The sequence below is a fragment of the Saccoglossus kowalevskii genome, chromosome 8 (assembly GCF_978046115.1).
Source record: "Saccoglossus kowalevskii chromosome 8, keSacKowa6.1, whole genome shotgun sequence".
In the NCBI taxonomy this organism is placed as follows: Eukaryota; Metazoa; Hemichordata; class Enteropneusta; family Harrimaniidae; genus Saccoglossus; species Saccoglossus kowalevskii.
Genome location: NC_140648.1, coordinates 22,285,374 through 22,350,930, shown reverse-complemented (window position 1 = coordinate 22,350,930; position 65,557 = coordinate 22,285,374). Strand labels below are relative to the sequence as shown.

The following is a 65,557-nucleotide window of genomic DNA, read 5'->3' as shown; positions in this document are numbered from 1 at the left end:
TGTTGTAATGTCTGGATCATGCGCATATATTGGGAGAAATAACATCTGAGCTCATAATATATTCTAGAGTAATGCCATAGACGACTTCTTCAGAACTCGATGATAATCGATCCATATTGCATTTTTTTTACTTTTAGCAGAATAAAGAAAAGATGCATTATTTTATAACAATACATGTAAACGATATGGGGTTGCATTTACATAATCGTGATTGTACAGACGTTTTCCGGATTTCATTGCAATTACTACAATTGACAGGCTACAGGGCATCTCTCAAAAGTATGCATATAATTAACTGAGAATACTAAGAACAAATCATGTGAAACCTCAACCACATCAGTCGTAAGGTTGCGTTTCTACTTTTTCTATCACCCCTCCCATAACTAGCTAAAACATAGAACGTGTAAACAGTTCAAAAAAGATAGATAGACTGATACCAAATCACGCAATGAATCCCTTAGACGAACAAAGTAGACAAAGAACCTACCCTCAAAAACAAACAAACCCTTCTAACCCGACGAGTGCCTCATATTTACAAATTAAATTAAACTGAATTAAAAAAAGTCTACAGTTCATTTTTCATTACCAATCTTAAAATGCTATGGTGTACATATTGGCCATGGGGTGGTACCGTACATATTTGCAAAGTGGGAATGCTAAGTTAATAGTTTTTACTTTAAATCCACACCACTATAAACTGCCAAAACACGCTATTCAGTACTCTAGGCGTATGTCAACATCATTTGTAACAAAGCACTGATATAAGATATACGACATTATTAATGTCAAATTGCTATACTGTAAATATGTGTTTTAAGGTAGAGATGCAGTATATTTGGCTTGCTTTTTAATTGAGTAATTAGACAATGAAGATGGTATTATATATCCAACATGTTATATATTTTCCGAAAGCTTATTATACAAACTTTGTAAAACTTGTCTTTATTTTAAATATCCAGAATGCGTTTTTGATTTTGGGTCAAAAATATGCTTTTTTGGACAAAAGTGGTTTAAAAAAAAATAGCTTAAAAACTTCAAGTCCGTTTGTGGGTAAAATTACATCACTGGATACCTTGGTATACTACTAATTCAAATGCGTCCACACATCTCTCTAACGGCTTTCAAAGTCGCACAGCATGACCTCAAAGTTCACTCTTTTCTATTTATGCATAATTTATATATCCATGTTAATTGCGGACTTGTTATTTTTGTTCCACTCGCCGAAATAAACTGTCCGGACGCATTTTGAAGGGGGAACACCTTGTCAATAATGTGTGAAAATTTCGAGGCAAATGGCCAAAGCGTCTATCAGCTATTTTAATTTAAAACCCAAGAATTCACCAAAAATAGAAGACGAGAAAAAGGCTAATTTGTATATTTGCGCGTTAAACCGGGAATTACGGCTTTGTCATACTTTGTCATACTTTCTAGACTATTGAAATTGAAAGTTAACGTATAGACATAGACATTTTATGTAAAATCGTTGGACCAGAACAACTGCTCTTGAATATATAAATCAGAAATACGTCATGCATACCAGTGTTTTGATGGGGTCGGTAAAAACACGTGGCAATGCCCAGTAAATATGACGTCATCTCATGAATTATTAAACAGGGGGCGGTCTTAGGAAGGTGACCTTTTATCACGATCAAAACATCACGGCTTCTCTTCGATGTATTTTCAATAAAAAATCTACGAGTATTTCAGAGCCTATGGTTTATCGTGAAGAGTACAAAGTGGGATATTAAATTATTTATCCTTGATGATTTTTATGTAGTATTGAGAACCAACTCCAGGAAGCAAACGCACAATAATGAATAATCGCGTAATCCTGGAATCGAAACGCGAGGCACAGAAGTTTTGTTCATCGTTTCCAATCCCATTTTTCCCACTGCAACATATTTGTTAAAAGAAATATTTGAATTCTGTTCGTTTTTTAAGGAGGCATTTTTATATTTTTTTCGATTTTGGCAACGCCTTATTCAGGGATTTTCTAAGACAGTCGCAGACAATCAGCGCACGGATGTACGTACAAAACATACTGTTGTACTACCGGCGACGGTCGCCTGCAAGAAGAGAGCTCCAGCTCCTAACGTAAAAGTTTTAAAATTTCGACCGGTTTTAAATAATTTGTGTTGGAAATCTGACATGTCTTAAGAGTGCAAAATTAAGGTGCATTTTCGAGCGGTCGAATTTTTCTGAATAGAAATCGGCAAATGAAAAAAATAGGAGTGCTAAACAGTGTGCTTCGTTAGTTTAAAAAAGATGGAATGTCCGTCAAATTGACGTAAACTTCCCCATTTTTCACGGAAAAAGCAAAGGTCGTGACCGAGTTGCAGGCTAAAAAACTCAAAAATCAAAACAAAATCATCAATCAGTAAGTATTATGACAAGGAAAACAAAACATCAGACGCGGAGAAGCGGTCAGCGCGTCAAAAGAGTTGTTACCGTAATGTATCAAGTTACCTCTCTCTGTGATTTTTTTTTCATTGAAATTATTTGGTTGTTTTCAAGTAATTTTAGCGTACCTCTGCAATTTATTTTAGCATTGTCAGTTGTTTGCTTCATTGAATTAAACGGAGTTCGTCCGGTTGCAAACAAAGCTGTCTCGCACCACCTAGCAAAACTTGCGAATGATCGAAGTACAGGTACCCATTGGACAAAAGATACACACAAGTTTGTATCTCCCCGACCCAGTGCAATACATCCGGTTAGAATCAAAGCTCACGTGCCCTTTATTTGAGCGACCAGATTCTGCCGTAAATTCTGGATTGGATTTAGAAAAAAAAAAAGGACTTTTAAGGTGTATTTTGGCGTCATTTTCTAAGTTTTACCGTAGTCATTGACGCCTATTCAAGAGTATGATGTTTATTGTGACTGGCGTGAATGGGTAAGCTTCGTTTCGACAATGAGCAGTTATCACTGTAAACAATGTTAAATTATTCTTCACGTGCTCAGTTTATTTTTTGAGAACAATTATTTAAAAATAAAATCTCTCAGTCAATCAGAAACTCGGACTCATGCCTTCAGGGAAAGTCATGTTTGGAAGCTCACATCGATTTTGTTTTTCGTTCGGTGGGCTGATGCCTTCAGTGTAGCTTTTGCCTCTTCCGACATAGAAATCATCTGAATCTTCTTTCTACCACTCTTTCTTTTCACACCACGCATAATGTAAAGATAAAAATTAGGAAAAAACGCTGAGGAAATATAATGTTTGGTTTTCTGAGAACTGACTTGAGAATAATTGCACATGCGCGTAAATTGAATGAACTATGACCCGTACAAACTCGATTTGCATATTGTCAATCAAAGGTCCTGTTATTTGGTTACTCATGCAAATTAGGCAATTGGACATAAACATTGCCACGTGTGAGTGTTTTTTATTTTTAACCAGAAAATAAACAGCAATTTTAACGGTGTTCCAATAAGAATTCATTGGTCAAATTTTCACAGAAAATTCTTTAGATAAAAATCTATATGAAAAACGTAAAAAACTATTTTTGATTGAAATTCACAAATAAACTGCATCTCTTAAACCTTACCTTAAACGGTAAACAACGCCATATTTTTTTAATTGGAGAAGCCTGCCTCATGTAGAAGAATTGGAAACACCTGTTTTAGCTCACTGTTTTGAATGCACCGTTATACACTCAACATTTACGCGTATTTTATTACACATTATTTGTATTTGCGAGCGTGCCCACCGCCTGAACATTGTCCCAGCTCAACACTTTGCAGTTAAAGATAAGGGGAGTTTCTTACTATTAATTGGTAATATAAATATGGAAATTTGGACATTTTCAACAAGTCGTAGACAATGAGTCATCGTAGAGATAGTGTTTCATCCATCAGTTATTAAGTTTATATTTCAGAATCGTGGTTAGTACGTGTATCGTTAATCGCATTGTGAACATACGTGACATATACAACACATGTTAATTATTTGGGATTGAAATATTCCAGATTAAACTTCAATCAACTAAGTCCGTTGCAATGCCCCCTTCGCATGTTTCGTCTTTCAGAATTCAGTCCTGTCGAATACAGGAAATCAAGGCCAGTGAAATAAAATATTTAGTTGCAATGTTCGATCGCATGCGTGCGCATTGTGAGTTGGGGTGTTTTAAATGATCGGGGCGTAACATATTGAATAATTGTAATTCGAAGAATGTTCCAAAATTCATAAATTCTCCAAGGAGCGTGCATAACGTGCACTAATGCACGAAAGTCAAAGCTTATTGAACTTTCAGAACATGCTGATAAACTAAGTTTTCGTCCCTTTGGTGCCTGGCGATTGTGGAATATCGCGTAAGCCCCGTCGTACTTTGCAAAACCGTTATACGTACAGTTGAAATTTACTTTAGGATTTTTTCAGAAAGTACCAGGGATTGAAAAAAAACACACCATCAATAAGAATTATTTGTGCATGCATAAATTTATTTGTTTGTTAAAAACTATATGTACAGACTATATCCTGTAATAAAAACATCCCTGTTATCTTGTGTTATGCAATTTTTGGTTTTTATATATGGGTTTACAGACAAAACAAAGTCAGCTTGGACATTCAGTTGTAAGACATGACAAAATAAACGCTGCCAGAGATATTTTTTCGAGAATAAAGGAACAAAATAAACGCCGGCCACGCGCCGCGGAAGAAAATAGAACGCGTTGTGACACATATGGTGTTTTCACGTGGGGAGAAGGCTAGCCTAAACTAGGTCGGTCAATAATCCTTATCCGTGGTTTAAAACTATGGAGCGTTTACACGTATTGCTGGATTAGTTTAGTTTAGATCGGCATGACGTCATCATTGTTTGCGCCCTCTTCAGTAGAAAAGCGGAGAATACTATCATCGGGGGCGGAGCAACGTCACAAGACGTTCCACGTTGCTAAGACGCGTACCACTGTACCACGTATTTCTATGGGCTCTGCGCGCGCTGCTGGAGGAACGCAGAGCGCCGAGCGAAGAATCAGTGAAAATTCGAGAAAACGGCAAGAACTGAACTTTGAAGTAATTCTGAACAATCAAATTTATATACGTTACACACACAAAGGTAATCTTGTTACACTGTTCAGGGGAGTCTCAAAAACCATCTCAAAGTACCGTTTTCTGAGAGTTTTCGCCTTTGTTTTCACTATAATGGTTGCCATGCGTTGAAAATGCCCGGATGTCCCCCCCCCAGAATAGACAAAATGTGAAAGTTAAGCGTCAGAACGAGGCTGGTCACGTGATGACGCTCTTCAAAGACGGCTTCAAGTGTTTACACGTATTGCAAGGTCTTGTTTTTAGATCGGGGTGCTGGCTCGAAACCACCACCTTTAGTGCGGCTTCAATTAAGATGGCGCGACGCCGTCTTCGTCTGTTTACACGTAATTTTTTATCACCGGCTCCCCCTTGGAGCTGGCTTTTTCCCCACGTGTAAACACCATGAGTCTCATCAACCCTTTCACTCACGCAATATAATTATTCTATTTCCCCACGCACTTATAATTAATACATTAACAAGAAAAAAACACGACAAGAAAATGTAAACCAGGCTTGTAATTACTAGTAACTCGAACGCAACATTGATCACCATAAAATTAAATTCGAACCAGCCATCAAATTCAAAATTCAAACAATTTCGTTAAATGTCAATCAAAAATACATTTCGTTATGAATTATTCTTAATATCAATTTCTAGATTATCTTGTCAAAATTAGTTTTTTCAGGTTTTTTTTTTTCCAATTAAGGAAGAATTTCATAATGTCGAGAACGGGAAATCTTTATCGTAGTGTTCAACATTGTAAAACGTCGACTTCCTGAAAAATGCAAACGGATGACAGGACCAGCGTTAAGAAAATGTAATCTCCACTCAAAGCTATCTTAATAGACTGCAGGGAATTTACCCTTACCGAATCTTATTTATGAATTATTCGGGATTCAGCTACCCAAGTGTTTGTAACAGAGTATATCTAAAGATGCGCGACAAAAACGAACTTTTGCGTGGGACTTTTCATGCAAACTTCGTCAATGGTTCACCGACACAGATTCCTTTTTAACTTTTAATTTTTCCAAGACGCGCGAACTCTGCTCATGACCGGAGGCGTCGTCTTCGTTGATAACTCGCCAATTCACCATAATCGTGGTGGTGAACTATTTAGCTGATTTTTCAAAAGATGGATATTCAATTTATATTCATCCCAACTTATTTGAATATTCTTCCGGAAATTTGAGCCATTGTTAAAAAACTCGTGCACAAAAAAACGTTACAAACATTAGCAGTAATTTCTAGTACTGCCTGAAGAATCACGTATTCTTTGTTCTCATCAGACATATCTCAAATTTCCGAAAGCATGTTCTGCTGCATTAAAGTCGGGCGAATAAATTGGAGTGATTATGAATACTCATATGATATAAAAATAGAACAGTACACTGCCACGATTATGGTGAATTAGCGAGTTATCGACGACGACGACGACGTCTCCGGTCGAGAGAGCTGGCATACCGCCATACATGACATGTGTCATCTGCTTCATTGACAAATTTCAAAAAAGAATCCTTGAATATGTTGGTTTTCTACTTGTTGATCCGATAATCTAATTTGCTTGCAAACTAGTTCGCTAACATTAAACTTGTTATTACTGTGTTTCATTTCATTTATTGGTTTTCTCCTGAATTATGACATTTGATTGATTGTGTGCCATAATATTTTATTTCAAACACTACCAAACGCCGTAGATTATTAGTACAGCTGTATACCACTTGTAATTATTACGAAACGTTAATTAAACCCATCGCTAAAATGTAATTGTTACAGCTTATATTCGTAGTATGTTTCATTTCAGAATTCGTCATTATGAAATTGATTACATTATTATCGCTATTAATGGGCTATTTTGCCGTCGTTAATGCACGTGATTTAAGGGTACGTATAATTATTTAGATATATAACAAATCATACAAAGCAAATTTAAGATCGAATCATTCCACGAGTCTGGTATATTGGAATTTTTAATCACGTGTCCATCTGTACGTCCATGTACTCTTATTAGCACTTTGAGTAATTCTCTGGACATTGTCTGCAAAATGTATAAAATGGCATGCCTAGCAATGATTTAATGGCATTAGACCGTGGGTTTTCTCATTCCATTAAACGTGGCCAATGTTAATTCATGATTTTCATCAAAATTGTGGATGTTGTGTTAAATATTGACTCAATAAAGTACGATTTCAAAATCACTAAATCGTTGGTATGGACATTTTTCTAGGTTGCCAAGAAACAAATTTTATTTGAATTTATTGCGTATTGAGTAAATCTTTGAAAGCGTGTTCGTAAATATGATTTTACACTTAAAGTGTATAATTTTCCCACAAAAAATATTTTAACTAAAATAGTGTAATACTTTTTATATACCTACTTATATATAATTTATACATTCAGCAGCAGATGGTAAATATACCTCCCGATATATCAACAGGTGGGTGTTTATATTTAAATTTCTTGATTTTGTCAATTTCAGGGATCTGAAATATTTCATGCTTAATAATGAATTTAAAACAAAAAAAAACATTATATTGTTATAGTTCTGTGCACAGACACTGGCCACGAAAGCATATTTCCCTCTCTCAACATGATTATAGACACGATTTCGCGGTGTGCAGACTACCGATGATTTATCAATTATTGTTGAACATTGTATTTTGGCACTTATTCCATGGAATTAAATGTCCATTCTTAGTCGCAATCAGACATTGATTCTGTAGAGTGTTTTTCTGTTTGATAGCCCTGTGTATGGTTGCGATATTGGAACCGTGTCCGACGTACAGACATTTTCGTTGATATAAAACTTGGTTTAAATTCCTACCAAACATATGCTCGATTTATTTTCCCTGTACAATTAAATTTGCTGTATTACATTATCACTCAACATTGTACGCCTGGTTCAATGAACAATGGGTAATGAACAATGTGCTGCATTCGAAAAATGTTGTGATCAGTGCTGTATGCTCGCAGAACAAGTGAGCATTATGTATCAATGTCGACTGTACACATATTAATTTAGACAAAATCATATATACCATTCCTTGTGAGAGAATAGTCTACAAAAAATAAATATAGTTGATGTATGCATTTTCCTTTTATATAGAACCATCTGGATGTCTGATGGGAGATAGAACATTCTGGCCATCTGGTTCTTATCGTATAATGGACTGTGTCTTATGGTACGTACAAACATATATAATGCCACACATTATCTGCCATGTGGGTTTAACGTAATATATGTAGTACGTGTTCGATTAAAGTCAAAATTTACAATATTTTTTTTAACTCAGTCTATGCAAAAGCACATTGTTTGTGTGTATTGATAAGATTTGTGGTGAGTTGTTTTAATCATAATATTTTTTTCCAAATCTTGTAAACAGGATAATTCAAAATTCTTAATTTAATCAATTACTAGCATGTTTAAAAAACCTGTTGTATTTCAGAGATTTATTCTCAAATATGTGAAGGCAAAATTACTCAGTAATTTAACTCATGTGAAATAGCAATTCAGCATACTCACATCTATATTCAGCCACGTGTTTGATTGCAAATTTTTACTGTTACATCCAATCAAGGCACTGTATTACCTTTTTTGTAGTTTAAGATAATTATCATCCACCACACATGCTGATATGTAAATATTTTCGTTCTGCATCAATTATTTAATGAAGTTTTATATCTGTTATTCTCCACTCAATGATTGTAGAAGCATTTGCTTTGTTTTTAAATCGATTTAAAGTGTGTGTTGATTGAGTATATACATAACCAAAAAATGTTAAACATTAATTTGTTAACACTTTTTAGTGTACTATATTATCTCAAATTCTCAAAATCGTACTGTCATGTGATGACAAAGTAAAATTGTTGTGTTTCAACAGATGTCCATCCGTGTTTTGGTGGTGCTCATTTGATGTCATATGGTTCGCTAGTGTTCTGTGGTGGCACTCCTCAAATTGAAAATCTTATTATTGAAGAATGTCCATCCGGGTATTCCTGTCTCGCAGACTCTAACTATGAATATTCTCTGTGCTGTCCTGATGGTAAAATAATTTTATAGTATCTTTAATATAATTCAGTTTCCACAATTGTATGAATAGTATGAATTTACCCTTTCAATTATGAATATTATTACGATTTGTTGTACCGACAGATACTATTTCGGGCTGCTTTGTGAATCGTCCATTTATACCTAATGGTGATTACTATATTGACGATAATTGCACAGAATGGTGAGTTAGAGTAGTTAGTTGTGAGAAAGTTATTTGCTTTAATTTGTATATATATATATTCATTGACATGCCTTTTAACATGATTACTTTTTATTAACTTTTATTAACGTTTGTCGATGTGACCCATATGAAATATGAAATCTGGTGAATGTTGAAAATTCCACCCTATTTGTAACATGGCCCATCTTTGATGAAAGGCACAAATAAAGTATTCCGTTGGTCACATGAGACATTTACAGTGTAACAGCTGCAGGCAGTACTCACATCATTTCAATCGGTCGTGTGGCTTATGACTATAATGGATTAACCCAATACAACCAAATTGTGTTATTCAGTGACTACTTGGGGTGTCCTAAACATAATATAAAAAACTCATACACCAATAATTCGATTCACCTGAACTTTAACCATGATTAAATGTTGTTCTTTCATCTGCACATCAAGGTTAATGAAGCTAATGATGAATAGTCACATGGAGTACATACAAACTGAACATTTGAAATTACTCGTACTCAACATTTAGATACATGTTTGTAACATCAAACCCAAGCAATACTCTAAAACTATATTTCATACTGTAATTATCAACTTTCCTTTCGTTTCAGTCACTGTAAAGACGGTCGGATTACATGTCAAGATACACCATTGTGTGGTACGTGTATATTCATTAAACGTTTTGTATAACAAGTAGAAATACACCACGTAGTTTTGAACAACAGGACTCTTATCACATTATGGTGTTCGGTGAAGTATAATATTTGAGCCAGCGATTATGATTTAGATATAAATGTATGTATTCTCGGGCGGAGCTACGTCACGGAGCGTTCTATGTTCCCCGGCAAGGCACCGCTGCACAATGTATTCATATGGGCTCTATATGAGCTGCTGCGGACCGCTGGTCGAAAAGCTGGTGAAAACAGCTTAAGTCGAGAAATTAGCACAAACTTTACTTTGATACAATCCTGAAAAACACACTTTATATATTTTGCACAGGTTAGAATAATCTTTTTATGCTGTTGAAGAGAAACACTGTTATCCCAAGTCGGTGAAAATGCTCTAATGTTTGCTTCTTGTAATTGTACAAGTTACTATTTGATTATCTACGTTTATAAGACAATTATTTGCAGATAAAATGTGTCCCAGCGGTACACCCTACCAAGACGAGTATAACATGAACGTATTGTGCTCTAGTAGTACATTAACTAGGACCTGTCCAAGTTTTTTGTCCTGTTATATGATAACAGATGCGTATGGTGTGTGTTGCCTACAAACATGTAAGTATATGAGCATGTTATTCCCATCTATACCATTACGACATTGTTTATATAAAACTCGAATGCGCTACGCGGCGACTGTATATCTTTAACATCTACACTCTATTCCGTAAAGATACACCGACGTTTGATTCTCAGACGATTGCCAGATTGCCATCAGTGTTTCCAGGTTAGCTTTTGTAGCATTCTTTTTATAAATGAACTAATCATAACTCACAATACAACACACCATGCAACAAATGGTGAACCCCAAAGCAAGTTGTGGATTCTATGCAATATATATTTTAAACAAATATGGACCCGACAAAAGTCAGACACATTAAAGACAAGTATAAAACGTTAGTAAATTGTGCAAACGTACGCGTTTTTAATCCAGAACATACCCAATTTGCGTAACAAACTACAAATATAAAATAAATATACAAAAAGAAGATTCTACAAGAAAACTGTGCAATCATACAAATATACCATACGAATATATGATAAAACTATATTCTACCTCAGTCTCCGGGATGATTTTTTCATGTGAATTAATTCCCTTCTATTTATCAGCTGTTGATGATGCGTGCTATATATTAAAGGCGTTACATATCCTAATGTCGCCATTGTAATATTGGAATGTGCTCTCTGGTAAGTTTCACATATACATCATCGTTACGTAAACGACATGGTTCTCTAGATTGAGCATGCGCCGTTTCATAAACAAGCAGAATTGACAATGGTGATACATTACTGTATTATCTTTTTGATTTTATTCCCAGTCAATGCCTGTATGGTGCGTTTGTACGTCTATATCCTCCTGGTCTTATTTGTGAAGCGTCATATATACACATACTGTTTGATGAATACAATAGACCATTTTTTGATCTTATTTGAAGCCTCATAAGCTAGTGTGCTCTATTGCTTACTACTGTGTTGCCGTTGTCTCTCCTATTAACCACAACACCTTATTTCTTAGATTCATCAGAACCCATCTGCCCCAATGGTGATGATTACTATACAAGTACGGGAACAGAATGTTAATTTCTGTACTCTACCACTGGATGCATCATTTGGTCTTACACAAGGGGATTGCCCGGCTGATTATTTTTGCCATCCTTTAGACCTCGGATACAGTACATGCTGCCCAGCAACTTGTAAGTCTTTCCTTTCAATACAAATCGGCTTCAATGATGTTCGTTAATGCGATCTTTCATCTCAACTCACATTGTTTACGGATACGAGATAATTGATAAGATCAATCAATAGTATGTGTATTTATATTTATATTTATATTTATATCTGTAGCTGGAGATTGCGTTGTTAATGGAGTTCTAATTCCAAATGGCGGAGTAATATTGATGCCAGACTGTGTGTTATGTATGGTGGGTATTACAGATTTCCCTATCATAAGTGTAATGACATTTGCATATTCAATGCCCATTCTGTAGCAAAGACATGTTGTGGCTACTTAGTACAATGCTGGTTAATTGTAATTTTCACACTATAATGTTTTTTGTTGACATTTCCAGTAAATGTGTAAACGGTGGTAAAATGCCTTGAAAATATACCATGCGGTAAGTTATGTTAAATATGTAAGCAGATATTAGAAAAACAGCAACACATATACATTCAGGTTCTCCTAGTGTGACTATGTTTATAATCAATGATAGTATGTATGCATTTATATTATTCAGATGAAATATGTCCGAACGGAGGTGATTCATTTGTAGAAGGCGGTTTCGGAACAGTGTTCTGTAAAGGAGCTCTTCTGACATCAAAATACTACACAACGACAATTAAACATTGTCCAAGAGGGTATGAATGCACTCGAGTGGTCTATCGGTGTGCTGTCATATCAGTGAGTACCATACCGTTTGTCATTTACACTAATAAATAGAGCGAAAATAACCACACTTAATTATTGGCTAGAACACATATGATCAGCAATCTTGCACTATTTTTTCCTGCCACGTAATATTTTTTTAGCGAAAAACAATTTGAAAATTCCAAAACAATTTTGCAACCAAATTCAATAAAAATCAAGCTTTATTTCGAATACAATGAATACATTTAAAGCCATAACTACTCCTCTTAATACAGCATGTCATATCAAATCATTTTGAGATACAATATAACCTGCAGTTGTTAACCATGTAAACCAAATCACCATTTACGTGTGTGTTCAAAAGTAGTAGATGGCGATATAGTGATGTCCTGGCTTTGTGAACAGCATCACAAAGTAAAACCATATTGTAATAGTCAAAGACGTTTGTGATAATGGTAACCCAATACTTTAATATCAATCGACTATGTTCTATTCAATACTATATTTGACGCAATTTTTGAGGTGTAAAAGGGTGTCCCTGTCCCCAAATTCGAAAATATATCTTTACATTATGTCTAATAAACTGTGAAAAATGTATGAACCATCCTCCTCAAGAAATTTGCTGCATTGATGAGAAGATTTGTCCAGGTCACTGTGTTGGATTTGGTAATACTGTAGGTGAGGTATCTTTACGTTAAGTGAAGTAGATAATAACGTGTAACTACAATTACAAGTGTGTAAAATATGGCATTTCGTGTTGTATTCCAATGTTTACCTGAGTATCAACTAAATTGTGTGTTTTTCTCATCGGTTACTGTAAATATGATTGTGAATACTTTAAGCCAGGAGATACTATAAAAGTGCCTCCATGCACAGGATGGTATTTAGTATTTAATTATATTCTGTTTAAATTTGTGTTGTTACAACTCATTTACCTTTACGTGGATGTATGTTGTCATATATACAGTGTTTATCATTTGCAGCCAGTGCACAGATGGCAATTGGAATCCCTGCATAACCGACCCATCTTGCAGTAAGAAACTTACTTTTTATGACTATGATTGTGTAACTAAATTGTTAATTAACATTGTATGCGTGATCTACGGAAGCAGTAACGGCATAATGCCGCTAAAGAAATATGCAGGGAGTATCTTATGAGTGATCCCCAATATTCGACTGGTTTGTTAACCGAGTGTAGTAACTTTGTTTCAAACCTTTTGTGTAGTTTATTGTTTTACTAAACGAGTTAAATACATCTCATATTGTAGAGTCACGATTTTAATATCATGTGTATTCATGTACCCATTTCGCAGCTTCTAAAGGTTAAATACTAACGCAATGTTATTCCGTATTCAAAAAAATGTAGATCGCCCTTGCTCATTTTCATAGTTGATCGCCGTTCATGAACGAACATTACTGTTAGTTTACCTTATTACGATTAGGTAATATAGATATTTTTGAGGCATTACGATATTTAAGTTCAATCTGACCAATCAGATTGCCTTGACTTCTTTTTTTCCGCTGAACTGCCATGATATATGGGATAAATGCCGTTTTTATTTACAGATTGTGTTACCCCACTAACGGATTATGTAGGTAATCTAGTCGAATGTAAGCCAGACCAAAAGTGTCCCGAGAATGGTTTCACTTGTATCAATGAAGTATGCTGAAGCAATGGTATAATATACAATATATTTTTTTATCTGATCGACGCGTATCTCTCGATTTCGCGACCAGTACGTAAAAGTCGAATGTTGAGCATATTTTAGACTTGTGTGCATATAGTAATTTCGTTGTAACAGTGTATTGCACAATCATGTACTAGGTATATCACCTATCTTATTCTTCTCCTATCATGTGCCCATTGTTTAATATTTCGATATCGAAGTTCGGTATATTTATTAGGTTTGATATTGCCTCACATATATACTAAGCATAAACACACGCATCTCATTGTGATCCTTTTTATCAATATAGTGGGTTCCATGTGAGAATCCTTTGCTAAGTTCAAATGGATTCCCGTAGAATTGCGTGTATCAAAGATGTCCAACTGGGTATTCTTGTGTTGCGAATTCCGACAATTATGGTGTATGTTGTCCATGTTTTGTCAAAGAGAAGCTACTTACAATATACGGTCAGAAATAAACAGTTTGTCATCTAGGTTAAATGGTCAACAGCAAAATACGCGCTAGTAATAAAGTGAAGTGACTTCAAAAGACTGGATATTCTTTGCAAAATTCGTATATTGGGCTCCGGTTTTAGTTATAAACTAACGTTCGCTTCACGTTCATGTCCTACCACGGCAACAGCTGAAAACATGTCTGTTTTTTAGGAACGCGGATCGCCAATCAGCCTACCGGCTTGTTCTACTTTCAGTCGTATTATATTAATTAATATTGATTGTTCGGTATCTAATTACACAGACAAATACCCATGATGCCTTGAGCCCGAATCTGGACCGTGTGACGATTATATTCCACGATGGTATCACGACTGTCGAGATGACACGCCCAAAGAATTTATTTATAGTGGGTGCGATGTAAATGATAATAATTTTCTGACTAGAGCAGATTGTGAGAAAGCATGTGGAGGTAAGGAATTATAATTACGTGCATATTTATAAACAAACAATGACACGACTGGGAAATTGACTATTGAGGGGGGGGCATGTTAATATCACGGGGAAAAATCTTCTTCTCTGGGGTTCTCCAACCCGTGTCAAGTGAAATCTCGTCTTTGTCTCTATCTCTCGTCTGCTTGAGGTACGGGATCGGGAACGTCACTTAAACCTGACAGTCAAATAGACACACACAACGAAATACGTTTCAACTCTCGTCTTTAGTCGGTCAGTCGAGTACTCTATAAGACACAGCGCCCTGGGGGAAAAGTCCCCAAGACTATCGCAAGGCTGACCCAAGACAAGCCCAAGACTGCCCCAAGACTGCGTCTCTCCTCGTGTACTCGCCAATACCAACTCAAAACTCTCTTTATTAACTTTCAAAACCTTAACCAATTACAAAGCAGTTAAAAGACTCTAGGGCGTGGCCTTCACACATACAGCCAATCACACTAAGTACTGGACATGTCATATCTTTTGAATAATCGTTCACTATATTACTAACTGCGAATACCAACTTCCAGAAATAGTAGTCCGGATAGCGACGGTTATATCGTAATTAGTTCCAAATCACTGAGTGAGTTCCGTCCACGACTTCGCATGAGCCTAAACAGATATAACACAGGCATTCAATCGCAACCAGCTAAATAAGTCAGTCAACAGATACGCCCAAATAAATTCATGACATTACCACAGTCTGACTCACCACAGAGTATTATTTACATATATATAATTTACATCAATATTTTAGGTGACTGTTGTTTGCCTGTCAACCCTGGTGTACCGTGTGAATTTAAGCTGCTTCCCAGATGGTATTTTGACTGTCAATAGAATGAGTGTATACAGTTTGCATATTCAGGTTGTGGAGGAAACAACAATAATTTTGTAACAGAAGAAGCTTGTAGACGACATTGCGGCGAGAATTTTACACATTTGCAACAGTTAATACATGTAAATATCTGAACACGTGTGTGTGTGTGATTATCCCCGTGATTAATAACATTATGGCATTATATATTTTTATGGCATTATATATTTTTCAAAAAAAAAGTTAGTCCATGTGTGTGTCCCATGTGTGGGCGAGTCTTGCTGGCTTACTTGTGATCTTTGTGATGAACATGCATCCGTGACGCCTGGCTATCTGTGTTGCGTAGACGACGGTTGTGCGGCACCATCGTGTTTAGGAGAAGTATACACACCAGGTAATAAGCTTTAAATTAACGTACTGATCTAACATTTTAAGGAAATATCTGCCTTTTCTGTTTCGTACACAATCCTGTTTCAGTCACAGAGATATCGTTCAGAATAAATGTTTCACACAAAAAACACCTGCTTAGCTCGTTCAGTAGTTTACCTATACAGCTTGTCAATCTGCCTACCGTTGTTTCAAAATGTCCCATTTTTAAATAGAAAACATTTCGTGCTACCGTGAATGAAGACTGTGAAATCTGGTAATGAGTTGTTATTGTATTGTAACAGTAACATAGTTAATACCTCCTGTTTTATTAATTAAAAGATTGAGAGATTGGTAATATTTTTTGTTTTTAATTTCTGATAGCACGTGCAAGGATGGAAAATGGAATTGTATACCAAATCCGGCATGTGGTGAGTACCTATTATTTTGACAAAATCGTTCATATATATATATATGTACCATGCTGATTCATTTATTCACATTTTCGTTCGTTCTTTCATTCATTAATTCATTCACTGGTGTGTATGCTGAAATATATGAAAACGATTTTATTTACAGACGGAGCCTGCCCCTGTCCGCCCGACTTTGTAGGGGATATGTGCGTGGAATCGTGAGACGTTTGTGTTACAAATGACGAAATGAGCAAAAGTCGGCTTTGCTGTACTGATCCTCGTTGTCCACCTCCTGAATGTCTGTCTGGACAATATCTTGAAGGTATTTCATCATTTTTGAATTGTGAAGTTTTATTACACTTGGTGTATTTTTATCTTTATACATTTTGACAAAATGCTACATGAATTCTGTCGTATGGTCCGCCAAAACACTATCACATGAATGCTCAACTTCTTTATTTGTTCTAAGGTTACTGTGAAACGAATTGTACTTTCTACAGACAATTTGATGTTTATAAAGAAAACTGTGAAATATGGTAAGCCTGTGGCAGATTAAATACATCTACATTTAAATTACACCACTCCCATCAATACATTTAGATGCTCAACTCTTTAGGAGCAGTTAGCGGATTTGTCGGTTTTATTTATTTATTTACTCCAAGTTTCAATAAATGATTTCCATGGTCTAAGAATTAAAGCTGAATTGAGGTAATTTAGACATTCCTAAAGGCAACTGAGAATTCTACCAGAACATCATATATATTACTTGTTTGCTTAGATATAAACGAATATGGTAGTGCATATACCGTGCCATGTTTGTTTACGGGATTACCTGACGGTCAATATCGCTAGTGTGCTTTTTTTACTATTCCGACTATTGAAAACACCGTTTTTCATGCGAGTGACATAACATTTGCAGAAGACGTTTGTAACCTTGTAGGCTGAAACATTGCATCTCTGTTTTCTTTTATCTGCCTCTATATTCTAGCTACTACCAAAGTAACTACAAACCTGTTACCAAAAATCCGTTGTCGGTAATATGTGCTGCATATTATATCGTACCCGGCAAAAGAAAGGGAAAAAGGAGATAACCCATTATACCCGCATTCTTGGGTAATATCATTATTTGTGTATGATGGAGATTCAAATGTTCAAATGTTATTGCTCTTCAAACATTCAATATCACTAATATATGTGTTTTTGTGTGTTATTTTTAGCGTGTGTGTAAAAGGTGCTTGGGGCTGCCCACCGGGTCCTGATTTTGGTAGGTCAATTTTTTGAGAGTTTTAAATTGCGCATTAGTAAATGCACATAGATGTTAAAGAAAATTGTAATCAAACTAGTGAAAAGGTGCAAAATTGTTTATCGCTATTGAGACCATTGCTATGTGAATTCGTTATTAGATTCAATTGTGTTGAACAGCGCATCTAGAAACATAAATATTCAATATGTTGAGATACGTGTCATATGAACGATAACACGAAGAAACATGGCATGTTATCTCAACTGTGTGAGATATACGAATTGTGTTTTTGATAACAGGTCTGACACGCCTTAGATAGCGAGAAATTCATATTCCCCATTATTCTGTTTGTTTTACTATGAACATCTGTGTGGTCTGATAAAATTGAATTATTCCAATAATGAACAATTCGTTCATAGTAAAACAAACAGAATAATGGGGAATATGAATTTCTCGCTATCTAAGGCGTGTCAGACCTGTTATCAAAAACACAAATTCGTTCGAGCGTATTTATCCTGGTGACTTGATAATCCAATTTTATCAAATGTTATAATCAAATACTTAACCGCGTTTGAAAATGTATACTTTATATACTCAAAATGTCACTTTTTATTCTTAAATGTTACTAACAATATCATTCTTATATTACTCAGTTTTTAATCCATTCTTTTTTTATTACTTACTCAAACAAAAAAAAAAAAATGTATACTTTATACATACTCTATATTTCAATTACTGTTTTTTAATCTTTTTGATTATTTACTCAAACAAAAAAAAAACAAAATACAAAACCCAAAAAAATGTATATTCCATGTTACTGATCTTTTACTCTTCTTTGTGTAATAAACTCCGTTAATTTTCAAAATGACGTGTATTTATTGGTGTGTGTGAGCGTCCTCTACGATACATTCTGAAAATCTTTCGTGACGTCCACACGCGTCCAATTAAAAATAAAATTCAAAAATCCAAGTAAAACATAATTAAAAAAATAATTCAATAAAAATAATGGTAATTCATGCGAATTATATTCACAATGACCTCGACACGAAATCGTGTTTTATGTATGCAAATGTATTAACAATATTCATTGTGACGTCATTCTCATTCTAATTAACCCCTTTACGGCCATGGACGCTCATTTATGCTAATTTATGCACGAATTCCTATTGTGACGTCATCATTTATGCTAGCATATGCGTTGTGACGTCATCCCACCTCAGATACACTATAGGGACGGCCGTGAGGGCGCTGTTCATCATCGCATCCAACTATGAGCAGCGCCCTCATGGTCATACCTATAGTGTATGCTAAACTACTTATGTACCTTGACGACCGGATATAAACTAATGGAAACCAGCCAGACGAACATAAAATTCGTGACATAAACTTATGTACTGAAATATATTGCTTTAAATACAAATAATGTGTAATAAAAATACGCGTAAATGTGGAGTGTATACCAGTGCATTCAAAACAGTGAACTAAAACAGGTGTTTCCAATTCTTCTGCATGAGGCAGGCTTGTCCAATTAAAAAAATATGGTGTTGTTTACGTTTAAAACACCTATTTACAGTATCGCAATTTGCCATTAATAACGTCGTATATCTTATTTCAGTGCTTTGTTACAAACGATGTTGACATACGCCTACAGTACTGAATAGCATATTTTGGCAGTTTGCATTGGTGTGGATTTAAAGTAGAAACTATTAAGTTAGCATTCCCACTTTGCAAATATGTAACAGAACATTTTAAGATGAGTAATGAAAAATGAAATGCAGACTTTTTTTAATTCAATTTAATTTGTAAATATGAGGCACCCGTCGAGTTAGAAGGATTTGTTTGTTTTTGAGGCATATGAAAATTTGTGCTTACAACTGGTTTTTAATCCGTGTCGAAAACGTGCACAGAATGGTCGTTTTGTGCACGTTTTCGACACGGCTTATCAGTTACCTCAAGTGCCAAATCCATGAAATAAACAACCAATGTCAATAGAGTATCCTAGGTGTTAACAATGGATTAAGTACTGGCAAACCAACTTCTGCATAGGTATGTTTCTAAACGCTTGCTTTTTAGCTGATTTAGTCATCATTTTTGAACTCAGAAGCCCGCAAAACCTAATATTACATGTGAGAACGAAACAAATCCGTCTAGATTTCACGTTTTCCCGTAAAAGGGATGCTGGCTGTTCCCTCTCTGGACTCCCTTCCCGCGTATACTAGTACTGGTACTACCATGGATTAGTACCTTCCATGGTACTACCAACTCTAACCATGTCCCCATTTGGTGACGCATGTCAAGCTATAAATGGGCATTAATACTCATTTCGCCCAATATTTCGCTTTTATAACATTTTATAACATATCACTTAATTTCCGACCGGAAAAACGACCATGTTTTTATCCCTTTTTTCCCACTAGCTTATTAAAAACACTGACCGCTTGTTCAAACACTGAACACTGGCACAGGAGTTGTCGAAATGGTTGTTTTAGTGCTAAAGTTTGAGGATTCAATGAGTATTAACCATTATTTAATTTCGAACGACACTTCCAAACCATCATACTTTGTTTCGTTCGCGAACGTACAGTGGGACTGTGTTCCGTTTGAATCCAGGGCTGCTATATCGTTTCAACAACACGATTATCGAGACAATTACGTGATACAGGCAATGCTAACTCCTTGGGGCAGAAAGCAGAGACACCAGGAACATATTGATGCCACGGCCATGTATTTAAAATGCGAGCGTGCAGACGGGCGATATTTCTGGGTTCTCGCGCTCGAAAAATTAAGCAGAAATTATTCAACATAAGGTTGCAAAAGCGAGTAAAAATAATGATCGAAAAGCAGAAGCGAGCAGGAGGTTGGGTGTAGTGCTGTACATTCAGGTCCTTTGTAAAAATACGATCGGCTAAGATCTATGTCATTCTGTAGCACGCCAGAGACAGACAAAATGCAGTTTTAAATATTGACACCGTTCGTATTTTTTAAATGAGTCAACAAATAAAAAAATTGTATGCTGCTTAAGCGATGATCGATCGAAACACTCGTTTTGCACGTTTTAACGGCTACGTTCTGCTGAAGATATAAGACTTCACTTTCGGAGTTATTACCGTAGATAATGTACGACAGCAAAAAACAACAACATTTGGTTATGTGAAATAGAGTAGCATTCATGTAGGTCCAATCAGTACTGTTGTATCGTCTATATCGTCAACCGAACGTTACTACCCGGACCTACTCGTCGATTATTATTGCAAATGTCATTTCTTTCCAGAATCAATTGGCTATAAGTATATATAGATATATATCTATAAGTATATATATAATATATATATATATATATAGAATGATTTTCATTTGGTTTCACCAAAGACAATTGTCTTTCGTTTCACGTGATAGTTAATCTGATTTATCATATAGCATTACAAACAGGAAGACCTCGGCATGGGTCAGAGTACTAATATACCCCAGACCACTCGTTTTGGTGAATGGTCTGGGTGTGGCTTGTGGGTAAGAATAGAAAATGAATTTCGGTGAGGTTGTGATTATTTGAATTTTTGAGAACGGATTTTTACTATTGAAATGAAATTATCACGTCTAGGGGTGAATTGTTAATAGGTGAAGTGATGTTAAAAACATAAGTAGTTCATCTTCTTGCGTACACCGCAACAACAAAGGTTTATTTTTCAACACAGATCTCCAGTCAAGAGGATGGCGTTTGGACGTAACCCCGGAGTTAAACCATAGACAATATAGTAGGAAAGACAAGCAACTCCAGCGGTTCTATTCTATTTTAACAATGTCTCAAATTTCAGAATAAGTTGGGATGAATAAGAATTGAATATACATCTTTTGAAAAAATCAGCTAAACAGTTTACCACCACGATTGTGTTGAATTGGCGAGTTATCAACGAAGACGACCGGACATCTCCGGTCATGAGCTGGCTTTATCCACTTTTACAGTGATGAATATTGCGTTCGAGTTGAGTTACTAGTAATTACAAGCCTGATTTACATTTTTCTTGTGGTGTTTTTCGTCAATGTATTAAATATAAGTGCGTTGGGAAACATCATAATTATATTGCGTGAGTGAAAGACGCCGGTAAGACTGTGTCACAACGCGTTCTATTTATTTCCAACGCGCGTGGTCGGCGCCTCTGATTGCATTTATTTTGTATTTTTATTTTCGAAATGTATCACTGCCTGCGTTTTTTTTGTGTTATGCTCGCAACTGAACGTCCAAGCTGACCTTGTTTTGGCTGTATGTTTGGAAAGCTTATTGTATGAATTTTTTTAAGTATTTTTTTTTATGGTCACTGTAGTTCGAAATATGCACAAAAATGTGTATTTTTGGTGCAAAGTGATTTAAGAAAAATTAGCTCCTAAACCATGCTTCTGTTTCCTGTCAAAATTGGTTTACGGGTACATCTGTTTACTATGAAGAAAGAGCCGTCTTGAAAACTGTCTGTTTTTAGGCGGCGAGAGTGGTGAACTCTCGCGAATTGCGTAATTTCGTTGATGAGAGTCGCCTACGGTATTCCATGGGTATTCTAAATGGCCGTTACTGACCACGAGTTCCCGTGTGTAGATGATTTGCTCGATGTTTTTTTTTCCGGATTTTGATGGCGGTGGAAATGATAGTGAAGAAGATCCAAACGCAGTAGACACAGCAATTCATGTTAACAACTGTGTGTGTGTGTGATTCAGAGCACGGACATCAACATCGAAAATAGCGAAGATTTGCGTTTTCGTGATCGACACGTAAAAGAAACCCTTTGAAACGCTAGCAAAAAAACGAAAATAGTGAAAATAAAATAATAAAGACAATCGTGCCTCATTTATTCACAAGTATTCGAGTTATTTTGTTGAAATTATTAATAAAAACAGGGTATAACGTAGGTAGACGTGCATTCAGGCTGAAAGACTGGACGTGTAGTCAAGATGGCGACAGACGTGAAAACGGAATGAAAGTCTAATAAAATTATGCGAGACAGACAACAACAAAAAACAAGTGTAGTCAGTGAAAATAACAAAATTTGACGATTCATGCATCATGAAAACAATAATATTCGTGTATTTTGTCGAATACGGGGTACAAACTTAGACATGCATTCCGTTTGAAAGAGTGTGAATAAGTAGTCAAGATGACGACAGACATGAAAACGGACGGATTGAAAGTTAATTTCAAAATAAGTGCAAGACAGAGAACAACAAAAAACGAGCACAGTCGGTGGAAAATAACATAATAAGAAGATTCATGCATCATGAAAACTAAAATATTCGAGTATTTTGTCGAAAACGGGGTACAACCTTAGACATGAATTCCGGTTGAAAGAGTGAGCTATAGTCAAGATGGTGACAGACGAGAGAACATACGGATTCAAAGTCTGTTTGAAAAAAAAATGCGTAGCAGAGAAAAATAAAAAACGAGCAAAGTCGGTAAACAATAACATAATAAGATTCATGCACCATGAAAACAAAAATATTCAAATATTTTGTCGAAAACGGGGTACGGACTGAATATAACATGTACGGAAACATTACTGCCGTCTGAAACTTTTAATTTTATTTAATTAAACAGGAACATATATATTAAAAGTCACATTTTTTTTACTAGTGAACCACGTTCACGAGAACATTTGATAGCTATTGTGCGTTCGGAAGATGCGTATTGCGGAAAGATACTTGTAGTTCGATACGAACGTAGTGACATCGCATCGAAGTAAATATGACGTCATTGTTTACTTGCTCATCATAATATTCCAGCCCAGCTTACGTTGGGCATACGGCGTTTGACATTGGTGTTACTATACTACTATACTGTCTATGGTTAAACATGGCCCAAATTGATAGGGAGTAAAACACGGAAGTGGAAGAGCTGTCCATGCATTGACCAATCACACAAGAGCTCACAAACACCAACGAAATATTTGTTGTTGTACTTAACAAAGGGGTTTGGCACTAAAAACAATGGAACGTTTATAGGCTTAACGTTGGATTTAGATCGTGTTATAATCGAAATCCCCTACTAAGACTTGTAAGCACCAATTTTCATATGGGGTCGGTTACTTTGTCTACTTTGTTCGTCTAAGGGATGCATTGCGTGATTTGGTAAGAGTCTATCTTTTTTGAACTGTTTACACGTTCTATGTTTTAGCTAATTATATGAGGGGCGATAGAAAAATTAGAAACGCAACCTTACGACTGATGTGGTTGGCGTTTCACAGGATTTGTTCTTAGTATTCTTAGTTAATTATACGCATATTTTTTGAGAGATGCCCTGTAGCCGGGTGGGAAACGCGATTTGCTACCGTGCGTGTTCGGTTCGAGTTGTCCGCGCATCTCATGCTTAATTTTATCAATTTGTATTTACGGTGTTGTGTATTCGATATTATTTATGTGAGGCGAAGACTGAGTAACAAATGGTCAGCATATCTGCCCTGCAGTCAGTAAGATCCTAGGTCCATTCCCTGAGTTGTTATTGATCTGAATACAAATTTTTACTAATTGCATTGAAATCCTGAAAAAGTCTGTACAATCACGATTCTGTAAATGCAACCCCATACGTTTACAAGTATTGTTATCAAATAATACATCTTTTCTTTATTCTGCTAAAACTAAAAAAAATCAATATGGATCGATTATCATCGAGTTCTGAAGAAGTCGTCTATGGCATTACCGTAGAATATATTATGAGCTCAGATGTTATTTCTCCCAATATATGCGCATGATCCAGACATTACATCATTTCTTCTCATCACGACTTTCTATAACTTTTACATACATAGATTTGCAGTGCATGGATATTGCATGCGAACCCATTTTTTTTTAAATCGTAATATTTTGCAATTCTCAAATTGTACATTTTCAATCGAAATGGTACCATTTTGCATTCAATCCAATGCAAAACGCAATACAAATTTGAATTTCACTATGTATGTCACATAGCAGTACAGCTTATCCATAAAGCGTGTATATTGTGGCACTACAGCCACTAGGTTTGAAACCCGATGAATTATGCTTTCACTGGTTTGTAACAGCCACATTACTCATATCCAAAACCTAAAGAAACAGGAGACGATGGCGACGAACTTTGTAGTAGTGAGATAAGCGACTGATCATATCGACGACTGAGTTGAAGATGGAACATTAACAAAAATATATATATTTTACGGGATTTTGTTGGCCAGCTGACTATTGCGTCACTGGGTAATTTATCACGGGTAAATATAATGTTTGCAGCAATATAGTTGTCAGGGGTTAAGCTTTAAACGATATTGAGACACATTGTCCTAATTTTATATCCCATATAACATAAATTTAAAGCTTAAATGGTAGGTTTATAAACTAAGCGACCACATGGCAGATAGAGTTAGTACCGAATATTTAAAATTGTATATAGAAAAATGTGCTACCGTTACTTCTAATAAAATGTTGATGAGAAACGAATAAAAGTAAAATGTGTACTTTCAAAGCAGTCTGGTTAAATTTTCGAAATTTGCAATGAATAAAGTCGTGTATTGCTTGTAAACATACGTCTAATATATTGCGTAGTTGCATGTACATTTACCATGTCTTGATAGAAAGTCTTTTAAATTATTGTGAAAACTGGTTTTAATATCATAGAATCACAAGAAATGTCTCGCCACGTGGACCTGAAATACACAGAATTGGTTCATCATGTTTACCTATAGTAAACGTGCAAGACTGTCAAATAACCGGAAGTGTCAAATAGACAGGTAAAGTAAACGTACGCCAAATTAGCGTGTGCAAACCATGGAAATACAGTGACATTTTGAATTAATTTGATTGGGGGTCTAGTTATGCTGGGCCAATATGATGGACATTAGGAATGGAATACAAAACAAATTACTATCAAGGCGATAATGAATAAAATATATATTCATTTTACAGTCAGCTGTTTTGTTGTACATGGATGCGTGTGGCAATTCCTGGCAACTGAAAACGTGTTCTAAGTTTGTATTGTTCAGATGCATGAAGGACGGTGGTTATCGCGCTGCTCATGTGCGACATTTGTGTGGTAAACATGTATTTTCCTACAATCCAATGCGTTCTTCTGATGAAAATCACGAGTACGAGTCTTGACCTGGGTACAATGTGCACTAATTACAGCCGGTGACTCCTTCATGTCTCATTTTGTACTCGTTAGTCGGCGCAACAGGCAGTCTTGGCTAGACAGTGTTCAATTTCGTGACAATTTCGGAGCTTTGTCAATGTTGGAACGTACTAAAATAAACGATTTTAAAATATAGGAAACCGAGGCACGCGTATATGATTACAAGTCCTGAAAGTTTGTTTATGTTGCTTTTGATGTAAGTTATATGCAAGTGAGTTGCTGCAGTCAGTTTGTGACTTCCTGTCCTGGCTCCCCGATTTACCTAAAACGAGATCAACTAGCTTAGCAAACAAAACAAAGCTGACAAGACGTAGGCGCTTCCAGTATGGAAGCGGAATACAAAAACATACAGTTGTAAATGATAAGTAAACTTTTTAACCTTTATCTCGCAACATGTCGACAACTTCTCGGCTGGCAGCTCCCAGTGGTAGACTGTTGAATAGTTTGATTTTTTATTTATTTTTATGTAGGAGGAAGGTCCGGTAGCGCGATTTAATTTTCACGCAAAACAAGGCCACCATTTCTTTTGTTCCCTTAGTGCATTTGGGGCGAAGCTAAAGAAAAGTACATGAAAAGTCAACAGTTGCCTTGTAAATTGATTTATTAAAATATGTATTTTGACCATAGAAACACCTCTGCCACTTACATAAGAGCATATTTATTACCGCTATTTATACAACACTTATACCGAAAATTCAAGAAACGAGAGCCATTTCAGGGGCACGTCCCCATTAGGCAAGTTCTATGTATTGCCCCCCCCCCCCGTCAGCTAGCATGTACCGGTAGTGATGCCACAAAGTACGTTGGATGGCCGCGCTCTGCGACCTCTGGATACAAGTCACACTATGAATGAGGTATGGAGAGTATTATTTTGGAAATAGTGATGACCGCAATTGTCAAAGACTTCGGCAGTGCCGATTACTTAACATTGGCCAGAGCAAGGAGTCGTCTGGCTAGAGTCGGGGGGGGGGGGGTATTTTACCTGTCTCAAGTGAAATACAGAACTATTTTCTTGAAATACCTCACTAGCCGCGATATCCCCCCTCAACAGGTTGTGTCTGCTGTATTCATATATGCATTTTTTATTTAACTAGATTTTGCAGGCATCGTGAACATTCTGTCCGATGCAATAATTTTATTTGAACACGTTCCACCTTTCGCTTCATCGCGGGAACTATTCAACAATCTATTCAACAATGAGTGCTGAGCAACTTGCTACAAATCATACCGCCCTCTGATTGGTTTAAAGCATAGTACTCACCACCGTATTAGCATTAACAGTACAGGCTAAAAATCGTTTATTATTTCGATAGAGGGCGGAGCGGACACCATCAGACTTTGAGTGGAGAAAATATTTGTTTAATTGACAATAACAACAATGTTAAAAAAGAACTAGCTACAGTGTAGCGGGGAAACGTATTGAAGACCACATTTAAAAAAGCAAGATATCAAAATTATCTGCAAATGTTTCCACATTTCACGATGACCTAAAACAAGACACAAGGCAGAAGGTACCATACGAGTTACCTAACATCAAAATATTAAATACAAAATTGAAGGTTCCTTGTACAATAAATGTTATTCTCCCTCCCAACATAGCGGGCGTCGTTCCTAAGGCGATATGTACATATTGCATGAAAGTGAATAATAAACCAGATGTTGTAGTTGGTGTAGTGATGTGATAAAGTCAGGGGGCAGTAGAATGTTCGTAGGATGTAGGCAGAGAATGCATGGATTGATGGGTATGTTGGTTGACAGAGGATTATACTAGTACGATTGCCTTTGAATTGAATGATGGCAATCCAGAATATTTTCACCAAGAGGATCTTGTTAACTATATTGCCTCTCATCAATGCAAATGTGCCTAGCTAAATCATACTGAACCCAGTTGTGGAAAAGAGTATATGCTATATTAACCACATCTCATTCTATTCTGAAAAAAAAAACATGGGAAAGCAATAAATTTGGTATCACACTTACAATGCGAAATGCATTCGTAACACATTTGCTGTTCTTAGACCTGTAGTACATATGCAGATTATTTAAAGGGATATTGTATTTTTTCATCAATTAAACCAAGGGTTTACCAGAAAATGACTAACCTCAACATTGAAAAGTTGTTTTTTGCAGATATAATTAGCGTGTAGTCAAATATGAATCTCAGATAATATCACTTGTCTGATGCAAGTGTCTTCTTAACAAGGCAATTATGACCCAGAATGACACGTGCTCAATGTTTTCGTACCACCTTTTTGTTGTATACAGTAATGTTATTGTACTCGCATACTTGTAATTTACCCTGTTGTGTGTTGAATAGTCTACAATTGGGTATGGTTTAACTTTACTTCAATGGTGGTCATATTGTTGTCGTCCGAAAAGTGAAAAGTGAAAAGTGATAAACATAAGCACACACAAGTGACTACCCAGCGTGATCACAATTACGTCGCAATTAGCATGTATTGTCCATATTATAAATACGTCATCTAATGCATTTTGTTTCCTGTAATACGCGCGTGTGCTGAGATCTGGGATGATATGTCGATAAAGATAGATACTAATAGATAAAGGGAATATAATTTATTGCAGGCGAAGTAGAAATATATACCAATTAAGCTGTCATCGTGTTTAACAAAAGTAAGATGTACAATAGCATCAGTGGCACTGTCAGCAGCAGCAACAACAACAATATTATTTACAGGCCGAGTTTATTTCTATAAATTCGAAGAAACAATTATTGAATATTAATTAGCTGTCGTAACCAGCCATAGTTATTGATGGAATAGTTTATTTGCGAAGAAGGGGTTTGCCGATTAAAGGATGACTTAAATAGATGAATTCAATCAAGTGTTAGCTCAGCCTATTGTCAGTCTTTCAGTGGTAGCCTCGAGCTCGACTGCCTCGATAACTGTAAAGAAAATGAAATAAATTATTTTAATTTTATAATATTTTATGGATGTAATAATCACCTTTATTGTCAATAACATCCATATACACGATATATTTTATGAATAAAACGAGATTTTCAAACTTGTTTCGCATGAATTGTTTTTACAGTAGTTTAACTTAAGGCAATTCAAATTTCCCATCTGCTTTCTGAGATACGTAGTTATATTAAATGTAGAAGATTGTGGCTCGGGCAATTTTGTCGTTTTGCTTTGGTACGAATATCTAGAACTTAACAATGCAAGTTGTTAGATAAAACGTACCTGTATCCCCACACAGAATCTGTGTGCACACCCAGGTTCCAACGCTCGTACAGTAACTGTCAAAGGATATAATAATTGTCATTAAACTGATGTAATTTAAGTGGTTGGCTTGCATGTGTTATTAAGATGGTTCAACTGGCCACTATAGAATCATTATACACACAGACTGTTGACTGCTTGGATTGGCACTTCAGAAACGTTAATTTGACATAAGGTTGAAACGGATCATTAAGCACGAAGCCGAATTTGGTGGATACGTTATGGTAACAAAATAAGAATGACAAGGTAGCATTCATTATTTTGTGTTGACTGCGATTTGACATTATCAATCAAGCTAAGAATGTTATAATTATAGCAATCGCTCTAGAACTTTTTGCAAAATTATTATTTCTTCATTTCTTTTTTTAATTCCCTTGACATTGCATATCAAGAAAAGGGTCCTATTATCATCCAGAATGCATTTCTCATAAGATCATATCGAAACATTGAAATGACCATCTGTCAGCGCCCTCGTGATCAAACCTGAGAAATGTAGCGTTTTAACGTTTATAAGTACTTGGTTGTTAAACGGACTGTAAAACATGTCGAAAAAGCGGCATGCAATTTTAGCAGATTGTGGTAAAATGTTAATTTAGCGAATCTCTCGTCATTGTTGATTTCTTTGTTTGGCGGCCATTTTGAATTTATAATAAAGTCAATTAGCGACATCTTGAATTAGAGAATGAGTTCTCTCGCTAAATTCGCGAAAAAGACATGCTCGCGAAAAAGACATGTTTTACAGTATTTATTAAAAAGCTATATTAGTGATGATGTGAACAATATGACTCAAAACCTGGTTAATAAGAAATCATCCAGTATTGTAGTTGCAAAAAACAATGTCGGCCGGCACAACTGCCACATTACTGTAAATTACTCAATTGTTTGAATTTAACAATATATATGTAATGCAGCTAAGAATAGAAAATTGAGAGACGTGACACCAAATGCTGGATACATATAGCAGCGAGATTAAGTTCCGGTTACGGATTGTGAAACTTATAATACGACCGGTGCCGACAGTCACGGCTATTCAATAGCCCTGAGTACAGTCCAGTAGGTTGGCCTTCTTCCACTGATCATTCGGCCCCCACATTCCTGAGAAGTCGAATAGACTGGGAATTCGACACTATTGTGAAGGAATGTTCGAGCGATTTAAGAGGCATTCAGCTTTCCTGTTAAAAATACGATACGTCCAACTATTCTAAATACCTTAACTGGTAGCAAAATTACATAAGATTCCTACTAGGGTCGATCAAATCGACATTTTCCAACGTCAACCGAAAATACACGCCGCTATCTTGTTCTTGACGTATTTATCAACAAAACGTTGTTTCGTTGCGTAAAACTAGATTTCGTCAATGTTCCAGTACTGTAGGTTCATTTCTCGGCCACAAATGGTATTTGTGATCGCTAGGTTGGACGATAGATGTTTTAGCTGGTTACAATAATGAAAACGGCAGAACGGTTCTCCGCCATATATTTGTAGGCGGGTGTCGAATCCTCGGTCTATGCGACTTCTCAGTAATACTAAACGTATCTAGTTCATCTTTAGTATTACGTAACGAAATGTCGACGACATTCACTAATAACCTACCAGGTATTGCAGTCTTCTTTTCTGCCATCGCCTTCCTGGTAAATAACGCCCTCATGGAAACATGGGAACACAGGATCCATACAAATGGTGCCACATATTCCAGAAGCACAGCATTTTTTCTTCCCCAGGCAGTCGGTATCATCTTGGCATTCATAGTAGCAGTAGCCCTTGGGACGGACAGCGTCGATAGATGGTACCATTGGGCATTGTCCGGGTTTATCAGGTTGTTCTGGAAGGAAGCATTGTGGCGTTCAGAGCTCTCAGGAAATAATTTTACACCTCATAGAAACACTCAGGTGCGAATGCAGCAATCACAACTTTGTCTGTGAAATGACAAGTTCTTACGTAATAGTTAACATATTAATTGTATATAAATACGTACCATCACAACAGTATCGAACTTTGTAATCATGACATTGATCACCAGCTGGCTGATCTTTGTCAAGACAAACAAATCCAGGATCGACATCGTGATGTAGGAATACCTGCCCGGTGCTTGATGAAGGTTGTTCAGTGGCGGCGACAACAACTTGGATGAATAACGGATTTTTACACATTTCATTTGGATATTCATCTTGGATTACGGCGGTGATTTCACGATCTGCATCTAAACCTTCACATGGTTTATCGGTGTTGAACCATTTTGTCCACTTGTCACAATCTGGCTGTTCTGTATAGTGATATTACATAAATAAAAAACATGGTTAATGAGACGAGACAGTTTTTCGCTTATAATAAGTATTCAATTCAAAGTAATACTCAAATTCAAATATTCAACGAAAATAACGTAAAAACATAATATATTATTTGTTGTGAATATTGATTTACCAGGACAACAGAATCTGACTTTATAATCTTCACATTTCTCATCGTCCTGTTCTTCATTCAAACAAGCAAATCCATTAATGATATCATTGCTGAGTAACACATCGCCTGTTAATTCAGCTGGTATGCCATCAATAGTCTGGGCTTGAATTGCGCTGGGTCGTTCGCACGTCTTTTCACATAGAGTTGCTAGCGTTTCTAAATCGCCAATCCCTTCTTCTGGACTGTCTTCGTCGAACCATTGTGACCATTCACCATCACATGGGGGATTAGCTGTTTGAACAAAAATTACACATATAATACTGCATATTACACAACGTTATCGGACATGCCACAACGAGGAATCAATGTTTTTAACCACGGGACAACATCTCAACAATTATCGGAAATCCAGCGGAACACGGTGACACAACTATTAATTTGTGACTCAGAAAACATAACATGTGAATGTATACCGGTTTTCCTGCAATATACAATATAATAAATGTGTTACCTGGACAGCAGTATCTCACTCGATAGTCAAGGCAAGTGTTATCTGGCTGATCTACCATACGACACACAAAACCAATGTCCGGCGAATAATACAAGAATATTTCACCAGTATCTTCTGCAGGAATACCGTCAAGGGTCTGCACTTGTATCGCCGATGGATCGGTACACATGTTATCACCATACAACTTGATGGCAAGTGATGTCGTTTCCCAATCTCCGGTAGTTCCTGGGTCATCTCTATCGAACCAGACAGTCCATGCACCATCCACACATTCTGCAAGTATATTGCAGGCATATATTATTCATGAAATTTTAATGATTCGGGAATATTCATGAACTAAATGAGTAGTGTGCACTCACCTGTATTTGGACAGCACACTGATGTCAAGTCAGTTGGATGGGTGTAGCAATGGTAGCCAAATGGACACTGCTTATCAAGAGAATCACAACCAACGGGACTACCATCAGCACCAATTAAAGGAATTCCATAGGGCAAGGTGGTTGAACTATAAGGTTACAGACACCCACGCAGTAATTATTAGTGAGCCATAGAATATGTATTTACACACCACGGTGCATTTAAATTAAATTTTATATAAACTGTAGTGCCCCTTAACCGTTTACCTACGCTTCTCTAGGCAAATTAAAATTATGGAAACATTTTTACATAGTGACATCCAATAATGTTTTAGTCTCAGTAGCACTTCTTGAAAATTTAACTTACCACAATCAGGGTCCGGTTTGCAGTACCACTTGCCGTTTCTACATTCGCTAAATAGATTTAAACAGACGCAGTTTATATTAACTGTTTCAAGAATATATGCAATACATACAACAAGGTACAAATTGTTATCTGCTATCGTTGATGTAATTTTGATCAGGCGAATTTCTAATCTATGAACACTGATGGTCAATCTAATGATAATACGGGCACAATACTGAGAGCATATTCGAAATTACTACACAAGTGCCCCCGGGTAAGGTCGCGTCAATGTTCATGTGGATATATGTGTGTATCAGTAACACCTTAACGGAGCGAAACGACCACTTGGCGTAGTCATAAATGCAATCTGATTAAAATCCGATGTAGTGTACGGGCTTTAATTATTTTGGCTATAAACTTATTTTAATTCTAATTTTTATTACTTTTGTTATTAATGCCTTTTTATTTTATTGTTTTAATTTTGTGATTTTTTAAAATTCCGCCCTACATACATCTGACCCGATGCATATGTAACGAGTTTTCAACAAGGACCCACCATCGACGATTTTAGTCAACGAATCACAGATCTCCTTCTATAGCGCACATGATGACGTCACCGGGCAGAGTCAGGTGGCAAACACACTCAAATAAAATGGCGGATTATACCGACGTTAGCGACCGAGATAAACACGGCTGATTTGGACTGGACACATCGCAATTGATCAGGAAATTTTTTTTGCTCTAGTTTTCTGCGTCGATGCCGTGGGCCTGTGACCGTTATACAATTTAAAATCAGGTTGCATTGTTTATATAGTTATTTACAGTGTTCTAATCAATACGATTTAGTTATTTTTTGCTTCCATTCTAGATAATTATGTTCTGCGTTTGATGTAAAATTGAAGCGATGACTGAATAAACGAACCTTGGCTGGCGGAGATGTATCAGGAAGTGTACACACATTTGTTGTAAGTGAAAAAAAAATATTCAATGTAATGACAAAAATTGTAAAGTGCTGTGGAATTTCTTTTGTAAATAAAAATATACTAACAATTTTCTATTAATGGTTTATTCAAGTGGGCAAAATATAATGTACAGAAAGATTGCCCGTTAGAGTATCGCTACACTGAAATGTAAGCAACCGACAGCCTGTATAAAAGGGGGCTGTGATTGGCTGTTACTTATGCAAGATTTGAACGGGACTTGCATAGGCGTTGGATCAGATGTATGTGGGGCGGAATTAAAAAAATCACAAAATCAAAGTAAAATAATAAAATAAAAAGGCATTAACAAAAGTAATAAAAATTAGAATTAAAATAAGTTTATAGCCAAAATAATTAAAGCCCGTACACTACACCAGATTTTAACCAGAGTGTCATAAATGGTGGTTACAGTGAGTGTAAAGTAATAATATTATTGTTGTTTTTTCCCGATAAGCAGTGTCCGATGTTTACAGAAGTGCAAACATTTTGAAATTTGTTTCGTGTGATGTTATACAAAGTACCCCCACCCCCTTCGTCGGATCACTGGTGTCATTCACTAGGAGAGAACCAATTACTGCACGGACGAGTTTGCCAGAACGTTATTTTCACCCAAGCTGATTCACCATGTTGGGTTTTCCACTGATTCTGCATGAGATTACAGTGCCAGTTGTAGGTAATGTTGGCGCTAATAACTGTTGAGTTCGAACACGTGTTTTATACATGAAACATTGTTGCACTTTTTGTAAAACATTGTACAGTGATTATCGGGGAAGCAATTACAATATTGTTACTTTACACTCCCTGCGGGGAATACATGTGTGGAGTAGACGTTTTTGCTGCTTACCATATTTCACAGTTTTCTACATAAGTTTCAAATGGTCTGTAGTAAGTACAGTTCTTTTCACAGTAACCTAAGAACGGATTTAAAGAGTTTTATAATGACGTTTGTCGAATACTGTCATGCAGCATTCAATCAAATCACCACATATTACAAACGTCATAGCACCGGGCATGTAAATATCATTATACTAGTACAGTGTATAATGTTAACACACAAATATGATGTGATATATATTTCTTAATTATACCCGTACCATTTCCAAATTTAAACGCTGAAATACCTTCAATATAATGTCCACCCAGGCATGAAGGAGGCGGGCAGTTTTCAATGTCCGTACAGCAAAGGTAATCCTGATCAGGATTTGCAATACACTCGTCGCACGATTCCCAGCACACTTCCGGTACAAAATCGATTGGACAAGGACATGGTCCACCTGTGAAAACAATCATTGTCACACATTGCAACACACGAAAACAATTACAGTCGAGCAATTCGAATTTACGATTGTATTACTTTTGAAATTGAAATGTCTAAGTGTGTATGCACGACATTTTAAAAGTAACATGTACTCACCGCATGCCAGGTCAGGTCGACAAATCCAATCCCCTTCTCTACAAACGCTGATAGAAAGTATACAAATGTTTTGTTCAAGAATATTTAAATCTAGTCTACGATTGTAAGTTTCGTATTAGTTAAATCTAATAAGCCTAATAGAAATTAAAGGGCGTTAGTCGTCACGCCACGCATGCGCGAGATATATGGGTCTCATATAAACAAAGATGGCGACGTTGCAGATCAACAAGTACAAACTGAGACGTTACCAAGATTTAATTAGGTATTTTTAGGTGATTGGAAGGTATCAAAGGAGGTAAGTCGCGCTCAGGTTAAACCTCGTACTCATGATTTCCATTAGAAGAGCGCATTGGATTGTGGGAAAATAAATGTTTATCAACACAAATGTCGCACATGAGCTTTAAGCGAAGATAATCAGAAAAACAAATCTCTTACCATATTTTACAATCTTCGTTTACTACATCCCCTGGCGAGTAATACTCACAGTCCAACTCACAAAATCCTTCTGTGAAAATTTAATAAAATTGTGAGTGTCTATAATTATCAACTCTTTGAAGCGCAGGGGTCAACATGTGTCACCATTCGCAAATTCTTTTTATTTTCAAATATTTTTAAGTCCATTTGACCCAAAATTAGAAATAAATAAAAAAATATACTTTTATAGTCACAATTGTATTATAGTCAATTCAGTTCCGGGATATAAACTTAAGCCATCCAGATCCAGGCATATAAGACGTGACTAAAGCCAATAAAAGGACAGGTTTCGACTAAGCACAGAAAAGCAAAGGTCAGCTGATATTCTCAAAACTGTTGTATCTATACTATAATTTCAATTACCTGGCGTGTATACTCCTCCAAGACATGCTGGTGCCGGGCAGCTACCGTCATCGCAACAAATATAGTTTGGCGTCGTTGATGCATGTTCATCACAAACGTCACAATTCAACCAACAGACTTGACCCAGAAATCCTTCAGGACAGGGGCATGGTCCATCTTTTTTGGAAAAAGATATAATAATGATATTTACGTGATACTAATCACATGCACTGATGTGTGCTAATATTCTTGTAATATCTATGCCATTACGAGTACACAAATGACAGGTTGCTCACCGCAATGTCGTCTACACGCTTCTTCCGTCTCAAAATTATTGTTGTTTCCTTCACATCCTCCGTATATGAACTCTATACACTCATTTATTTCACAGTCAAAGTACCATCTGGAAATGGAACCTTCACACGCACCAGGATCAACAGGTAAACAGCAGTCACCTATAATTTTAAAATATTATCATATATCTGTAATTAATTATTACTGAAATGAATTCTATCATTTTGTTAGGAATCCGTATATGAAAACTGGGATACTGTAAATTCCATTTGCACAATGTTACCTCCGCATTCTTTTTCGCAATCTGCTCTAGTATGAAAATTGTTATCATTCCCCTGACATCCACCGTAAATAAATTCTTTGCACTTGTTATCCCGGCAATCGTGATACCATCGTGGCAAATATGCTTCACACGGTCCAGATTCAGGTTCAAGACAGCATGGGTATTTATCTGTATAATTAGATACCGAGCTATTACTATTTCTGCAATACCTCTGTTAATGACATTGTGTACATATTGCGAAAGATCGAATCGTACAATTTGTACAAAAATACGTTAGTTCAGTATATATGGCCACAAAACATTTCTTACGAGCATGACCCTACCTGGACAACATACACCATATTCAAAATTAAGCACACAGGAATATCCAGTCGGACATTCTGTAAATGCGCAATTGTACGGGTATTCAGTTTCAGCTAACAAGGGCTTCTCACAAGGAACCCAGTCTGTTGGTAAAAAACAGTGTGTATATTATACAATAGTTGTCAAATATTACTACGATCTGATCTAAAACAGTATAACGATTTCCTGTCAAATTGATGTCCCAAAATCCTGGGTTTTGCTATTGTCCAAAAGTACAACAAACTGGCACAAAGAAAATATAAACTATATAGCTGTTGACATAGAAAGTAAAGCAAGTACATAACACGGAATACATGGTGGGGTAAATTATAATTAATTCAAAGTAAACATATTTTAATACTACTGTTGGACTAGTGTTTGTATCATAAATGTAGCACCTGTTCATAACGATATTCACAGAAATTGCTGGTGAGTTTCAATATCAGACGATCAAGTGAAATCAACGTTCATATTATAATGTTTAACTTAAATCCTACCACTGTTACAGCATATCCTATCAATGCATGTGAAGCCATATACATGCAGGCAATCTGCATCTGTCAAACACGTGACTACATTACCCACATCGTCCGTTTGTGGAGTAACACAAGCTATAACAAAAAATCAAACAAGAGAATAGTAACGTGACACATTTCCCGGTGAGGATGCGCCAGAACTGTTTATGCAAATTACCGTCTGCGCATGCAATGGACACGAAAATAACATTATTGTGACGTAAACCATAACAGAATGTTTCTTACTGCAAGATGGGTCTGTGGTACAGGGGTCCCATTCGGCGTTTGTGCATTGACTGCAAAAAATAAACAATGTACATTAGACAACACAAATTACCTACGTAAATATAAATGAATTGCCAATCGATTTATATACAAGGTATTTCTAAAGTATATACCATTCTGTGCATAGTGGTACTGTTATAGTATCTCCTGGCATAAAGTATTCACAATCATATCTACAGTAACCTATAAAAACAATAGAAAACCACAATAATGAGCGCACATGTAGTACATATTATAATATATTATATATGGATGTACACTTCCGGTCATTTGTTGAATCAAACACTAGTGCTCCAGATTGAACACATTTGCACTTGTATGTCACAGATACTGCACGATCGAAAAAACAAAAAATAACGTGAACATAACCCACCAACAGTATTAATGAATCCAACGCAGCCTCCTGGACACGCTTTCTCATCAATGCAACAAATGTCGTATGGCGGATGGTTCATACAATTGTCACAGTTGGATAGGCATACTGGAAAGCTATCTATTGGAATGCGGGGACAGGGGCATCCAATCGGATCTCCTATAAACAGGACAAACGGGAATCACGTGAAATTAAATGTACGGTGTTGTCAGAGTGTACTTTATAGCAGTCGGTTAAAACTAATTAATGTACGGTACTCACTGATAGGACAGCACACCGATAGACCACTCGAATCTAGCGTAGTGCATTCATATCCTCTGGGACAATGCTTTATTCTCGTTGCATAGTATTCTGATGTCAGAAGAGCTCCTGAACAGAACACTGTTCCAACACCATCTTCTACATATGGATCACCTCCGTTCGGACATATTTCATCTAGAAAGAAAAAAAAACATAAATATACGTTTTATATACTATACTTTACTGATAATTGTAGGTACAATAACTTGTTTTTAGTGATGTTGTTACTTACCACATGGTAATTTCTCTATGCATGCCATGGCGCCGTATATACATTTACTGAGAATACGAACAAAACATTTACTAGTTTCAGAACAGGTTTTAAGATGGGGATTGCTAATTATTACTTCACGTTCACTAAATATGAGATTGAATAAAGAACACCAAAGAAGATGCTACGAAAATACACTGTTTTAGCCGACATTATTATTAAATCTGTAATACCCACCATAACACACAGTCCGGCATCAGAATCACTCCGCCATTCGGAATCAGAACTCCATTAACAACGCAATCTCCAGCTACAGATATAAATAAATACACATACTATCAACGCTTGATGTCACCAATTATCCCTATGATGGCATGCGATAAGAGTTACGGTTTCGCATAAATGTTTTGTGTGGTCATTTTTATCCAGTCCATTGGCACCGTGTCGGTGAACAATAGTTGAAAAGAGAATTGCAATAACAAGCACCACTGAAGAAGATTTGTAGTGAAAGGGAAGACTTACAAATTGCTGGACAGCATATACTGTATCCGAGGTCTAAAAGATGGCAAAAATAATCAGCCGGGCAATCCCCTTGTGTGTAAGACCCAATGGTGCATCCAGTGGAAGTGTACAGAAATTAACATCTGTTCCCGTACTTGTATAGTAATCATCGCCATTAGGGCAGATAGGTTCTGATGGATCTATAACAAAAGTGCGCTGGTATTAAAAAGACAGGCAACAACAACTGAGTAATCTGTAATAGGTCATACAACTGTATCTTCAAGCAGTATACATACTTGCAATCATTTCATAATATTGTTTGTTGTTGGTTAATTTGCTTCATCGACCAGAACTTATATATATTGCCATATTTATTACGTTAACATGTGCTGTTGAACTTGAAGTACTAAATATTGCCGGAACTTACCAAAGATAAGACCAGGGGGATACAAACATACAAATCCACCATCTCGGCATTGACTGGGGATACAATCAAAAACGTTAGTGTAGTGATATTGCACGATTGTCAATACTACTTGTTCATGTCATTAACACGTATAGGCAGTGTACTAGCGCATGGGCAGTAATGGGCAGCATGTCGTTAACTGAACAATAATAACAAATATGTGAAACTTACCAGAGGGCGCAGCCCCATATCACGGTTCCACCAACTGGGTACGCAACGCCGTTATAATAACACACATCAACTGGTAAATAGAGCAAATTTATGTATATAAAATTACGGTCTTGAACACCCAGAAAAGATGTTTTTTTTTCTCTAAATGAGTTACGTTGGCGGAGATAAAGCAATAACTTTTGAAAATACTTGCGATGATGTGTATATGTTAATTAACCCATAATATAAACGAGGAATAAATTAGAGACTTTTTTTATTTATTTGTTAAAAGTAGCAGTTCATAACAATTAAATTTGTCGCTACTGAGCAGAGTAGACATTGAAACGTTACAATCGTTGTATAGAGTTTCAAAAATGTAATTGTGACAAAATGTAATATACGCGCTTTGCATACGTAGCATGGGACAGGACAGGAACTGTCACGCCTTAAAGTCTGATTTCGCAATGGAAAATAAAATATCTAAATACTTACGTTTCAGCGGGCAGCACACACCGTGCAAACTCGTTATCATGTTACAGTAGAAACCACGTGGGCAGGTCTGAGTTAATATACTATCGACACCAATTGCAACGGAGCACAATGCATTCACGTTTTGGTCGTCTTTATAAGGTTGTACTCCACTGGGACACATTTTATCTATAGATAATAAATTCAAAAATGAAGTCTAAAATTTAAAACCGACTAGTTCAAAATAAAACTGTTTATCTACAACTTTATTACAATTCATCTGACACCGCAATGCGATAAGAAAATATCTATCGCATGATCACGGTGCATTCATTCAATTTTATGACGTTTATACCATTATCGAACATTAAACGTTACACGTCATCAATTTATGCGTATTTGAAAAGGACAAAAGAGCGAAAAAGAAAGAGCGTTACGAGAATTGGCAGCCACTGACACGGTTAGACGCCATTCCTAATTAGCATAGATCATAATGTGATATGTGTCTTTATGAAAATGGGACTCATGGGTGTATTATCCACTCGACCTCGATTTGTGGATCCTACTAGTCCATGACGTCACTAGCGATAATAAACAAGTGATATTATGTGATAACAAATCTTTTCACATTTCATATGCAGAGGTTAATGGATATACACTTACCACATAACGGTGTGTCCTCACATGTAATCCTACCGCTTACACATTGACTGAAAAAAAAAACAATGTCAACATTATAATAACATCTGGATTACGACAAACATGTGCAACAAGATAACTTGATAACGACAATACGAAGTAAAGTGACATAGCAGAAATGCCCGGATGTCAAGACGCCCGCAGGAGAACAAACCTTAAACTATGTATGCATAAAATGACATCTTCCTGTGTGATGTATGCAGTATTGGAAGCAATTAAATGACATCAATCGAACAAAAACAAGTTTGAATCTAAGAGGAGCAAATATATGTTACCAACCAACAATTTAGACCGCTAAATAAATGTACGAGCACGAGGAATTGAGAGCTGTCAGTTTATATTTGACTTTCAGTTTCTGTGCGACTCATCCCCACTATTCATATTAAAGCCAGTGAACGTTCAGGGGAACGCTTTCCCTATGGGGTCAATCTAAACTAAATAAAAACTGGTGTGAATATATTTTGAATAGGTACGCATAATATCAATATAAACATAATAATGAAAGCCGTTTAAGGTCTTGAATCCCTAAAATGTAATTAATTTATATGGAATGCTAATAAAGATATGCTTCCAAAAGTTAATTTTCATTTTAAATAGTTTCTTACATATTTTAACTCACCATGCATAACACTCGTCGTCAATATAGTAATCACCATTTGGTATAAAAGCATTATTCACATAGCAGCCCAAAGTAGTATCTGTCGGTACAACAAATATAATATATTAATATTCATAATTGAAAGAGTAAATTTATACTGTTCATACAATTGTGGAAACTGAATTATATTAAAAATATTTTACCATCAGGACAGCACAGAAAATATTTATAGTTGGTATCTCCGAGACAGGAATACCCGGATGGACAGTCTTCTATAATAATGGATCCTGTTTGAGGAGTGGTACCACAAAACAATGGATAACTATGCGAGGTCAGATGAACACCACCGGGACATGGATGCACATCTATGAAAGGAAAACTTTATAATATAATTTCATTTCTTTATCGCAAGCCAATTTGACATAACACATGAAATACGTTTGTTTAGACAACAATAACAATGTTGTAAAATCGACTGATACTATATCCATGAAGAAGTACCGACTTCAAGATCATTGGAGCCGGATTGATCGTGAGGAAGATCATAAAACTTCATAAAATTCCTCTAAAAAATTCTGTATGATTTGTTGGCACATGCTGTTAATAAATTATTAATTTTCTTATCTGAAAATGCATTAGTTTAAGACAGTGATGTGTAGAAGTTTATTCTAAATTACATTTCATCATGTGAGGTAGGTTATGTAAGAATTTATAATATTATGTCTTGGTTACTGTACATGAACAATCAAACTCCGTGTATTGAGTGCTGGTACCATGATAATTAAATTACTTTGCAATTTTACGTTCACAAATCTCTGAAATATGAAACATCTAGTATTAACATAGTAATGATTGATAAACGATGAACTAAAAAAGTATTAAATTTAAAGGATTTTGTGGTGGAAACATTTTAAAGCAACTCACCGCATATCTGTACAATGCACCTAAACGCCGTGCCTCGACACTGACTGAGTAAAGAAAGTAAATTATATATTCAAAATAATAACACATACACAAATCGAACAGAATTCACTGTCGTGTTTACTTTATATTACAATAAACGTGAATATTGAATGAACCGTGACACTATATATTGCATTGTACTCGTACATACCATAGGACACAGTCTATTATACGATAAGCACCATCTGGCCAGAATGAACCATCACTCATAAGACACCCATACGGCTCTACATAAAATGGGGTTAGCAATATACAAACGTTACTTCTATTGTTAACCAAGGCGAAACCTTGGTAGAAAATAAGTTATGTCATTGACATTGTATGTCCACTGTTGCTGGGTGAACTTTGCTATTATATCGAATGAAGCATATATTGAAATTTCATTGTATGAGTACTACAATATGCATTCATATCAAATTCTCACTTGTTACAGCAACCTTGCAACAATCATCACAACATTTTTCGGAGGTACCGCAGTTCCTGTCACTTATGCACGGGACACATATTTGGTCATCATTACCAATTCTTGGACATTCGCCAAGGTGATCTGAAAATAACAATGTACGGTACGACAATATCATCAGAATTAGGAATATTTGATAAACGCGTTTAAAACTCATTAGCCCAACTGTGAAGAGGAAGTATACAAATATACAGAGTACGTGTATTAAACTAAGAAATTCCAAGCTTCCGTGATTATAAAACAAAACAAATCTTTAGGAAAATCAAAGCTTCAAAATAAAAGCTATAAGGTTTATACAAACAGCTGACGTGTGAGTGTTATGGGACTTATTTTTATAAATGAAGTGGTGGATATCTAGCGTAATTACGGTATAGAAAGATAATGACTAACAATAACTTTGCTAAACTACGAACATGCTGAAAAGGCAAACAAAGCAAACAAATTAAGGAGCTATTCCAAATAAAGTTCTAAAAGATGGATATACATCGTTATTTGTTGTGCCACATTCCCACTCATGTTTTGATATCAAGATCACAGGGTGTATCGTTTAGATTTTCAAATACATGTCAATAGTTTGTAAAAAGCTTAATGAAATATTTGATTTGTTATTAAAATATGTCTATACGCAGACGACACTTTTGACGTTCTAAGTAATCAAGCTTAGCCGAGATAAAAACAGTTTGACAACATGAGGCGGGCAATTCCCAGCCTGAAGACTCGAATCATGATTGCATCTTTATATTTAAGTTTGTTACAACCTCCTTGGTAAAAAGTGTAACTTTCAATGTAGGACTTTTGAAATCGTAATATTTTACGATATAACAAGAGTGAAAATATACTGGAACATTTACTTGCGTGCAACAAATTCTTCAGTACGGTTTATTATATCCAAGTCGTATTATAATGAGGTAAAACATCAATGATATTGACTCGTAGTTGTATTATTAACTATTTTTGACGTATTACAAAACATACACTTTAATGATTACCACGTCGATCTAGTTTGCGATTAACTCGAATGCATAAATTGAGCTGTGGATTAATGAACAACATTAAACCAGTAAACAAAGGTAAGCCTGCTGAAACATTTCTGTGTTCCAATGTTGCAATAACATATCCAACCATAAATCCTCAAACAAAAGTCTTATAGGGAAATCTACAAGTCAAGAACACAAAACAATTGATTGACAACCATTGATAAAACGGCACACAAAAACAAAAGTAAACTACATAGTCAATACATAAGATGGTACTCAATGATATAATCAGTTATGGTATAATTACCCGAACAATCCAATACATTGCCGTCAGCATCATAGTATATAGCGTTACAACCACCGCAGTAATCAGCTTCACATCCAGCATAAGGAAGTTCGCATGACGTCACATCACATGGATCCACTAAGCAGTTAACCAATGATCCATCGGAACATCTCAATTCTAGAATAATATTTCAAATATATGAAATGACTTTCAACAACACAGTCGTCACTACAATCTATATGATGCTTGATATACTTCATAAACTATTGTTATTATAATAGTATTTCAAACTAATTTACAAACATTTCACTAAATAGGATCAAATCTTGGAGGTAAGAAGAGAATCAAGGAAGATAAATGGGCTTCAAAGTATGCAACCATAGAGGTATGTACCTCCATGATGCAACCAAGAGAAAATATGAGTTTGTAAAAAAAATGAGCCCGAGCTATAATATATATATTATGATTGCAGATTAGGATATAATTTATATCACTATTAATCAAAGCTCTCCAAATATATTGATATTGATTTGGATAATATCTTATCCAGGCCATCACTTCACACTATCGATATTTGTAACACACCGTGTAGTTTTAAATAATCAGGAATATCGTGTTAATACGTTGAAACAATGAATACAAATACTCACCAGCAGTGGCGCTTATTATTTCAACTTGCTGGTATGTCGAGAAAAAGAAAAGTACGGCGTTAAATTTACACCGAGGAAGGCAATAGATGTGATATACAGCGTGAATTTGAAAAGGCATGTGTAATCAGGACGTAAAATGTATAGAGAGTAAAATTGTTCTTATACTACATACACTTGTGTTTTGTACTATCTAATGTTTTTTCACTTAGGTATTGAAATGTTCCCAATATACAGTGTCTTGTAACGTGCATTCAATTTAAGCTTATATCGAAACTAAATTTTCGTTTAAATGGCCGAAGACAATCAGGGGGAATATATATACAACAACGGAAATGAGTATTTATTTAATTATACTTACCCTTAAACCGCGTGCATTTGCACAGGCAATTACGCATGTGTAAACTACCAATAATAAACTTAACTTCATGTTGCAGACAACTGAATGAAAACATGGTGAAAAATTTAGTGTGATAAAAAACGTAAATTAATAAAGGCGATAAAATAAAGCGCACCGATTCGCGGAATACTATGAGCAACAGCCAATGAGACTATACTAGTACACACCCAAGCAAACTGATTAATATTTGTCGAAAGAACATACGTCACCGTGTAATTAATTTCCACATTAAGATCAGTGCTGCCGAATGCAATGCATATTAAAATTATTTACGTTTTGATACAACGAGCGATCAGATTTAAAGCGTAACGAATCAGATTATTATTTCTCTGGGTCTGAAGTTATACATACGTTAGGATTTTCGTTAGTATTTCGTTACTCGTTTAAAATTTACATGAAAGAACGTACTCTCGCAGAAGGATATCAAATAGAACACCTGATTGGTTGGTTGGCTGGCTGGTTTGTTCATTGCAATTCGGATTGAGCGTAAACATTGTTTATTTAATTAACATATTACACAAATTGTTTTTCATTGCGAGTTATAGCCTCAAGGGTATGTCCGTCACTATGTTGACTTCAAAAACATTCACACTGTGCTGAGACAAATACAATTCGGGTTTTTACGAAAATACACGATGGACAGCGAATCAATATTCAGTTAACGCGTTAACGCTGTAGGTTTGCTTGTTCGGTAATACTTTCAGTCCTTATTTTCTAAGCTAACAACTTCGATATTATGAGTCTGCGATGCGAAGTACCACATCGACCGAGTGTGGATTCATACCACACTAGCTAGTCACTGTAATGACAGATTGTTGTTAACATAGGGAAAACCTTATAAAAGCGCGGGAATGTCACATTTTTTAAGTTAATTTAACTCGCGTAAAAATTCAATTTTGACAAAACTTTTAATGATAGGAAGATTCAAATAAATACGTTGTAGTCATTCGTGTTTACGAATTTTAGAAGCATCTATCTGGTAAAAAACATAGAAAGGCCGACAAATCCTGAAACGTATGCAATCAGAAATGTTCGAGTACAGCGTAATGCTGGTTTATTTTTACCCATGGCAGAAATCGAACAATTTGAAATTTGAACAGACCTTGGCAGTAGGTCTGTTTTTGCTAGCTGAGATTTGAAATGTTTTCATTAGTTGTAACGCATTTTAGTACAAAACATTAAAATACTGTATTGTTTTTTTTCCGTAAAAGCCCCGTTTTTTCATGTAATTTATGCAAATGTGTCGATGTCACGGTCTATTGTTCACGTTGGAAAGCAAAAAAAGAGATCGGCGATTTAGCCAGAGATTGCGTCTCAAAATCGCCCTACGTATATAATCACGAATATTACTACATAACTGTCTTATTGTGAAATAAATAACCTTAGCAATCGATTGTTTATATTCGCATAGTATTATATGAACACAAAATTATTCGAATTTATACGTATCACAGTAAAAATATTAATAGAAGTTCGGTTTTAAATGTGTAATTTCGTTCTCGCAGTACAGTAGGACTGCCATGTGACTTAAGACCGTGACACCTAACTTCATGTCAAGTCTAATGCGTGCTAAGTAAGTAACACATAAAGTACGCATCTACTTATTAAATATGCACCAACAACATTTCATAAGACTAACCTTAAAACTGGACCGTCATCTGCCGTGTGTGTACTATGGTAAAAAATCGCTACTTTATACACTAATACTTGCTTTGTCGGTACATGAAATATTGATTAGTTATCAAAATAATAATCCAACTCTTATCGTTAATAATACGGATTTTTCAAAAAAATGCCAACACATGTTTGTAATTTATGAAAACAATAGATGTAATAAAATAACAAAGTGTACGCCATACGGTCCTTGAGAGAACATATTGCATCTGGTTAGTGATTAGTTTGCTTGTTTCTCGTTTTTTTTAGATAATTAAGGATTATTAAAGTTTCAGGAAAGAAAGCAAGTATGTTTGAGGAAAAAGTTAATTTCCAACTCTATTATTTGCGTGGGTGCAAAGTTATTTATTCTTCAACATAAATTACAAATACATAGTAAAATTGCACATGCTGTACTGCGAGTGTATCGGTCGCACTATCACGTTTGGTTCAATTATAAAAACATATCTTTTCAGTTATTAATCATGTTTTTAATAGAATCCCATGTGAAATAGGTAATAAAGGGTTTTGAATTATGATTGTTGAAAAATTCTGGATAATACGCATACTGGGTTTGTGATGTGCGTATTTTTGCAAATTTTTGTTTTCCAGTGGCGTGTTATGTAATGTGATTGACTAATTCACGGTTGACATTTAATTCAAGCAAACAAATAATTAAACAAAACATAGAATAGTTACTTGCGCATTTATAAATATCGCGGCATTTAGATATTTTAGAAACGCAATAAACCTAAGACAGCAAAGTAACGCATTTGAGGTTGAAATTATTTACGTTATTGTCTGCGTTTTCCATATTTTTAAAATTCCACTTCGAGACCATATGAATCCATGTGACGTAGGCATGATATATTAAATAGCTGTTGGAACATTTCCATTCATAAAAAAAACGGTTTATCTACAAGCTTGACTACAGATAACGAAATGACAGATGAATTGATGACACAGGAATGTACGTGTCCTCCGATACACCTGTGCTACAAATCGCGCCACCTAGCGGCGATGCAACACAATAAAAGAAGAATCCCTTTTCTTTCTGAACACGAGTTTTGTATCGTCGTCGCCTGTTTTTCAACCTATTTTTTTGAGAACTAGTTTATATGATGAGCGTTAGTAATAAAATATCCAGTAAACCTGTTTTGCCTTGTAATTTTTATTACAAACAAATATTTGCCGCTGGCTTTTTTGTTTCCGTTCGGTGTTTGGCTGCATTCCCATGGCGTGGATTATATCTGCTGACAATACGTCTACGCATTCGTTATTACGTGTGCGCATATTATGGTTCAAATGAAAACAGGCGGCAAATGAATACGTTGGTCGTTTCTAGCGGGCGCTTTTTACATGTATGTTTTATGTGTCAGCCTACATGTGTTGCCACGTCATTACAATTGTTGAAATATTGTGTTTCTAGAATGAAAAATACTACAGTCAGTCTTTGAATCCGAATCAATGGCTCATGCCGTACATATAGTCTCGCTTGTCAGACTTTGAATTTGCAATACTCGATGATACTGGATCCCCTAGGGCACCACTCGCGGTGAAGCTGCGCGACATCGTGCTCTTGTATTACCATTCCAGCTATACAGCCAATATTTGTATTAACCAATTGCCCAATATATATATATATAATGTCATCCAAAAATCTACATTCTCTGTAGATAACTGGATCGTTATTTGATGCAGGGAATCTCTTCCAAAATAACTGATTCTTGTTTTAACCAGCTGCTTGACATTCACGTACAGCCTCTTTAACGACCAGCATTATATCTATATATTCTGTCCATTTTATGTGCATGATTATTTGGTATTATTGACACAACATCTAGTAAACAATAAGGAAAATAAATGGCTCTACGTTAATGATGTATCTATATGTACGACAGACGAGAAGCTCAAAATAAAATTTACAATACAATTTTACATCACAATTAAACAAACGAATATATATGAATATATATATGAATATATATCCTACATTCCATGGAGTGTGAGCTGTAGCTCAATAAGTGAATTGTTCACATGACAGTTTACCCGCTGATTTATTTCGGGCCATTTTTTCTAATTATCACTGGATCGGGATTGAACGGAGGCGTGATGCTGCATAATAGTGCGATGTATAATTAACACACAATCTTAAGTGGTCAAACTTAACCAGACTGTATTGCAGATTCCACGTCTTAACAAAATCTCACGGATTTCCTCAAAAATTTACACATGATTTACTATCGACAGGATAACGTAATTAAATATCCGGCCACAATATCCATAAAAAACAATACTCTGTGACCCCAAACCGTTTATCGTCGGGATACGCTGTATATTACAGGACGGATTCGGTGTACTGTATCAATTATTAATAGTTAATTAATGGTATTCAGATTGTAATCCTGCAAACAATTTCGTTTATAATATATATCCCTGTACCACGACTTGTTAGCCTGCATTATGCTTTCATCTCAAATACAGTGGTGTACAATGTTCCCATAATGGCATCCTCCGAAATATTACATTTCAATATACATATACTCGTATAATCTCTTAAGTATATTCATATACTTACGAGATTCTGTCAGGCAAAACATGTTGCGTGAAATTCTCGTGTATTTTAATCTCTGTCCAATTTAAATTCCGCTTAATTTTGTGACGATAACGAAATGTCTCACTTTTTTGTAAAACCAAACTGGAAAAATAAAACTAAAACTTTGCGATAAATATTTGTTTATGTTGCGACGCATTATGATTAGCAGGATTAGTAGTATAGTTTACACATTGACACCTATTACGTTATCGTCACCTTTATCATTTATAGTATTGTTTCCGTGACTTTTTCGGGCGTGTCGTCAACTTCCATCGTTTGACTATTGTTATCATTATCACCATTTTCATTAACCCTCTTTTAGCCAATATATATTTTGTGTTATCCTACCGACACCATAAAAAACCTTGTGAAAATAGAGGGCATTTTTGCCTGATACCTTAAAATACCATAGCCATTTTTGCACAATGTCTCTTTTGGTTTTACATCTCCCAAACTTTAGATTATGGAATATTCTTACAACTTGTATGCATTATATCTATTATGATGTCTTTTATGTATTATACTACTTTTATGAAATACACGAAAGGTATTTTTCTAGTCATCACTAAAAAATCACACATGGCTTTTTATGGATTGGACCATATTGATGTTGGTATGGATTTATGGTTTATTATGGTATCAGCTGTTATGGACATTATGGTTTGTTATGGTACAATTTGTTACACTTGGATTGAATATGGTAATTTATGGCATTTTATATGATACTTGATTGTGAAATGGTATATTATGGCTTCAGATTTAAAATTTTATGGTAATATATGGTGTCAGACTTCACTAAACCATGTGTTACTATACCATCAAGATTTCATTAAAATTTGATACACAGGTGCAAATCTGTTTGGACTAATGACATATTTTTGCTTCTATCTGTCCAGACGTTTTTGTTTATCATATTTATACTTAGTTTTTCTTTAGCCAAAATATATCAGTGGTCAAACTGTAGAAATGTTCATTTTTTTGCTAAACAAATTCTTCTAGTGCCGCTAGTCTATAAACAAATAAAGATCATTAACATTTTCAAAATGACAGCTGTTTTAGCCCATGAAAAGGTTACTACACGGGCAGTACATGTAAATGCTAAATCTGTTGACATCATTTTGAGTTTCAAAATTATTCAGAGTTTAACAGAATTTGATCGTCGCATTTAGGTAATTATATTTTCTCAAATAAAAACCTGAAGACATATATCACCATCACATGGTATTTTATGGTCCAATGATTTCCTTTCCCAATCCATAAAAACCCATATTGTCTGGCAGAAAACTTATTCCTTCTGAAACCATAAAGTACAATATTTTGTGGTCCTGAGGTTATGATAAAATAAACGTGTATTCCCCAAACCATATTTTACTATAACATGGTATTTTATGGATCAACGATTTCCTTTCCCAAGCCATAAAAACCCATATTATCTGGCTGAGTACTTATTCCTTCTGAAACCATAAAGTACCATATCTTTAATTATTACTGTAGCCATATAATGCCATAAGATAAATGCCCTACGTTCTGCACAATCTGAACGCATAAAATACCATATAATTGATTTTAGACTGGAAACACCCCAAGTCATACAAAACCATATTTTGGGGGGTAAGATTTTTTTGCCCCCCCCCCTAAATTCAAATTCTCAAGTAGCATAGTTACTTGATAAACCATGACTTACTCTTTTAGGCAAGTTTACTTTTATCTCTGGTTTCATGATTTATTAACAAAATTCACAGCTGTCATGTTTATCGTAATTAGCATATTTTTTTGTAAGCCTCCTCTAATCGTACAATTTAATTTATGTGTCTGAATTTCATGAAATGAGAAGACAATATTCTATTCTAAATGGAAAACCAAGTTTAATGTCAATTTGATTACTTAAAAGGCAGTATTTGACAATTGAAATTGGTTGAAATTACACAACAAGTCTTGGCTAGTTAGTGCGAAATGTATGCTGGGAAAATAGGTGTCCATTTTTCACATGGTATTTTATGGCGTCGGTAATGTCGTTTGCTTCATCAGTTTTATCACGAGTAGCAATAGTAGACTGATCAACAGGTATTGGTTCAGGGTCGGGGCGGGTTTTACTATTTGGAATAGAATGATCGCGAACTGGGTCGTTTGAAGTTTGCTGTTGACTTACTGGGCAGTTTCTCATAATATGTCCCTTTTTTGACACCTGTGACAAACAATATCATCAGTTGACAAGTAGATACGATATTGCCGCTTCTCATGAGTGAAATTAATGACACCGTCAAGTTCATTATTGTCGCACAACATATAAACTTGGCGGCGAAAGGATTTGACGTGTTTCAGCTCGTGTTGTTTGAACCCCAGTGGAATTAAGCGCAAATTTCTAACAACGCGGCCATACATTGACAGTTCAGTTTGAATAATGTGATTTAGTATATATGGGGGTACACCTGAGAGAATTATTTTAGTGGCAGGTTTAACAAGGGGTTGCACATGGGTAAAGCAGTCTCCCACTGACAGACCAGCTGTACAAACAGTTTCAACAGCGTTCACAGAGTCGAGAAAAACAATAACACTTCCGCTCATTCGGGAAGCGGCAATAATATTCACAGGTTTGAGAATAGCAGAAATACTTTTAACATATGCTTCAATTGGTATCCCATCAATTGATTCGCATTTCAGACCATGTTTACGTGTTAGCCCTGCAAAATGGTTAACACGTGTACTCGCCGTGGAGGCCGCCATCTTGGAAAAGCCCCACGAGGAGCAAACTAAAAGTGAAAAACATAATCAACTAAAATACGGTAGATTTTTACCGAGAAAACAAAATGAATAAACGGCAGTAACTAAGAAGTATTTACAAAACGTATTGGAATAAAAATAGTCACTTACTAAGTATTTGAAGCAAAGAAAACGTGTTTTTGCACAGCTCTAACAACGCGTGGCAGTCATGCGTAGTTAGTTAGTTGGTTGGTTAGAGTAGCTGCTTTTCACCATTGACACGCAGAACGCCGCAAACCAAACGATCTGACACATACCGCGCGTGGAACTATGGGAAAAGTGGTCGGAACTATTTCCACACTGTACCAGCACAGATGGCGCTATTCGGTTGGTTTCCGGCGATCTGCTTGTCAATACAGTATTGAGAAACATTAGACCTTTAACCTCGCAATTTACATACATTTTAATGTTAATAAGATAAGACATGCTGATGAGTGTTGTGCGGTATTTTAATTGATCAATTCATTAAAGATTCAATCTTGCTAAAAATAAGGAGAGAATGTGTTAAAAACAAGAAAAAAATACTTGTATATAGTTCCGCGGAAGAAACGCTGACTAAAATGGTGGATGATTGATATTTAGCCTTCAGAGGCTAGTTATGCGTCATAAGACACAGGTCTGTGCTGAATAGCGCCACCTGTATTGACACAATGGCTTTTCACAAACAATTGTCATAGTCAAATGATATAGTATATTTGATTGCAAATAAAAAATAAACAAACTAAGAAACACACGTGAAATTGTACATGATTTTATTACAAACCTACACCATCATGAAATCCCATTTTAACACAGACCAAAGGCGGAATTGCCAGAGAGGGCAGCAAAACTAAAATTAGTTTCAATGTCATGGTATTTCACTAAATCTATGATGATATACCGATGAAGTTTACACTTAATAACATTCTCTTGTATTTTTTGGTGTTTTCTATAAAATAATTTATCATGTGAGTGTACACATGGCGAAAGACGGGTTACAGCGTTATAAACACGAGACGTATGTCCCTTGCAAGGGTTATTTCGCAGTAACACTCTCTCTAAATATTTTATTTTATTGAACAAAACACCAGAAAATAAACAAGATACTGTCCGCAAGTCTAATTGATTTACTGTTTAATGTAATTTTCACTGATTCATTTCATGATATGAATAAATTAGGTAATTATGAAACAGTAAATGCTACTGATACAGGGAACATTTATAAAAGTATTACCGTCACGAGGAAATAATTTGACATCATCATTATAACAACTCTTCATCTGTACTGTATCTCAAATCATATGTTACTACGTGCCCGCGTAATTATAAAATCTACTAAACAAAATGTTAATCTTTGGAGTATAGAAATGGAATAACATCGCAAGCCCATATGTGTTTGATTAAGAGGTGACATAACTATAACTGACATACTCGAATTTACCTTTAATAACAGGCCATGTTTACTTTAGCTATTACAACACGTATGGTGCGCTTATACTACCCAACGCCGTTGCTTTACATTCGCGTTTGTACAGTAAGGCGGAATGTCGGAATTTATTATCATTTTAACGTCAACTATTCTATTGATACACATATAAATTTATATGGAAAATTTTAGGTAATCAAAATGCGGACGCTACCAGTTTTATTGAGAATATCGATTGGGGCAGCGTGTAGTTTTATTGTATGCAGGGCTGTGGTGAGTATGTCATATTATAGAGCATAGATTAGGTTTCAGAATATCTTTCTTAAACATCTTTTATCCAAAAAAATAACATTGTGATTAATATATACATTGTTATCGCACATTTCTGTTATACTACATGTTATTGCAAAATTAAACCGATTACCCTCTCTCTCTGGCCCGTGTATTTGTATATTGTTAAATTACTTTCATACTTATACAGTGCTCATAAAATGTTCATTACCAGGACACATTCACCTGCCCCGGCGGTACCAACTCTGTACAATGTCTACCGAACCCCTGAGGTTGATTATTGTGGGGATGTAAGGCAACATTCATCGACGATGATGGTAGCGTATTGGACTGCTCTGGTAATAACTATTATACGCTGACAGGCTTTAACAGCTACATTATAATTCATTATATATATACTATCCAGATACAAATTAAGCTAGTCAGAAAATAAATAAACAAACAAACATACAACTTGTTTCAGATGATAATATATTTGATATGATATTTTTTTTCAAATATAACGCTCAGCCATATTATTATGTTTGTAGAAATATATACCCGATAATCATGACCGATTTCTTAAGTTCACCTATTAATTCATTTTCAGAACAAAATGATGATCCATGTCCGACAATAAGATGTGGATTTTATGCACAGTGCAAATGGGGTAGATGCGTCTGTCCATTCGAGTGTTATAAAGGGTATATACCAGTGTGTGGCTCTGACGGTAATACTTATCGAAACGAATGCTCAATGCGTGTAATCGCCTGCAAAAAGCAGCAGCATATGCATGTACAACATATGAACAAGTGTCAACATGGTATGCATATAAATATATATATTTCTTTGAATAATCAGAAGTATTCGGCATATTGCATATTATACGCACGCCCAAAATTACAGTACTTCCATGTGTTTGTTCTCGTTAAATCATATATAAACCAAACTTTGTTCTTTTACATATTTCAGCGACATACGCGACAGATGCCATTCCCCAGGACACGTTCATTTGCCCAGATGGTACTAAGTCTTTACAATGTCCAACAAACCCCTGCGAAGTCACTCAGTGCGAGCGATATCCATACGCACGATGTGAAGTTGATTACTGTGCGGAATGTAAGGCAAAATTTATCAATGATGATGGTAGCGTACTGGATTGTGCCGGTAAATTTAAGTTTGCATATAAGCTGCCAGGCAGGCTATAGCATTTGCATTATGATTTGGTATCTATAGTAACTGAAACAAAACGAGGTGGTCAGGAACTAAATAAATAAACAAACTTTCTAGATATACAAATAAGACAAGGGGATATGATAGTTTCATCTACAAAAATAAATAATCTGGAGCGGATAGACATTTTTCTGAAGCATAGCGCTTAGCCACTGTATGCTTTTGGGAATAAATCACCGATATTTTTTGATAGTATTTCATGTAGTGTGGCTAGACTAAAATTTAGTGACTGATTGCCTTATATTAACTAATTTAATTCATTTTCAGGACAAAATTCCGATCCATGTGCGTCGATGAGATGCGGATTTTATGTGCAGTGCAAATGGGATAGATGCGTCTGTCCATTCATGTGTTATAAAGGGTATATACCAGTGTGTGGCTCTGACGGTAATACTTATCGAAACGAATGCTCAATGCGTGTAACCGCCTGCAAAAACCGACAAAATATATATGTACAGCATATGAACAAGTGTCAGCATGGTATGCATATATATATATATATATATATATATATATATATATATATATATATATATATATATATATATATATATATATATATATATATATATATATATATATATATTCACGGAAGTGCACAGCCACATTTCCATCTGCATAATATTGTTCTTTATAGTATATCCTCAAAATTTATATTTCATGCCGTACTGTTATACGGCGCACAAAACTGTACGAGTATAAGATGTAACGTGTATGTTCTACGTATGATATAATTATTTTGTATTTCACAGATAAGAATCGATGTACAGGTTCGTCACATTCAGGTCACTGTAGAGCAATGCTACTACGATGGTATTTCGACCAATCAACGGGAACGTGTGAACCTTTTATCTACTCGGGGTGTGGAGGAAATAGAAACAGGTTCTGGAGCATGTGGAATTGCAAAAAATGCTTGGACTGATTTGCAGTATTGTAATATCTCTGCCGCGGGGTTTTTCATCTTCTTGGCTGTGAATGTTCACTTGTAGAAACTATTGATTGCCCTTTATATAGCAATGCAGTTATTCACAAGTAGTTTTACGAGTGAATCTTGACAATGCCATCGGATACCACATCGCAACAATCGACCGATCTGGAATATTCATAATGTAATATTTAACACATTAAATAGAATCACTCAACACAAAAATTATGTGAAAATCAAGTTTAAACTCAACACATGTAATAATTTACTGAATCTACAACTCATTCAATTGAATCGAAAAACACATGAATTACAAAGTAGCAGTTAACTTTTTAAACTGGCATTACACGTTTATTTCTTTATTTAACTCTACCAGTCAATGTTAGAAACTGGGTGACTATCATTTGTTTTTGACTGAGTGTCATAAGATAAATATCTAACTAATGCAAAATTACTGAATAAATACAAGTTTAGTAATTTGTTAAGCAAATTTATTCTTTGAAAATTACAATTATAATTCTATGTTTAGCTTATCTTCAAAAAAGCCGACCAAGGTGAAATTGCGTTTGTAAAAATAATTGATTATTTATTTATTAATCAAATAATTTATTACTGGGAATTAGACATATTTCACAAAGCGTACTCTACATGTGCAGGTTGGTAAACATTAGTGTTCACGTTAACAATTTACCAGTAGTGTTGCATTTGTTTTGCCAGCTAACAATGTATGGTTATGGACACTGTTTAAGATAAATGCTATTTGGGAATGTGGCGATTGTCACATAACATCAGAAGCAGCCGACACCGACAGGTTTGGTTTTGAGCATTCAATATCTTGTAATTCATCAAAGTATAGATGCAGGTTTGTGGGCGCATGGATCAATTACATTTCTGTTTTTGCTTTTTTATATTTAAACGGCGATTTTGGAGCTCAAACAATACAGATCATATTAAATTTGATTGTATATGTTTTATAATGAAATTATCTACAGTTTAGTTATTCAGTTGGTGAGGGGGCTACATTCTTGAATATTTTCCGGAGCTTGTATCTATTAGAGTTGCAATCTGTCACACTATGTAAGTGATGGGTTTTGACGCAAAATAAAAACCATTCAGGTTTTATTATAGCATGTTTGTTTTCAAACCATGATGTATAAATACTTGATTAGTCTTAATCACGTGATTACTAACCTACTGAATACAAGTGAATAAAACATAGTGTGAAAGTTTTAAAGGGACTAATCCGAACCCAAGGAGCTAATTAACTATAGTAGCGGACAAATGTACAAACCTTCCGCCAAACGTTATATCGCTGCATCTACAGGCCTTCTGCATGTAGCATAATAAGTAGCTAACATTTGAGAGCACAATGATAAAACAGATGTACGTGCTAATGTGCATGGAATGACACTTGTGAAATCCGCCCTTAATTCTATGAGTAAAAACTTTGTTATTTGAAACGTTTATTGGTTTTAGAATTGAATTGCTTACTTCAACATGCTAATTGACAAACAAAAGATACTAATGCCAGACTTTTTTTATTCCTTGTTTCTCGAGTTTTTATAAGTCATTTTTTTTGAGGCGGGGAAAAAAATAAAATTAATTCTTTTTTTTCCATTAGATTTGTGTGATTCTCAAAAAATTGTAAGTGAGATCATTGATCGGAGAGAAGAAATGAAATACAATTTTATTCTAGGTATAACCTGGTTGGCAATGTACCAAATGTGGCACAATTTTCAGCATAAATGAGGGATTTCATGGCGTAGTAGCCTCAAGCAGCACGCAGAAAGGTCAATACCCGAGATTCACTGTCAACCAACGAGCATAAAGTATATTTCTGCGCGAGACTTCGGTACTTTGATCATGATACTCCCATCAAAATGCAACTTGGATTTGTTAGGCGGCGGGCGGAAAAAAATGAAGATAAAAATATTTTTTAGCAATTGTTTGCACTTACAAGTCGGCGGGCGCGAGAAATTACGCTGAAATGAAATTTTATTTTTATTTCATTTTCGGCTCCAGTTCATTCGGCGGGTTCACGAAACAAGGGATAATAAAAGTCTGGTCTTAAGAATTGTGAACAAATAAAGTAACCTAAACAAACCCCTTCAGGGAATTCAAATAAATATGAACAAAATAATATTGCCGTGATAAATATGGTGGTAAACAATATGTACGTAAAGATACGACGCATGCGATGTTGATCACACCGCGGTAATTCAGTCCAACGACGAGCGGTGAATAGAAAACTGTCTCTGGAAACTCAAGGCTGTCCTAATGAATATGCAAATTTGTAATGGACCGATAGCACGCGCTGGATAAACGCAAAGAACCCTGGGAATGTGAAGAAGAGTGGCGCGCAATTAGCTGACGTAGACCAAAGGCACTTGTTTTTGGACCTGTACTCAAGTAGTGATAAAATCGGCTCAATATTTCAATATTGTCACTGGTTTTCCAGTTTTCTCTGCCCTGGTTAATTTTGTCGAAGGTAAGTTCTGTTTTGTGTTTTCATAGATGGGTATGAAAGTTTTCGTTCCTCGAGTGTCTGATCTTTACTACTAATTGTGATCTGCACGACCAAACAACTACCGCCAAAAACGCACAATTTTCTGCGTTCCACCAATTGTAGTTTTTGATCGTTGTTCAGACACTTTGGATTTCGTATAAACTTATACTCTGATCTCGAGGTGGAAATTCTTATATCCCTTGTCGCTAAATTACGGACAGATCTTCGGCGTCCGCCTTGTCAAACTGACGGTAAACTTAGAATCACAGAGTTTTACTAACATCCTGTTGTATAATTTCTCATCTTGACCATCAGCCTTGCTATCATTCCTTTTCTTGCAAATTAAATCATACTTATGCATAAATTATCCAATCTGAGCTTTAATATGACATATTCTTACACGTTTAAATAATAGAACTGTGTGGCGTGGATCGCGTGGACGGGTTTCATGTTCTCTGCACGTAATAAGCTCGGTTATTAAGCATCCTTTTTTGGGGATGACCGGTGGCTGAGGGGAAGACGTGTAGTGGCGTGAAGCTAGGTGATTAGGTGCCGTACGCGAGCGCCGGTTCGAGTTACTCACGCAGTACGTATTTACTATAATTAGACGTAGTCTTTACCTTGCCGTTTATTCGGTGTTATTTGCTTACTTTACTTCCTATGTCGACAGCATACAAGGCATCTACACTTTGTATCAGATAGCTCTGTCATCTGTACATTGTATGTAGATAGCAGCATCCAAATACTCACAAAGTCTATTACAAAATAAGGCATCTACACTTTGTATCAGATAGCTCTGTCATCTGTACATTGTATGTAGATAGCAGCATCCAAGTACTCAAAAAGTCTATTTCAAAATAAGGCATCTACACTTTGCATCAGATAGCTCTGTCATCTGTACATTGTATATAATAATAATAATACATTTTATTATACCGTAATAAATAATGACAGTTCATCTTAAGTTTAGGTAATAAAATATAGAAAAGTATATATTTGTTGTATGCGAGAATTACCCTAAATACTAAAAAGTATGTCTCTACACTTAGTGGCTGATAACTGTGTCACTTTTATACAGTATGTTGATAGCTAGCATCACCTAGGGACAACATCAAAAGTTCAATGTAGAATAAAAACTAAATTCCTTTAGTTTTTTCCCAAATCCCTCTAACCCCACTGAAACTTAATTAACAAATATTGACCATGGCGTCAGACTACATTCACCATTAAATACAAATTAATATTCGGACAGTATTATGGCATAGCAGTTGGGTGTCGGGTGGGTGTAAAAGGACTTTACACTCGGACCAAACCATTTTCTCTTCTTGGATGTGTTTTTTTAGCCCCGCTGTTGACTTTGTCGAGCGGAGCTTATAATATGAGTGATTGTCCGTCGGCGTCTGTCGTCCGTGTCAATGTTTTACTTTTTCGCCTTCTTCTTGAAAACTGTAAGCCTGAATGCTTTGATACTTGGTGTATATGTACCCTGTGTAGACCTCTCCCAGATTTGTTCATTTCGTGATGATATCTTAAATTCTCTAATTTTGGTGAATATTTTTGTCATTTTTGGTAAAAAGTGATATTTTCGACTTCTTGTTAAAAACCAAAAGTCCAATTGCTTTGTTATTACATATATAGGTACTACATGTGGACTTTTCTCAGATTTGTTCATTTTGTGATGATATCCTCAATTCTCTAATTTTGGTGAATATTTTTGTCATTTTTGGTCGATAGTGATATTTTTTTACTTCTTGTTAAAAACCGCAAGTCCAATTGCTTTGATATTACATATATAGATGCTAGATGTGGACCTTTCTGAGATTTGTTCATTTTGTGATGATATCTTAAATTCCCTAATTTTGGTGAATATTTTTGTAATTTTTGGTAAAAAGTGCTATTTTCGACTTCTTGTTAAAAACCGCAAGTCCGATTGCTTTTATATTACATATATAGATACTACCTGTTTACCTTTCTCAGATTTGTTCATTTCGTGATGATATCTTCAATTACCTAATTTGGATGAATATTTATGTCATTTTTGGTAAAAAGTGATATTTTTGAATTCTTGTTGAAAACAGCAAGTCCGATTGCTATGCATACTACACATATTGTTCATTTTCTAATGATATCTTCAGTTCTTTAATTGAAATGTGCATTGCTAACAGCGGAGCTATCTCAGCCGAGAGGCTGCTTGTATATATTCATTATACATAATGTTATAGATATATACTTGTTTTCAAAACGGCTGATTTTGTTTTAATTAAAGCTATTCCAGAGCAATATCTCTCAATATAAATAAGTACTCGTTTCATGATCAGATACAAATGTCAATAATTGTTATGTTAAACAATCATCATAATTATATTCCTGACATGTTTATATTCCAACTACCTGGTATAATAATATAAACAAAACTATAAATCTTAAATTTGATAACTAACAGGAACTGTGCCATGCATGCATGGCTTATTTTATGGGTGATTGCCTGTTGACATCTGTCTATAATTTCTGCTACTCTTGGAATCAAACTAAAACTCAATGCTTTCAAATTTGATATCTATATAGGCACCTTGCCTGTATCTATTTGATTTGTTTGTATCTGTTGAAAACTTTTTTCTTTTCTTCTTTTTCAAAAATCTGAATGTTTTCTAAATTGGAATGTAGGGCTAGACATTCATACTAGTTCTTTATTAGCCCAGGGCTAGTAAATTCTGGCATGGAACAGTAAAAAAACATTTGGAGTAGTCTGCCAGACTACCTTAGGTGGACCTCTGTCAGATGTGTTCATTTCATCACGATATCACCAATTCTTTATTTTTGTCACTTTCTTGAACACTACCAACATGATTGCTTAGATATTTTAGGTTTACCTTATTTTTGTGTACAATTTGTTCGATGAAGTTAGGTTGACATATTCTCAACAGCCTGAACCGCGTTTTGTCTTATGGGCGTGCATTGCTTGACTTGGCTACCACATTTGTAGGACAGCAGAGCTATTTTGACTTTTAGGTCTTTCAATTATATACCGGTACGTGTTTTTAAATACTTTTCCCATCTTGTTTGCAAAATTGTGTTTCTAAAGTAGATAAAGATTACCGATTCATTTTGGAATCATCTGACATCAATGAAATTTTGAAGTTTTCTTAACAAATAACTAGATTGCTTGACGTAAGCGGGAACCTAGCTTGGATGTTAGCTTATTCCATGTGGAATTCAATATATGACCACAAGTGATAATTTGACGTCAACTGGCTTGTGGGAACATTTAAACTTGAAGATTACTAAAAACATATTTTATTATGCTTTTCCACGTAGCAAGTAATAGTCTATGGGACAGATGGTATTGGTCAGTTGTTGGAGATAAGTACATCTAATAATGTAATTATCCATGATGGTGATGGTACTTGTAAGAAGACACAATGTCAATCTCTCCGTATAAAGAAACATTGTAGGTAAGTGTTGATGATTTGTTTGTTTCTGTGTTCCAATTTGTTTAGCCCTCAGCTTGTCATAGTCTGGGGCATTATGGATTATACCCATCCCTCGTTGTATCTCAAGTTGGTGAACTGAACTTGGTACATATGATGGTATACAAATGTCCAAAATTTCATTTTAAGTAGTGCTAAATGGCCGACAGGCGACCATATTCAACCCCAAAACTTTCTAAAAACCTAGATTTTATGTGTAAGTTGTGCAGATTTATTCCACTAAAATATTTTGTTCATACAAAAAAAATGCTGTGTCAAAATTGCTGCCTCAACTCATAAAAATCTTGATTTTTTAGCGGTAAGCGCTTACCTGAGCACCCCCCTCGAAAAAGAGTGCAAAAGAAAAATTTGATTCATCACGGGACAGATAACGTCTTTGAGGGAATATCAAATTACGAAATTAGCTGTGTCGTCATTGATTTTCACAATGAAGAAATTAATATTAATTACGTACCACCAGAATTTACGATATTAAAAACATTTGAAACTGTTGGAACACAGTCAAAGTCAAAATTGTCATATTAACTTCACTGACGAAAGTGTTGGATCGTACGCAAACTCTCGATGAAAATCACTTTCCGCCATGATGCATATGCAAATTTGACCTGCAGCAGCGTCCTTTGACCTAATGTGTCAAGTTGGTTGTTAACCAATCAGAATGCTGTGTTGTACTGACACAATTCTTCGGAAATTCCCGAAGACTTTCCGGTAACGCAATGCGGAATTGAATTATCGATATCGAAGTACGATCTGTTGGAATTATTTTCAGTGAATAAATGACATGGTTTTTCCAAAAAAACTAGTAACTAGCCATTTTTGAGAGGTAAACTGAATATGGCATGAAATATTTACCGCATTTTACTTGTATTACCGGGTTATTGTCAAAGTGTAGTTTAAGCACGGTTACCATGTTCTATGCATTCACAACATGTTCAGTTCATGTTCCCAGCGATCTATATCCACGCTGTATCATATAAAACGATTACCAAGATTCGTTATGCAAGACCAAGTTTTAAATTACTTTCATTTTGAAGGGGTGGGCGCTTTGCCGAATGTGACCCCAAGTATAAAAATTGCGCAAAAGTGGGGCTGCCGCTTGCCCGGGCATGGGCGCTAACGCGGTCGAGAATGGTAGTAAAATAGAATATTGACTTGGAAAATAAAACGATTTAAAAGAAAGTTGTGCAAAGTTACAGTACTTTCGCACAACCTCCCACCCGCTTCCGCTTTCCAATCACCTTTTTCTCACCTTTTGCAACCGATTGTTGAATTCGGACAATTTCCTCTTTATTTTTGACCGTGCAAACCTTGAAATATCACTGCCCACTTGCTCGCATTTAAAATTCGGACTAAAAGAAAAATGTCTGAGGTTCACTTTGTCTTATAATTGTCTTTCTGGTTTTTATAGATGTTGAACAGCTGACAAAAAATCAAATACTTTTTGTTTTAACTATCTATAATTATATGCATGCAATCTGACTCTTTGACCTCGATTTGGCTTGGACTGAATATTTTATTTTAAACAATATTCTGACGTGAAATACAAAATGTATTTCAACACAAGTGCGACATGGTTTTCTGGGTTTTTTTCCTGATTGTTGAGTCTTCGCAATGTGTTTTTGACTCCCGTGTGCGAAGCACAAAAAGGGAGTCTTTGCAGTTAGTGTGTTTGTCTGTGTGTGTCTGTTCCACTGATATCTCAAGAACCATACATCGATTTTTGATGAAACATGGTGCATATATGCTCTGGGCAAATGTGCAGATTTGATTAGGTTTTGGTAAAAATCTATGCATATTAATTACCTAATATGCATGATAATTAGCTGATTTTTAGCTGTTCCATGATTGTTCCACTGATATCTAAAAAAACACTTTTGGATTTTGATGAAACTTGGCACTGTAGATGCTCTGAACTAATGCAGATAGTGCATTAAAAATGCCATTTGACAGAGAGATGGCCACACAGCCCTGTCATGTAGTCCCAAACATGAATATGACTTCTGTGACAAAATGTCAGCACTAGCACTTGCAATTTGCACATACAAAAACATGTCAGGAGAGACAACATTGATGTCCAGAACTGTCGCCTGTCTTGGTTTCTCCAGACTAAGTTTAGGATGGGCGTCGATCAACACAATCAGCTGAGACAGGACAAACATTGACCGTAACTCATGGGAATCATGTCCCGTAATGATGTTGTAACAAAGCATATTTGACGTTAATTGAAGGGTCGTCTTACCATCCAATCTCCGGTGTTTTTTTAGTTTATTGTGCTATGACAGGCTTTAAAATTTTTGCTGAAAAACATCGGTATATTTTGACAAATGGATGGGATTTGATCTCAGTTCAAAAAAATAATACTAGGCTGATATACATTAGAGTCCATGGCGAATCAGTTTTCTTTGCAAGTTGTGAAATAAATGAAACCGGAGTAGGGTCGACGATTTTCAGCCCTAAAGGACTTCCGTGTGAATCCTGAGTTTGGAATTGTTCATTGACTGGCCACCAAATATATAAGATGAAGTCTAATAAATTATTCATTCATGTCAAGCTCTGTTTGATTTTTTCATGGCATGTGGCCGTTTTTAGTCGAAAATATTATTTTGTGGGAACACCTTTACAGTACGTATAGACCGAAGTCATTCACTGATCATGACTTAATTTTTAAAATTGAAAACTGTTGACCAACGTAGATCTGGTATCGTTATTTTAGGAATTAATTATTATCATTTCCTCGTTTCTCTGCTCTGTCAAAAGGAGATAACTATGCTTTTTGTCTCATTAAAATAAAATATTACATCTAGAACAAGCACCCAAAACATGTAACAAGAGGTCCCAGTGCAGTTGCTTTGACGATACAAGTGTCATACAACTATTATATTGGAAGTGTCGTTCAGAATTTAATAATAGTTAATACTAGATAAAAACCACCATTTCGACCATTCATGTGCCAGTGATCAGTGTTTGGGCGAGCGGTCGGTGTTTTTAATGAGTGAGTGTGCAAAAAAAAAGCGCGATTAAAATGCACATCTAATTTTTACCTTGCCTGTATCATCAAAGATGGAAGGAAAAGGCATATTAAGGGAGAAATGCCTGTCGCCGTTTTTACTGTCTGCGTTGTTAATAATTAATATGTGCACAATTATTTCACTAATTCTATTCCAAACTTTATCAAACTTAGTCACCTAATTCATCAATATCAAATCTAATAAAATATTTTGACTGTTTTTACTTGACTGATCACTGGTGATACACATTCAAAGGTCGCTGATCTCAGTTGGAATATGCATTGTTGTATGTGTTCAATGGAGTAAATCATTTATCTTGTATTAATATAATTGGTCATGTATTGCCCAAATTCCATGGGAATACTAGACTGGGTTTCAATGCCAACCCCTGGTGGGGTTACACAGTCTGATATACATTTTCAAACCTACCAATAAAAAAATTAACAAAAACAATGCAAAAAAAAAAAAAAACATAAAAAGCAAAACGTTGCAACCACATTTTGAAAGG

General features: G+C 35.6%; 4 protein-coding genes and 1 long non-coding RNA gene across 5 annotated transcripts; all 5 read right to left on the bottom strand.

Annotated features, from left to right (window-relative positions):
- Positions 1-28,477: 28,477 nt before the first annotated feature.
- Positions 28,478-34,380, bottom strand: LOC146739420 (uncharacterized). The gene is made up of 8 exons (XM_085502775.1): positions 34,364-34,380; positions 32,796-32,842; positions 32,073-32,345; positions 31,583-31,852; positions 31,137-31,424; positions 30,755-30,983; positions 29,122-29,177; positions 28,478-28,820 (listed from the first exon to the last, which is right to left on the bottom strand). Exons 1-8 carry the CDS (start codon positions 34,378-34,380, stop codon positions 28,768-28,770), a joined length of 1,233 nt encoding a protein of 410 aa, XP_085358901.1. The 3' UTR covers positions 28,478-28,767.
- Positions 34,381-34,610: 230 nt separating this feature from the next.
- LOC146739419 (uncharacterized) lies at positions 34,611-35,221 on the bottom strand. Its single transcript, XR_014930180.1, has 3 exons — positions 35,169-35,221; positions 34,876-35,028; positions 34,611-34,665 (listed from the first exon to the last, which is right to left on the bottom strand). It is a non-coding gene; the product is annotated as an uncharacterized LOC146739419 (long non-coding RNA).
- A 378-nt stretch (positions 35,222-35,599) lies between these two features.
- LOC146739418 (uncharacterized) lies at positions 35,600-38,636 on the bottom strand. Its single transcript, XM_085502774.1, has 11 exons — positions 38,609-38,636; positions 38,338-38,511; positions 38,077-38,235; positions 37,817-37,886; positions 37,665-37,714; positions 37,401-37,514; positions 36,885-37,007; positions 36,562-36,729; positions 36,281-36,439; positions 36,006-36,161; positions 35,600-35,673 (listed from the first exon to the last, which is right to left on the bottom strand). The coding sequence occupies exons 1-11, from the start codon at positions 38,634-38,636 to the stop codon at positions 35,600-35,602; spliced, it is 1,275 nt and encodes a 424-aa protein (XP_085358900.1).
- A 188-nt stretch (positions 38,637-38,824) lies between these two features.
- Positions 38,825-40,318, bottom strand: LOC146739417 (uncharacterized). The gene is made up of 5 exons (XM_085502352.1): positions 40,197-40,318; positions 39,726-39,795; positions 39,516-39,568; positions 39,110-39,288; positions 38,825-38,897 (listed from the first exon to the last, which is right to left on the bottom strand). The coding sequence occupies exons 1-4, from the start codon at positions 40,234-40,236 to the stop codon at positions 39,143-39,145; spliced, it is 309 nt and encodes a 102-aa protein (XP_085358478.1). The 5' UTR covers positions 40,237-40,318; the 3' UTR covers positions 38,825-38,897; positions 39,110-39,142.
- Positions 40,319-40,803: 485 nt separating this feature from the next.
- LOC146739416 (uncharacterized) lies at positions 40,804-52,480 on the bottom strand. Its single transcript, XM_085502772.1, has 10 exons — positions 52,326-52,480; positions 45,167-45,246; positions 44,809-44,836; positions 44,180-44,335; positions 42,857-42,979; positions 42,584-42,659; positions 42,394-42,437; positions 41,673-41,834; positions 41,491-41,569; positions 40,804-40,882 (listed from the first exon to the last, which is right to left on the bottom strand). Exons 2-10 carry the CDS (start codon positions 45,233-45,235, stop codon positions 40,804-40,806), a joined length of 816 nt encoding a protein of 271 aa, XP_085358898.1. The 5' UTR covers positions 45,236-45,246; positions 52,326-52,480.
- Between the last annotated feature and the right edge of the window lie 13,077 nt (positions 52,481-65,557).

Excerpts from the sequence above, each read along its gene's own strand:
- LOC146739420 (XM_085502775.1), bottom strand. Across the intron at positions 31,425-31,582 it reads AGTCAGATTCTGTTGTCCTG|AACAGCCAGATTGTGACAAG; the intron begins GTAAATCAATAT and ends ATCACTATACAG. Across the intron at positions 30,984-31,136 it reads AGTTCGATACTGTTGTGATG|AACAACCTGATAAACCCGGA; the intron begins GTACGTATTTAT and ends GCTTCCTTCCAG.
- LOC146739418 (XM_085502774.1), bottom strand. The coding sequence starts at position 38,636 with ATGGCATGCATAGAGAAATTACCATGTG. Across the intron at positions 37,887-38,076 it reads TGGATTCATTAATACTGTTG|GTTACTGTAGATATGATTGT; the intron begins GTGGGTTATGTT and ends TTGTTTTTATAG. Across the intron at positions 37,515-37,664 it reads TACCACAGACCCATCTTGCA|CTTGTGTTACTCCACAAACG; the intron begins GTAAGAAACATT and ends TTTTTGTTATAG.
- LOC146739417 (XM_085502352.1), bottom strand. The coding sequence starts at position 40,236 with ATGATAACGAGTTTGCACGGTGTGTGCTGCCCGCTGAAAC. Across the intron at positions 39,796-40,196 it reads TGTGTGCTGCCCGCTGAAAC|TTGATGTGTGTTATTATAAC; the intron begins GTAAGTATTTAG and ends TCTATTTACCAG. Across the intron at positions 39,289-39,515 it reads TCCCCCTGGTCTTATCTTTG|ATCCATCAGAACCTATCTGC; the intron begins GTAAGTTCCGGC and ends CTTTTGTTATAG.
- LOC146739416 (XM_085502772.1), bottom strand. The coding sequence starts at position 45,235 with ATGAAGTTAAGTTTATTATTGGTAGTTTACACATGCGTAATTGCCTGT. Across the intron at positions 41,835-42,393 it reads GTGCATTGTACAGATATGCG|ATGTGCATCCATGTCCCGGT; the intron begins GTGAGTTGCTTT and ends TTCCTTTCATAG. Across the intron at positions 40,883-41,490 it reads GACGACGAGTGTTATGCATG|TCAATGTGTAAGCGGTAGGA; the intron begins GTGAGTTAAAAT and ends TTTTTTTTTCAG.